Raw genomic sequence first — 71,846 nt, 5'->3', positions numbered from 1 at the left:
CCGGCTGTGGCAAGGGAAGAGTACCCTGGCCTCCACTCCAGCCACTCTGTTTCCTTTCTGCATAGCCCTGTGGAATGGCTGCTGATATCAGAGGAAGGTGAATGATCAGTGTTGAAGGAACGCCCCACCCTCGAGGAGGAAACTTGACTTTCAGTGTGACAGAGTGGGCTGCTGCGGACTTCAGGTGCCCTACACAAAGGAGAGTCTTTGTTTTTCCTTGGTGCCAGGGATTGAACCCAGGGTGCTTAACCACTGAGCCACATCCCCAACCCCTTTTCATATTTTATTTGGAGACAGGGTCTCACTGAGTTGCTTAGCGCCTTGCTTTGCTGAGGCTGGCTTTGAACTTGTCATCCTCTAGCCTCAGCCTCCTGAGCCGCTGGGAATACAGGCATGCGCCATAGCACCCGGCCCATCTCCCACTTTTTGTGGCACCTGCTAGGTGCCTTTTGCCCAGGGTTTCTGTGTGCTTGTCTGACTCTTTTCCCTCCCCACCATACCTTGTTGTTTTCCCAAAGCCAAAGCTCCTTTTCCTCTTGGTTGTATCTGAGGTCCTCTGTGCAGGCCTTGAACATATCAGGCAGTCAATAAACACAAATGAGGTTGCTTTTCAGATGAGACAAGAATTCTGAGAGAAATCAGAATGTTGGAAGAGACTTGTGTTCACAACTGCTGGAATGTACTGCAAGGGTTAGCAGAGGGGCAGCCAGTCACCCTGGCTAAGCACAGGCCTACACCAGAACTGCAAGGTCACCCTCCCACGCGTGGCCCTGCTGCCCCACAAGCCACCTCAGGGGTCCCCCGGGCTGCGGAAGTCCTGGGCACTGCTCTGACTCCAGCCTCCTGCTCTGCCCCTGCAGGTGGCCTGGGCCCCTCACCAGTCATTTTCCCATGGCAACTGCATGAGCAGGATAGCAGGCCCCTCCACTCTCCTGGTCTGTGTGCCTTCCCCTAGCTTTGATGGCCTCTGTCCACCAGGCCCTGCCAGGCCCCCTGCCCTATGTTTTTTCTGTTCTGTTTAACTGTTTCTCACGAAAATCTGTGATAGGTACCTGTCAAAATAACTTGGCACACTAAATTCTCAGTCCCCAGCCATATCAGCTGTTAGAGTGTGAAAGGACTACTTAACTGGGTTGCCCCCAACTAGGCCACAGTGCAGAATCAGCTCAGAGCTTTCTAGAGCTCTACTCGCGGGAGTCCTGATGGGGCCCAGAATCAGATTTTTTTTTTTTTTTTTAATTGTACTGGAGATTGAACCCAGGAGTATTCTACCACTGAGCTATACCCCCCAGCCCTTTTTTTTTTTTTTTTGAGACAGTCTTGCTAAGTTTCTGAGGCTGACCTTGAACTTGTGATCCTCCTGCCTCAGCCTCCCCAGTAGCTGGGATTGCAGGCGTGTGCCACCACGCCTAGCTAGAATCCAGATTTTAGTGTACTCCTGGGTGTTGTCACACAGCCCTGGGAACAGTGATACACTCTTTCCTCTTGTTTTACAGATGTGGGCTCTGAAGACAAAGTACTTGGTCGCCTGGTCCAAGGTTGTACTGATTGATGGTTCTTACCCCTCCACAGGGTCTGTGGCTTCCTGTGGTCCTCCAGCACCCTGGGAGAAGCTGGTGCTAGGAAGCTCCCACCAACATTTGAGAGGAAGGAGCAGAGCAGTGAGCACCTGTCTCAAGGAACAGACCAGAACTCCTACTTGATGACCTGATCCCAGCCCTGCCCTGTTGTCAGAAATATTAGGGTCCTGAGCCTAGGCAGGCGTGGTAGGGGGCTGGGGGCACAGGCCTTCCTCAGCAGATCCCACCCTGTTCTGGCTCCCAGTGCTTGCCGTAACCTGGGCACGATGGTCATGCTGTAGGGTCTACAAGATTTACCATGATTGACTGAAATTTTTAAGCAGATTTTTAAATTATGTAAACATCAGCTCTAATAGAACCCCCTATTTATCCAACATCTAGCTTCATCGACAGGCAGGATTTTGCTGCGTTTACCTTATCTGGCCCCTTTTATTAATATTCTCGACTGCAGTCTAAAACAAACTCCAGACCTCCTGTCATCTCTTCCCACCCTGCATGCATTTTTGAGCACCAGCCAGCCCTTGTGTTTTAGGGAGTGTGGCTGTGCAGGAAGATCCCCTCAAGCCACCTGCACAGCACAGCAGGTCTGCAGGGTGCCCTGTCCCAGGTGTGGGTTCTCAGTCATCCCTGCTGAAGAGCATTGGGATGCTTCCAAACCCTCTGACACACTCGAGTGCTGATTTAATCCATTCTGGGTTTGCCAGTTGCCACTCAGTGCCACCTTGCCAGAAAAGACTGTCAGAAAAGAAAGTAGGGAAGCAGCCTGCAGAGAGCAGTCACTCAGTTCCTGTCTCCTATGCAGGACAACGGCCAAGCCCTTCCCCACAGCAAAACATGGGCCATCTACTCCTGCCACCGTACACTGAGGCACAGTCAGACAGAGGAGCAGCCGGTCTCCGGCATGCACCACGCAGGAAAGGGAAGTTATTATTTTGGGGAAGCACTTGTTAAATATTTGTCCGATGCAAGGGCACTCAGTGATCACATTATAGGAGGTGAAAATTGGAGGGAGTGTGGATGAGAGGCCCCTCCTCACTGAGGCTGTCTGTCCTTCTTGCCACTGCTGTTCCCATCATCACCACACCGGTGAAATCTAAAGCTACAGCCATAGACCCTAGAGTCAACAGGGTTTGTCCTGTCCGTTGGCACTGCCTCAATCGAAGCCCTGTGAGACCTCTCAGTGTGCCTGGCCAGCACCCCTTCCTGCCCACTCCAGTGAGGCGCTCTTGGGAGGTTCCACAATGTCAGTCACTGAGATTCTTCAGCCTCCATTCTGCTGACACCAACCAACCCAGGCTGGATGCAGGAACCACAACTTTGGGTTAAGTTACCTTCACTTCTATTTCTGGGAGACTGCAGCATATTCATGTCCTGAAACAGTTTTGGGAAACAGGAATAGCCAAGCGTGATACATAGTTTTACAAACACCTACTGGTTTCCACTTTTAATTCACAAAACCAAGACTTGACTCCTTAGTAGCTACGGGAGGACTTTGGTCCTGGATTCTGCCACCTGCACACTGATATCTGACACCCGCTGACTCACCTCATTAAATTTTTTTCTCTCACAGGATCACATTCCTCTTCTCATGTGGGTGAACAGGGACCAAGACAATCAGTGCTACAGTTATTTTTCAACTCAGGAGGGAATTGATGTCATAGACACCTGAATGCATATCCCAAGTTGAAAATAAACTGCAGACCGCACCATTTATAGGGTAGACTGTGTCCTTATGACCCTGGAACCACCACTGGAAAACCAAATAACTCAGCTGATTACTTTTTGTAAGAGATAATTTGACAGGGGTTTCCACTATGTCATGACAAATGACAGACACCACCTGCTAAATTGACCTTATCTATATCAGGGTAGCGACTGGGGTGAAGCCGAATGAAGTGCTTAGGACACAAAATTTCAGGAGGCACTCACACTCAGGGTTGTGTAACTGTCATCCCTACCCTCCCGCATCACCACCAGCATGAGGGCTTCTGTAAATTTTGCACCTTAGGCTCAGTCACAAGGTAGACAGGGGCCACTTGGGGCTTAATAATCACCTTGTTAAATTGGAGGCCCGATAGTCCAATTCTGGGAGATTTAAATTGAGTACATTTGGGGTGAGGTTGAGGAATCCTTTTAAACAAACTCCATTAGGTAATCCTGCTGTCAGCCAGGTTTGGGATCCACTGATTGCTGATGTATCATTACAATTAGAAGGGGATTTTCCCTAAAGTTTAGCATGCTTTGGCCATAAGTAAAAGCATTGGATTCTATTCTGAGTTCTCTCCACGTAAAATAAATTTTGGAAATTTGATTCTGCATCAGGGTTATGTTAGCTCTAAGCAACATAAAATCCCATCAAAAGCTTAAGCAAGTTGGGTTTTGTTTTTCTTATAGCTGGGAGTGCCTGGCCAGCATCCCTGCCTCCTGCTGGTTATCTGTGATTCTCTGACTTTCTTCAAGCATTTTTACATCACAGTCCCCAAATGGCAGCTGTGGTTTCAAGAATCACCTACTTTCAAGACTTCAGGTAGGAAGAAGTAGAAATAAGGCCATCTATCTCTATTCCCTTGTAAGAAGAAAGTGAGCTGGGCACAGTGTTGCACAACTGTAAGCCCAGGAACTCAGAATACTGAGGCAGGAAGAGTGCAAGTTTGAGACCAGCCCTAGCAAATTAGCGAGGTCCTGAGCAACTTAAAGAGACCCTGTCTCAAAATTTAAAAAAATAAATAAATAGAATTTTAAAAGGGTAGGGATGGAGTTCAGTGGTTGATCACCCCTGGGTTCAATCTCCAATCACCCCCCTAACCCCAGTAAAAAGAAAAAGAAACAAGAAAATGTAAAGGCCTTCCCAGAAACCACTTGCTACCCGCAGACTCTGCTGGGTCACAGTGGCTAGAGCTGGTCACAGAGCCCAGTTATTGTGGAACAGGTGAGCACTGGCGCTCCCTGGAGGGTGTGCTGAGCACAGATGGCTGAGCTTCACCCCTAGAGATGCTGACTCTGTAGGCCTGCTTCAGGACCTGAGGATTTGTACTACTTACAGTTCCCATTGCTGCTGCAGGTTTTAGGAAAACACTGACTTCCACTAAGGCTTTTCCCCCTGATGGTGCATTGAAAACACCTGAGAACATTGTGATGGTACAGATTCCATGGGTCATATCTCTAGATGTTCTGATGTCACTTGGTAATAGGATCCGGACCTCCTTATTGAAAGGCTCCTCCTGGTGATTTTAATGACTGTCAGGGACAGGAACCACTGTGTTAGGCCAATCATGATCCTTTACCTGGGCTGTGTTCAAGGCTCTATTGGTTAAGGAGGCGGAAGGAAGGGTAACAGGTCTGCAGTAGCTTCAGATTGATTCCCAAACTGCTCTGTATTTGTATTTTTAATTTTTTTACATATTTCTATTTGTATTATATTTGTACATAATTGTTGCTCTGCATTTTGAAACAACTGGGAATCTTAAAATTCCAAAATTCAATACATATTCTAAATAATTGCTTCCCAATCCCTGGGGGGTGGGGCATACGCATTTGAAGCTTCCAGGTGATTCCAGTGCATCCAAGCTTGCGAGCCCTTGGATTTAAGAGAAGATGGCCCCTGGAGGTGACTACATTGGAAAACAATTTAAGAGAAGGTGTGAAAGGATGTGCTTGGAATGAAAGAGACACCTGATAATCTATTTAATTATCATATCTAAGTGTGTGAGAAATTTTCACAAAGAATGCTGTTGTCCCTCTGAACTGAAGGATATCAAGAGGGAAATGGGATCCATCAGGTCAGAGCCCTTGAGTCAGATGCAAAGAGAAATTTCCTAGCTGCAAATTCTTGCAAAGAAAAGTGCGGTGAGGACAGGGTTGTGCAATCCTGTCATTTAAGAGCTATAAAAATAGTGTAGATTCTCATCTGTTTAGAATGTTTTAATGTCATTCTTTCTAAAGGTGAAGAGGGGGATAAAATGGCCTGTCTAGCTTTCTTCTTTGAGTGTTTCCTATTTTACTCCTCCGCATTTCACACCTCAACTTAAAAGACAGACCTCTGCATTAACAATTCAAAGAAAACATAACCTTTGCCTGCCTCTCAGCTGGAATGGATAGAATATCCGACAGCTAGTAATGGGTTGAGAGGCCACTAGCTCAATGCTTGGATCTCTAAAGGGCTATTTTGAGCAACTGGATGACATGTATACTGCCAAATAGAGAGGGCCATTCGCACTTGATTTGAATAGGTTCCTGCATTTGAAATGTAAATGCAATGCTTAGGGATGATTCACCCCTGTGTCTGAGCCCTGCTACACACACACACACACACACACACACACACACAATCCGAAAGCTATTTTCATGCCACATAGGAATAACATGTGTTTAAATATAGCTACAATTAAACTGTGTTCTCCTTTGTACATGAAAATGCTACAGGAGATTGTAAGTGGGACAGGTTCTCTGATTGTCTTTTGCCTGGCTGGTAACAGATTTGCCCTGATCACCTACTCCTTACCAGTAATATAGTTGGGCTAGTTAAGCCCAACTGCTGGGGTTTCAATCATGGAAGAAAACATAGGGTGTCATCAATGGATTCTGTGCATTTTACTTACATTCGGCAGATCTAAGTTGAAGATCCCATGATGGAGTGAAGGAATAGATTCAGGAATATTCTCCCCTGTAGTCCTGTGGTCCCCAAACTTTGCTGCACTCAGAAATCCCCATGGGGAATTTTAAGTACCCTTATACCCACATTCTCTTGTCCACAAATTAACTCAGAATTACTGGGCATGGAAGCCAGGCATGGGAGTTTTTAAACATCCCCAAATGATGCTAATGTGAGGCAAAGTTTGAGGACCACTGCCTTAGTCACTTTCCTTTAGAGATCTGATCTCTATAGAAAGAATTTCTCTTAGGTCTCACATTCAAAAGCAAATGTAGGAATTAGGTGAATTTCCCTCTTCCTGCAGCATGTGATTATCAGTGAATGTCCCTGAATATTCACCCCTCCTGTTTTATCTATCCTAAGAGAGTCTTTATTACTTTGCTACATTACTTTATTACATCTCCATAGAGATGCAGAATAAAGACTACTTCGCCCAGGCTCCTGTTGAGAGCCACAGTTTAGTCAGAATGACTGCCTGGCATTTTGCTAGAGGGAATAGTTGAAAGGTGACCCTGCTCTGGGATTAGGGCAGATCCTCCGGGAATAGAGTGGATCCTGCTGGGATTAGAGCGGATCCTGCTGCCTTGGGGCCGCTACTTTGGAGTTCCCTTTTGAGTTCTAGCGGGGTTCTGAGAGAATTGGCGTACGGAGCCCGGTGGAGGGAGTGTGTTCCCGGGAAGTGTGTGTAGAGTGCCGGTGAGAGTTTGGGAATAATGGTTGCTGTTTGAACCTACAAGGCTGTGTGGCGGCTCAGTTATTTTGTGCCCAGCCAGACTGCCGCAGGCTCCCTTGCAGGGTATGGTCCTGTCTCACTTCTGGCCCTTGGGATTAAGTGGAAAGTGGTACATATATATTCCTGAATGATTTTTTTTTTGTACTGAAGATTGAACCCAGGGGCACTTTTACTGGTGCGCTACATCCCCAGCCCTTTTTACTTTTTCTTTTTTTTTTTTTCAGAGAGGATCTCACTAAACTGCTGGGGCTGGCCATGAACTTGCAATCCTCCTGCCTTAGCCTCCCTGGGCGCGAGGATTACAGGTGTGTGCCACAGTGCCAGGCTTCCAGATGGCTCTTAGAGGGACAGGCTGTGCTCTTCCCCTTCACCTCCTTGCTAGCTGGAATGCACACAATGGAGAACACTCCAACAGGAAACTGACAGTAAGGTGACCCTGAAAATGGAAGCTGCACAAAGGCATCAAAGGAGAAGAAGCCTGGTTCCCAGCACCCAGCCGATGCCCACCCTAGATTGGCTGACTATCCTGAGCATTTTAATGGGTAAAAATTAACTGTCTTGTTTATGGCACTGTTTGTGTTCATTGCAACTGAATTTAATTCTAACAGGCTTCATGGCTCTCAAACGTTGGTATATGTCAATGACACTTGCAAAGCTAATGGGGCAAGCTGAAGTAGGTGATTCGATTCCTAACTTTAGGAACCATACTGGACACATCCTGATTGCTGGAGAGGGAACATAGAAGCTTAAAACTTTGAAATTGAAAAGTAACGATTGTTTAAAACTCTTTTGGAAAAGCTAATCAACTTCCACATCATGAAGGCCCCAAAAGTGTTAGCTTGGGAGAAAAATGGGGTAAACTTGATGATCTGGCTGGAATTCCATTTTAGTCTCTGACTGGTCTCACTGTGGCATCCCCTGCCATATAGATTAGTGCTGCACACTTGCCAGGACAACTACAGGAGTGAAAGAAGGCAATAAGTGTGAGTGAGGACGTGGGGAACTGGAACCCGCATACATCACTGGCTGGGGTGTAAAGTGACGTGACCACTCTGGAAAGCAGTTGACCACTTTGGAATTGAAAAGTAGTTTGGCAATTCCACAGAATGCAGGACAGAGTGATCCCAGGCCCGGCAGTTCTGCGAGGCGGATACCAAGGGCCATGAGCACAGGTGACACAAGACCTCGTGCATGCGTGTTCATGGCATCACTACTCGACAGCCCAATAGCAGAAACTACCTCAATGTCCAAGTGATGAATGAGAAAGCAAAACATCGCATATGGTGCAACACTGTTTGGCAGTATGGAGATGCGGCAATATGAGTGAATCTTGAGAACGTCGTGCTAAATGAAAGAAGCGCACAAAAGTCTACATATTATACCATTCCACATATAGGAAAAGTCCAAAGAGGCAGAGTAGGTGGGGGTTGAGGGTAGCAAGAATTGGAATGTGCTAAAAGGCACAGAATTTTCTTGAAGGGTGAAAGCATGTTCTAAAATTGGATGGTGGTGATGGTTATACAGCTCTATACTAAAAACTATCAAATTGTGTATTTTTAAGTGGGCAGATTTTTTTTTTTTTTTTTTTTTTTTTGTGGTGCCAGAGATTGAACCCATGGCCTTGTGTGTGCAAGGCAAGCACTCTCTCTACCAACTGAGTTATATCCCCAGCCCCAGTGGTCAAATTATACAGTATGTGAATTACAATTCAATAATATTGTCAAGATCAATACATGTCCCCCACCACCATAGAAAAGGAAAAAAAAAAAAAGGAGTTTCCAAAGGCGGCTTCATATAATGAAAAGAACACTGAGGGAATCTGAGACTAGGTTTTGGGTCTGCAGTTGCTTCTCGCCAAGAGCAGGCCTATGACAAGTCTGGAAACCTGTCTTGGGCCACCCCATTATTAAAGGATGAGGGCTCCATTGCTGATATTTGGTGGACTTGAGTCTTCCCTGTTCACCTGATGGTAAAGCGGGTCAAGTTCTCAGCAGGCAGGATTTTGCACAGGTGAGAGCTGCTGCCTCTGGCTGCTGCCTGGTCCTCCCCTTACTGACACAAACAGGAAGAAATTCCTCCAGGAGATTCCACACTGAGGCCTGTGGCAGGCCCCTGCTGCCCTGCACTGCAGGCACTGCCCCGGGTTCCCTGGGGAGTCTACAGATGGGGCCAGGCCCTGACCAGCCTCCAGTGAAGCCTCTGAAGCAATCTGTACAATTAAATTACCAGTAAACATGGTATGAACTAAACCACCCACACCACTATCTGAAAGAACTGCTTCACCTCTGAGGCCGGGGCTTCCACTCCTGTTGCAAAGCCAGCAGTCCCTCCTGCCTCCCAACCTGGCCCTCTGCCCTTCCCTGGGCTCATCTCGCTGGTGATCTCATACTGGCTCACTGCTTAGAAAACTTCCTTCGCCTTTTCAAGCCACGTCCAACACACCAGGAGATGCCACTGACTTGGCTCCAAAATATGCCCAGAATCCAGGCACTTCCCCCACTGTCCTCGCCAGAGTCACTCCTCTGGATTGCAGCCCGTGGCCTACCACCCCATCATTTTGCTCTGTCCCTGCTTACTTAGTCTGATCCTCACAAGCCAGCAAAGCCAGCCTTTGAAATGTAAGTCAGGTAATATCACACTGCCCAAAACCCCAGTGACTTTCTACAAAAACCAGAGTCTATAGAGTGGCCTCCAAGGCCCTGTGTGATCCGCTCCTGCATGTCTGCTCCTGCCAGGTGGTCTCCTTGCTTCTCCTGGAGCAGGTCAGGGACACTGGCCTCAGAGCCTCTGCTCCAGATGGCTTGTCTGCCAGGAACACATTTCTGTGGAAGCAGATCCTGAAACATGCAGGGGTTTTGTTGTTTCTTTATTTTTTTGATACCTGGGATTAAACCCAGTTGCACTCACTTGACCACTGAGCCACATCTCCACCCCTTTTTATTTTTTAAATTTTGAGAGTGGGTCTTGCTAAATTGTTTAGGGGCTTGCTAAATTGTTGAGGCTGGCCTTGAATTTGTGATCCTCCTGCCTCGGGTTCCTGAGTTGCTGGGAGGTATGTGCCACCATGCCCGGCAATACCTTTTTTTTTTGATACCAGGAATTGAACCCAGGGGTGCTTGATGTTAACCACCAAGCCATATCCCCAGCCCTTTTAATTTTATTTATTTTTTTTATTTTAAGAAGAGTCTCACTAAGTTGTTTAGGACCTCAATAAATTGCTGAGTCTGGCCTTGAATTTATGATTGTCCTGCCTCAGTCTTCCCAGTTGCTGGGATTACAGCTGTGTACCACCTTGCCTAACTCCAGCAATATCATTTTTAAAGCAATTGAAACTTTTAGGCCTTCATGTGAAGATTAAAAATAATTTTATTTATTTATTTTGGTACCAGGTATTGAACCCAGGAGTGCTTAACCACTGAACCACAGATAGGGTCTCTCTGAGTTGCTCAGGGTTTCCCTAAATTGCTGAGGCTGGATTTGAACTTGCAATCCTCCTTCCTCAGCCTCCTGAGCTGCTGGGATTACAGGTGTATGCCAGCACACCTGGCCAAGATTAAAGTTAATTTTAAAAAGCCATCATTGCCACTGTTCATGCAGTTTCCTACATATGCGAAGCTCTGTGCTATGTTCTCTTGGAGAACTCTATCAGGTATCGTACTCATTTTATTTTTATTTATTTTTTTGGGGGGGTGGATACCAGGGATTGAACTCAGGGACACTCGACCACTAAGCCACATCCCCAGCTCTATTTTGTATTTTATTTAAAGACAGGGTCTCACTGAGTTGCTTAGTGCCTTATCCTTGCTGAGGCTGGCTTTGAACTTTGATCCTCCTGTCTCCACCTCCTGAGCTGCTGGGATTACAGGCATGAGCCACTGTGGCCGGCCTAGTACCCATTTTATAGGTGAAAGAATCAACTTAAAATCTATTGCCCAAAGTCATGTAGCTAGGAAATAATCAAATGAAATCAAACCCATGTACATTTGATTCCAAAGCCTGCAATCTTTGCATTTCACTGGTAGCAAGGGACAGTTTTGCCCTGTTAGTTTCTGGCATGGCTAAAGCAGGCAGTGGGGAAACTGTTTGCACTTGAGATCATTATCAGGCATCACAAGAGGCTGCTTAGGGAGGAAAGAGGCTAATACTCCCTGATGCAAAAATATTCAGTTAAATCCGAAGGAAAACAGGTTTTATTCAAAACCAGCTTTAAAGAAAGAAAGGTGGAAGAAACGTAATTGTTCTAAAAATTCCACCTCCGAAAATCCCTGAATCAAATTAGCAGCCTGTTGAAGGAGAGGAGGCTGGGCCAAGAGGCAGCTGCTGTGGGGAGACAAAGGGCAGGAAATGTGCATATGCAGGTGGTGCAGCCTGGGTCCGGCTGGGCAGGGGCGTCCTCTCCCACCTTCTTTGGTGCCAGTTAGGGTGGGGGACTGCCAAGACTCCTGTTTCCTTATCCCAGCAGAAGTTCCTCTTCAGACCATGGGGGTGAGTAGAACTGGGTCTGTTTCTAGGTGAACGCACAGCTGCAGTACATACTTGCTCTGGGAGTCTTCAACCCTCAAAGGCTAGATAAGTAAGGGAGACTGTATTGAATAGGAGGCTGGAGAAGCATTTAAGAACAATTCCTTTCAAAGGGTTTGAAGGAACTTGTAAGCAACACACACTTACAAACACAATTCAGAGCAGGCAGGCGGCAGGTCCCAGGGGAAGGCAGTGGCCTGCACACAGGGCTATTCTGAAGCCTGCAGAGCCAGGCTCGGGAGAACTTGGTGGAAGTGGAGCAAAGAGGAGCAGTGTTGCGAAGTCCAGGGGAATGGAAGGGATACTATTGAAGTCACACTTTGTTCTGGCTCTCGCACATCTGTAAAACTCTAGAGCAGGACTTTTTTCAATACTACACTGAACAAGTGCCCCAGGATACCTGAGGTCCTGGAATGCAGTCACCTCTTACAATGCCAACTATTTTAAGTACTATATGAAAGAAAAAAAAAAAACCCGCCAACTTCTTTGTCATACTTCTGCCATGCTTCTTCAGAAACAAAGACAGCCTGACAGGGTTAGGCATGGGGAGAGGAGTTGACCCAAAGGCTTGGAGGCTCCTAGGTGAGGCAGCAGGCCAGACCCAGAGTTCAAGTCCCTGGGGGCCAAGGGTTCATTCAAGTCCCAGAGAGTTCCACACCTTATACAACTCCTGGCATGGTGCACCATGCCAGGAGTTGTGTTCTTGATGCAACCTGGGCACATTTTGAGTACTCTTTATTTATTGATCTACTTGGTACTGGGGATTGAATCTAGGGGTGCTTAAACACTGAGCCACATCCCCAGCCCTTTATACTATTTTTTTTGGAGGGGGGCAGTACCAGGGATTGAACTCAGGGCACTCAACCACTGAACCACATCCCCACCCAATTTTGTATTGTATTAGAGACAGGGTCTCACTGAGGCTGCTTAGAGAGGAAAGAGGCTAATACTTCCTGCTTAGCGCCTGGCTGTTGCTGAGGCTGGCTTTGAACTTGAAATTCTCCTGTCTCAGTCTCCTAAATTGCTGGGATTACAGGCATGCACCACTGCATCAGGCTCATTTTATGATTGGAGTATGAATTTATTAGAAAAATATTACAAGAGAAAAATTTAAATACCTTTAAATACCAAATGTGGCAACAACTAAAAATATATATGTAATAAGGACTCTATGTATATGATACATGTGAAATTATTGGTTTTCCAGCTCAAATGACAGGGTCTGATACTGAAGAAAGTAGAACAGTATGACATAGAGAATGTGTTTCAAGAGTAAGCCCAGCTGTGAAGAACAGAGTCCCCCAAAACAACTGCTTGGATAAGATAGAATCTCTTTTTCCCTTCCTTCTGTTATGCTCGAATTCGGGACCTCCAAAGACCACCAGAGACCCAAGATCGATGCAAGCAGCAAAGAGGTGTTTATTGTGAGCTAGCTGGGTCCTCCACACGCACACACAGCAACTGGTGACGCTGAGAGGCCCCGAGCCCAGGGTTTGCAGCAGTTTTATACATTCTTTGGAGAAGGCAGGGACTTCACATACATCATAGCAAATCATCACACACCGAGGGAAAATCAAATAACAACTCTAAAACATGATTAGCACATTCACTGGCAGGAACAAGTTGGGTAGGGGTGATTGGTCAGTACAAAAGGGGTATTCATTTGAACTGATTGGTTTAAGCCAAGAGGGGTGTAGTGCTGAACTACATGGTTTCCCAACTTGTTATCAACCACCATAAAATACTGTGAGGGTCATCTAGCATCCCAGGTATTTCCCTGTCTCATGCTGATTGGTGGCTGCTAGGGGGCTGCTATGGATCCCCACCTAGCCTGACTGAGTCAGGGACACCTGGTGCAGCAGATCTCTCCTGTTATTTGTAGATAAACAACTTAGCAGGGTGGGAATGTGCCTAGGAGTGCTCTGTGGGTTTCTCCAAGGACAAAGGCATGTCCCTTCCTTGGACAAGCTTTGCTCTGAGATAGAGGCTGGTTTTTCACTTCAAAAGAAACCTGTAGGACAGGCTGGGGATGTGGCTCAAGCGGTATCGTGCGTGCAGCCCGGGTTCGATCCTCAGCACCACATACAAACAAAGATGTTGTGTCTGCCGAAAACTAAAAAAAAATAAATAAATATTAATAAATTCTCTCTCTTAAAAAAAAAAAAAAGAAAGAAACCTGTAGGTGGCCAGTCCAGGAGCAGCAGGTGCTCATGGTCACCTGGGAATGGGGCTAGTTCCCTTTTCTTCCACCTGCCATTCATGGCAGTGACACTTGGGGGCTTTGGAGCTCCCTATTCGGGAGTGGCTGGAGAATGAGAGAAGGGCATAGAAAGGTGTGTCCCTTCCTTTTAAGGAGACTGCCTGTCATTTCTACAACTGAATTTTTTTTTCTGCTTATACATGATTGGTCAGATGGTCAGAATGTAGTCACATGGCCACAGCCAAATTCAAGGGAAGATGGAAAAGGGAAAGGTATTTTTTAAGCTGAGCATATTGTGCCCAGAGGAAAAATCAGGTTTTGTTATAGGGAGGAACACGAGTAGGGCAGGAAGTATTGGTGATCTGTCTCTTTCCTTTCTAAGAATCTGTGGTTAATAACAGTACCTGTGGTATTCTGAACACTACAGAAGAAAGTCTAAGCCAGGCATTGTGGCACACACCTGTACTCCCAGCAGTTTGGGAGACAAAGGCAGGAAGATCACAAGTTCAAGGCCAGCTGCAGCAACTTAGTGAGGCCTTAAGCAATTTAGGGAGACCCTGCCTCACATAAAAATTTAAAAGAGCTGTGGGCTGGGGATGTGGCTCAAGCGGTAGCACGTTCGCCTGGCATGGGTGCGGCCCAGGTTCGATCCTCAGCGCCACATACAAACAAAGATGTTGTGTCTGCTGAGAACTAAAATATATATATTAAAAGAATTCTCTCTCACTCTTTCTTAAAAAATAAATAAATAAATAAATAAAAGAGTTGCCGCAGGCAGTGGCTTGGTGGTTAAGCACCTCTGCGTTTAATCCCTGGTACCAAAAAAAAAAGTCTATTTATATATTATCATATTTAATTTTAAAAAGGCAATAAAATGCCGCAGGAAGAGAGTCAATAGACACTTAAGATTCTGAACAAGGTGGGGCGAAAATGGGCTCAAAGCCTGATTCATTGTCAGCTGGAGTCATCTCAGCTGACCTACAAAGGTAGATGAAGAAAAACCTAAAAAGACATTTAAAAAACTTGTGCTTTCAGGTAGTGACATCTTTGTGTGAATTATATATAGAATCAAATTTTATTGTGCTTTTTTTATGATGTGATTTTTTAATAGATGTTTGGTGTGCTTCAAGAGTATGATGATTAAATTCTTAAGTCTGATGTTTTAGATAAAAAATGATTTAAATTCTCAGAAAGATGATATTGTAAGATTTATGGGTCTTGTTACTTGTTTGAAGTGTTTCAGAGAATAAGCTCAGGCACATTCATAATTATGATTTGAAATGTCTAAAGGAATCTGATTAATTATGTAGGAGGTATTGGCTGTTTAAAAAGTTCCCATTCATTACATTTATGAGTGAACCCAGCCTTACTCAATGAATGCTAAGAATGTTAAACAAGGAGCACAGGTGTTCTATTTGATTTATGAAAATATATGATCTAACAAATATTATGTTTGATGCCTTCACATCATTTTTAACATAAAAACTTTATGATGTATTAATTAAAAAATTATACACACACACACACACACACACACAAACAATAAGAATTCAGTTAAGACAGATGCAGTGGCACAGCCTATAATCCCAGCAGTTTGGGAGGCTGAGGCAGGAGGTCACAAGTTCAAAGCCAGCCTCAGCAATTTGGCAAGGCACTAAGCAACTCATCGAGACCCTGTCTCTAAATAAAATACAAAAAAGGGATGGGGATATGGCTTGGTGGTTAAATGCCTCTGGGTTCAATCCCTGGTATTAAAAAGAATTTAGTTAAAAACTCGGAAAGGTGAGGTTGGGGTTGGAGCTCAACAGTAGCACACTTGCCTAAACCATGTGAGGCACTGGTTCAATCCTCAGCACCACATAAAAAAAACAATAAAATATTGTGTCCATTAAAAAAAAGAAAACTCAAAAAGTACAGAGTCTGGGCTGGGAATGTGGCTCAAGCAGTAGCGCGCTTGCCTGGCATGCGTGCGGCCCGGGTTCGATCCTCAGCACCACATACAAACAAAGATGTTGTGTCCGCTGAAAACTAAAAATAAATATTAAAATTCTCTCTCTCTCTCTCTCTCTCTCTCTCTCTCTCTCTCTCTCTCTCTCTTTAAAAAAAAAGTACAGAGTCTATGAAAAGTAAATTCCAATTTTCCTCCCACTTCACACCTCTGCAGAGGCCACCACAGTAAAATAATTTCTTATATGCCTTCCCAGAAATATTCCACATACGTGGTAAGACATTTGTTGTTTTTTTTTAATATTTTTATTTTTTAGTTTTGGATGGACACAATATCTTCATTTTATTTTTATGTGGTGCTGAGGATTGAACCTAGTACCTCACGCATGCCAGGTGAGCATGCTACCACTTGAGCCACATCCTGAGCCCCAAGTTGTAAGACATTTGTAGCTGCGGGTTCACACTCCTTCCTCTTCAAGTGTGCACTGCGTGCTGTCGGGTTATTTGAATTTTCTTACCCTGAATATATATTATTTTTAAAAAACAAATACCTGCCCTGTTCATGCATTGGGCAGGAAAGCGTCTTTCCCAGTCTGTCCTTGGGTCAGGAGGTGCCAGCTGCTCATGGAGATTCTTTGGGCACACCTGGAATTGCATCACAGCCCCACTTGTCGATGAGGCCAACTCAGAACGAGAAGTGTCTGAGAGCCCTCACTGCTCAGCCGTGGAGGCCTGCGTAATATGACCCACTTCAGGATCTCAGGTCTTTTTGAGGTGCTCTGTTGTGTAATAATAACCTGCCGCAGTCTGGCTGGACACAAAATCACGAGCCACTCAAGCAGGAACAAACTTTATTTTTTGAAACTGCCGCCAGTTCTGTACGCCCCGGGAAGATCCACACACGCGGCCACGCGGCCTTCTCCGGAACCGCCAGAGAGAGTTCCTCCCCTGGAACTCCCTCCTACTGTACTTCCCCAACCAATGGGAACTCTCCAGGAGTCCCGTAGCAGGCCGAGGTGAACAGCAGGAGTCCAATATCCATATGAATGCAAATCTAAACATAATCATATCATCTCAATGGCTAGTTGGCGTCACCTTTCAACCAAAAATGCCATGCATCATATACTTGGCTCTTAGCAATAACCAAAGGGAGTGACGCCCTGGAACCAGAAATCTCTGTTGAAATCAGTGGGAGAGCAGGGCGCAGTGGCGATGCCTGGCATCCCAGCAGCTTGGGAGGCTGAGGCAGGAGGATGGCAAGTTCCAGGCCAGCCTGGGCAACTTAGAGAATTTGTCTCACAATAAAGAATCTAGGGCTGGGGATATAGCTTAGTTGGCAGAGTGCTTGCTTCACATGCACAAGGCCCTGAGTTCCATTCCCAGCACCAGAAAAAAATAAATCATAATAAAGAATCAAAAGCTATAAGAATCAAAAGGTATGTGGATGCAGCTCAGTGGTAGAGCACCCTGGGTTCAATCCCCAGTACTGCATGCTAAAAAATAAAATCAGTGGGAGAATTCAGGGTCATCAAGAAATGCCGCAGTCTGGCTGGGCACAAATAACTGAGCCGCTACAAAGCCTTGTAGATTCAAACAGCAACTCTTTATTCCCCAACTCTCACCGGCACTGTACACACCACACGGGACCACACTCCCTCCACCGGGCTCCGTCCAGTCTCCCCGAACCCTGGCAAGAACTCACGGGAACTCCAAAGTAGCAGGCGCCCAAGGCAGCAAGAGCCGCCCCGTTGCCCGACAGTAAAGGTCAAATATACAGTACAATCAATCCAGAATCACAGCAATTATATATAGCTTAACTCAAATCATCATCTCAATGGTTCCTGGCATCACCTTACAACCATTCTCTCTGGCAAATGCCAGGCATCATTCTGACTGGGCTGTGGCTCTCAACAAAGAAAGTTTGGGGAAATGGTGGTCATAAGAGAATGTTGTGGCGCTGGGGATATAGCTCAGTTGGTAAAGTGCTTGCCTTGCATGCACAAAGCCCTGGGTTCAATCTCCAGCAACACACACACACACACACACACATACACACACACAGAGTATGTTGTAGGGATTTCCAGTTGCCTGATGCTAGCAATAAGAGGTGAGCCAGTGTTTCCCACGTTGAGGTGTTAGCATCCCACTTTCATCAATTTCTCTATATTCAGGACCACTTCCACTATTATTTACTTATTGTTTTCTCTCAATAAACTTATTGAAATTAAATATATTGAGCTATTGTCCATCAAGCAGCCTGAGACTACTTTCAGAGAACAAGTTAGATCGTGTGCCCTCTGCTCAGCCCCAAGTAGTTCCTCATCCACTTAGAATCAAAGTCCTCCATTAAGGTGCTGGAATCACCTGGCATGGTGGCACATGCATGTAATCCCAGTGGCTCAGGAGGCTGAGGTGGTGGGATCAAAGTTCAAAGCCAGCCTTAGCAATAGCCAGGTGCTAAGCAATGCAGTGAGATCCTGTCTCTAAATAAAATACAAAATAGGGCTGGGGATATGGCTCAGTGGTCGAGTGCCCCTGAGTTCAACCCCTAGTACCCACCCCGCAAAAAAATGTGCTAGGATCTGAGTCCTCTGGGTGCCTGGCCTCCCTCCCATGCTGCAGGCTACCTGGTATAGCTCCCTCCTTGCTGGCCTCTTGGCCTCCCCTCCAGCATGCCTCACCCATTGCCACCACAAGGGCTTTGCATTTCTAGAGGCTCCAGCTATGCCTGGAATTTTATTATTGTTGTTGTTTTTGTTTTGTGATTCTGTGAATGGAAATAGGACCTCACCCGGGCTAGGCAAGTGCTCTACCCCTGAGCCACATTCCCATCTCCACTTCTTACTGTTTTAATACATTCAGATCTCCACTCCAGTGTGGTCTATCTGGCCAACCAACTGAAAAGGCATTTGGGTTGGTTATCATTACCTACCCCTCACCCACTTCCTTCTCAGCACTCATCACCACTCAATATATTATACAATTATTAATTTATTTAATTATTATCTGTCTTCCTGCCTAGAATAGGAGATCTGGGGTCAACTTCTTTAATCCATTACTACATCCTCAGAACTTAGACTAGTGCCTGGTACACAGGAACCACTAACAGGTCATTGTGGAATGGATGGACAGCTCCCTGGAACAGACTTGCCTGCAGATCATGAGCCCTGCTGTTTAATAAGACTTCACAAATAAATGGGATGAGTGGATTAGCCAATAGAAGTTATAGAAAAAGCTGACTAGCCTTTTTAGAATAAAGTAGTGAGGGGCTGGGGTTGTGGCTTAGTGGTAGAGCGCTTGCCTAGCACGGGTGAGGCCCTGGGTTCAATCCTCAGCATTGTAAAGGTCAGGCGAACGTCGGAGGAAAAGACCACCAAGAGACTGTCTCATGCAACAGCAAAGGGTTTATTGGGGGTCCAGCATGCTGGGGCTCCAAGCCTACCTCGAAGAGGTAAAGAGCAAAGAGCCCCGAGAACAGCTTGAGCAGAGCTTATATACATTCTTTGAAAAGGGCAGGGACTTCACATACAGCATAACAAATCACCTCACGCCGGGGGAAAATCAAACAACAACTCTAAAACATGATTAGCACATTCACTGGCAGGAACAAGTTAGGTAGGGGTGATTGGTCAGTACAGAAGGGATATTCGTTTGAACTGATTGGTTTAAGCCAAGAGGGGTGTACATGCTGAACTACATGGTTTCCCAACTTGTTATCAACCACCATAAACTGCTGGGAGGGTTATCTGGCATCCCAGGTATTTCCCTGTCTCATGCTGATTGGTGGCTGCTGGGGGCTGCTATGAATCCCCACCTAGCCTGACAGAGTCAGGGACACCTGGCGCAGCAGATCTCTCCTGTAGATAAACAACTTAGCAGGGTGGGAATGTGCCTAGGAGTGCTCTGTGGGTTTTTCCAAGGACAAAGGCCATGTCCCTTCCTTGGACAGCTTTGTTCTGAGATAGAGGCTGGTTTTTCAGCATCACATAAAAATAAGTATCTGAATTAAAGATATTGTATCTAACTACAACTAAAAAATAAATATTAAAAAAATCAAAGTAGTGAATATAGACACTCAACATCATTATATGACTAATTAAATGCATGCAAAGTACTTAAAAAACCCTCAAAATATAAATAAATTTTCTTGTGATTTCTCATTGGGAAAGAAATTTCTAATCTAAAAACAATGGAAAATAAATAAAAAGATGAATACGGGAGCTGGGGCGCTAGCTCAGTGGCAGAACCCTTTGCCTAGCATATGTGAAGCACTAGGTTCGAATCCTTAGTGCCACTTAAAAATAAACAAAGAAAGGGCATTCTGTCTATCCACAACATTTAAGGCTGGGGATGTGGCTCAGTGGTTAAGCACCCCTGGGTTCAATCCCCAGTACCAAAATAATAATAACAAAGTTATTTTTTTTAAATGAATACATTTGATTTTATAAATGCTTCTAAGTTCCTTAAGCTCTTATTGTATTAGGTATTGCTTAGTTGTTTTTCATTCTCAGAGAAACAAAAATTAAACTTATAACAAATTAGTATTACGTATCTATTAGCATAGCTAAAAAAAAATTGAAAAACCCCAAAACCTAAGCCAAAGACAGCAATACCAATACCTCTACGTCCTGGCAGATACAGAATAGCAGAGTCATTTTAGAAAATAGTTTCGCAGAAGTTAAATGCACATTTATTACACAACCCAGATGTGTGAGTTGGCTTCCTGTCACTGTAACAGATAACAAACAGTCAACAGTCGACTTAGGAGACTTTCATTTCAGCTCCTGATTTTGGAGGTTCCAGTGAAAAACCAGCTTCTACCTCAGAGCAAAGCCTATCGAAGGAGGGGACATGACCTTTGTCCTTGGAAAGTGCTGAGAGCCATAGCCAGTCGGAATGACGCGTGGCATTTTTGCCAGAATGAGAGGTGACACCAGCAAGCCATTGAGATGGTTATGTTAAACTGTGTATTCAATTGTATATTAGATCCCTGCTGTCTGCCTCAGGAGCCAGCTACTTTGGAGTTCTCGCGGGGATTCCTGAGTAGTTCGTGTTGGTTGGGAAAGTGCCGGAGGAGGGATTTCCGGTTGGTGTGTGGTGTGTGTGTGTGTGGGGGGGGAGAAGGCCACGTGCGTGGCGTTCGGAAATAAAGTTTGTTCCTGCTTGAGTGGCTTGTGATTTGTGCCCAGCCAGACTGCAGCAGGAAAGACCCACAGAGCACTCCTAGGCACATTCCCACCCTGCTAAGTTGTTTATCTACAAATAACAGGAGAGATCTGTGGTGCCAGGTGTCCCTGACTCAGTCAGGCTAGGTGGGGATCCATAGCAACCCCCTAGCCTCCGCCAATCAGCATGAGACAGGGAAATACCTGGGATGCCAGATGACCCTCCCAGTGGTTTATGGTGGATGATAAAACGTGTTGGGAAACCATGTAATTCAGCATGAACACCCCTCTTGGCTTAAACCAATCAGTTCAAATGAATCCCCCTCTTGTAGTAACCAATCACCCCTACCCAACTTGTTCCCGCCAGTGAATGTGCTAATCATGTTTTAGAGTTGTTATTTGATTTTTCCCGTGGTGTGTGATGATTTCCTAAGAGATGCTATGATGTATGTGGGGGTCCCTGCCTTCTCCAAAGAATGTATAAAACTGCTGCAAACCCTGGGCTTGGGGCCTCTCAGCGTCACCAGTTGCTGTGTGCACGCAGAGGACCGAGCTAGCTCGCAATAAACACCTCTTTGCTGCTTACATCGATCTTGGATCTCTGGTGGTTTTTTTGGGGTCCCGAATTCGAGCATAACACCAGTCCCTGGTGGACTGGCCCATTGCATCTAGACCTGTGGTGGGGCTACACACCCTGTGGGCACATGTGTTGGGCAAAGCTCATCTTGTGGCCAGGAGGCAAAAGAGAGTAAGGAAGAAGGACTTCTACAGGTCCCAAAGGCCTGCCACCAAGACCTTAGTAAGATCCCCTCAAGGCCAACCCTCTGCCTCCAATAGTGCTTCCCTAGACCAAGTCTATGACTCAGGGCTTTGGGGACTTTCAAGAGCTAGAATGTATGGCACAATAATCCCAAAGCTGTTTTTTTTTAATATTTAATTTTTAGTTGTAGTTGGACACAATAACTTTATTTTGTTTATTTATATTTATGTGGTGCTGAGGATCCAACCCAGGGCCTCGCAAGTGCTAGGCAAGTGCTCTACCATTCAGCTACAACCCCAGCCCCCAATGCTGGGTATTAACCTAAGAGAAATGGAAATTCATTTCACACACTTGTGTCAACATTTATAGTGGCTGTATTTCTTATTATTATATGGGGTTATTATATATATATTATATGGGTTATTATAGTAGCTGTATTCATTATATATTATATGGGGATAGAACCCAAGAGCACTTTACCACGAAGCCACATCCCCAGGCCTTCTTATTTTTTATTTTGAAACAGGGTCTTGCTAAGTTGCTTAGGGTCTCACTAAATTGCTGAGACTGGTCTAGAACTTGCCATCCTCCTATCTCAGCCTCCTGTGTCCCTGGAATTATAGGTGTGTGCCACTGCGCTCAGCGGCTGTATTCATTATATACAGAAACTTGAAATAACTCAGATGTCCTTCAAAGGGTGTAAGAATAAACAAAACATGGGATTCCACACAATATAATGCAACTCAGCCTTGAAACAGGGTCAAAGCACTCATGTGCACAACAGATGCCTGACTCTCAAATGCTTCATCTGGCTCAAAGAGGCCAGACCTGAGGTGCAACCCTGTAACCCAGTGGCTTGGGAAGCTTAGGTGGGAGGATCAGGAGTTCAAAGCCAGCCTCAGCAAAAGAGAGGCACTAGGCAACTCAGTGAGACCCTCTCTCTAAATAAAACACCAGGGCTGGGAATGTGACTGACTCAGTGGTGAAATACACCTGAGTTCAGTCCCTGTACAAAAAAAAGAAAAGCTATACTCTGCAGGGCTCTTGTTTTGTGACATCCTAGCAGAAGTGGAACCCTAGGGACAGAGGAGTGGTCCAGAAAGCTGGAGGTGGGAAAAGGATTGACTGTAAGAGGATTTGGTAAAGTGCTGTGGAGGTGAGGGAATATTCGTATTTTGATTGTGATGTGGGTTACCTGAGGATGTGCATCTGGGAAAATTCACAGCGTTTTAAGAATGGATTATGGTATGTGAAAATACCACAACAAACAAGACTTCTTAAAAATAATAAAATTAAGGGTTGTGGCTCAGTGGTAGAGCGCTTGCCCAGCATGTGTGTCACCGGGTTCAATCTTCTGCACCACATAAAAATAAATAAATAAAATCCAGGTATTGTGTTCATCTACAACTAAAAAAAATAAAAGAGTTTTAAAAACGAATGAAAGTAAAAAACTAAGCCAACTGCAAAAGTGGCTAAAGACAAGTATGGCGAATCATTCATGTTGTTAATACATAAAGGGTGCATGAAAGCCGATAAGATAAACACTAGTTGCTAAGCAGCAAAGAAAAAGAATGCTCATTCAAAGCGGAAGCAGAGGACAAACAGCTAATAGAAATTAAAGCACATGGACACAAATTTCCCCCATCATTAGCACCTTTGCTCTCTCCCCCTTGCCTTTTTAAAAAAGAGAATGCTGGGTGGGCACTGCGCATACACGGGCTCAGGAGACTTCAGTGAGAGTATAACTCGGTGCAGACGTCCCCAGGAGCATTGGCGAGTCTACATCAAGAGATTAGACGTCCCATTTATTGTCCCAGTTATTTTTTCCTCCAGGAATCCATTCTAAGTAAATAGACCAAGCTGCAAGAATGCAGCTGTTTTCTATATGAAGACTGCACAAATCAGTTCCAGTAGTGACCAGTTTGGAGCAATCTAAGTGTCTTCATTACAGTGCTGGACAGAAAAGTTATGGTTGATTCATTTATTTGGAAATAAAACATAATACCATTAATGTCTGGAATATGTTAGCGGTTTCATTATAAATTGAAATACGGTGTTGTTAATACTTCTGTAGTTTTAAGTTCAAAACTTTGGAATATGAGATTGAATCAGACTCTGAAACCTCACTGTCCACTATGGTGGGCACTGCCCACATGTGGCCGCTGGGCAGTCCTCATAGAGAGCCGAACTAGACAATACGCACCAGACTTTGAAGATTTCAAGGAAAAACAAATGAAAATGTATTGTTAATTTTATTTTGATTGACGCGCACTGGGCATCCGCGCTCAGGGGCGCGCCCTCGGGAGCCACCGCCGACCTAGCGACCAAGCGGGACTGAAATTCCTTGGCCTGGCTCCCCCTCCCTCCGCCGCTGGCACCGATTTCCCTGTCCCGCCCACTCAGCCTGGACCACAGCCGAGGCACGGGGCAAGAACCCCCAGCGGTGGCGCCGGAGGCTATGGGGCGGGGCGGGGCGCACGGCAGGTGTCCCTTCGCTGCAGGGGGCTCACCCAAGACCCGTCGCACCGCCACCCCTGGGACGCGGGCTGGCACAGGTGTGGAACTCGCAGGGCACAGAGTCCGGGCAGTTGAGACCTACAGTGCGCCCTGTTCCCGCTGCCATCCTGAGTCTCCTTGGCAGCAGCAGTAGCAGCGGCCGAGGGTGAAAAGTGGGGATGGGAAGCTGGGGACCCCGCGGGTTTTCCCCAGGGATCCTTTGGCCCCCCTGTGCACCCCCAGCACACACCGTAGTGGATTGCAGAGAGACTCTGCACCCCTCCCCTTCTTTCTCTACTGACTCTGCACTTTTCTCTTTGCTCACTACCAACTGTGATCAATATCAAGCACTGCATACTTAGGTTTCATTCGCTTTTCCTGTTTTGGTGTTGGTTTTTTGTTTTGTTTTTGTATTTGAAAACAAGGATCACACTTTCCCCCTCCTCATTCATTTTCTTAATCCCTATTCTAAACAACCGGACAAATCCGAATGGGTTTCAAGGATTGGGCCATGTTTTACTGACACCCAAACCCTGATATTAGGCTTCTCATTTTCCCCCAAAGCCTTTATTTTAGTAGCTAAGCTAAATGTGTTTTCCACAAAGTTCAAGTACTTCCTCCTCTCCTTCCTCTCCTTCCTTTCTCCCATCAGTCCCCAAACATCATTGTCCAAACATGACTGGATGGCAGCTTTTGTTTCTTGACCCTGTAATATCACAGTCTGCTAATATTGCCAGAAGGTGCAGTTTTAGGGTTGAGGTTGTGATTTTAGCTATTCAATCCCATTGGCAGGAAGGAAAATGGACTTGTTTCTGTTGTACTAGAGTTTTAAGAAAAAGTGCCCATTGTTTATTTCAAAATCGGGGATCCAATCAGAAGAAACAAGCATCAAATAGACTTTCTGCTCAGCTTAGGAAAAGAAAAGAATCTCCAGTTGATCAGTTTGATTTCAAGATGTATATTGCCCTTCTCTTCAAGGAAAAGAAGAAAAATTGGTACTTGGTGAAGTGTCTGAGGTTATACCAATCATGACAAATAATTATGAAGAAAATATCTTGAGCTGGGCATGCTGGCTCTTGCCTAGCCTCCCAGCAACTGGGGAGGCTGGGGCAGGAGCATCGGGCCAGCCTGAGCAACTTAGTGAAGATCTATCTCAAATAATAAAAAGGGCTGGGAATGTACCATGTAGCTCAGTGGTAAAATGCCCCTCAGTTAAACCTCCAGTACAAAAAAAGAAAAGAAAAGAAAAATACCCTGAAAGGTATGCAAGATGTGCAAGATTCCAGCTATTTCTTGGAAAGTTCCCTAGAGCATTTACTAAATAATGTGCTCCTAACAGTCTAGAAGAAGGGATGCAATTGGCTGAACTCAGGAGATGGAGACAGAGACAATTGTCTATCTCTTTAGTGGAAGGAGTCTGACAACCTTTTTAGTGTGGTCCAGGCCAAATTCTAGTTTGTCACAGTGAGAATGAGAAATGCTTTCTGCATAAACTGAGCTGCAAGGGCAAGACTGGAACTGTTGTCAAGGATCCTAACCCTCCAAGTGTCCCTTCACTTTGTAGGCATTCTTGCCTCATATTTTACTAGGGTTAAGGTTGTGATTTTAGCTATTCAATCCCATTGGCAGGAAGGAAAATGGATTTGTTTCTGTTGTACTTCAGTTTTAAGAAAAAGTGCCCATTGTTTATTTCAAAATCAGGGATTCTTGGTACTCATAAACACAAGTATTTCCCCCCCAGATCTCTTTCCCTGAATTGTTGTTCTAAGAGTACTCTGCTGAGTGCAGATGCATTTATACTCTGAAGCAGATCTGGAGTCTGATGCAGCCAAAAGCAGCTATAACACTGAGGAACACTCTCGCAGCTGCAGAAACCGCAATAGGTAGAGGACTTTTGGGGTTTTATTGTTTTTTGGTGTTTAGGAGGATAGATTTTAATTACAGAAAATTCCAAACAATTGGACAAAAACTATCGGTTTCTTCACCATCCTAAAGAAAAAGTTATGGGGATGGAGTTGTGGCTCAGCGGTAGAGCGTTCGCCTAGCACATGCAAGGCCCCTGGGTTCGATACTCAGCACCATATATAAATAAAGAAAATAAAGGTATTGTGTCCAACTACAACTAAAAAAATAAATAAATATTTTTTAAAAAGTTATGATGAATTTTGGAATAGGAAAAAAATTTTTTAAGGTTGGGAACTTATATTGTCAAAATGACCAGGGTGTTGAAGTTCTAAAACCAGAACTCATTTTGTGCAAGAAATATATACTACTGTATAGTTTTGTTGTTTTTTCCTTTTAAATGAAGAAAAGCTTGGCTTGACAGTTGCGTACTATTCTTGGAGTAAATCTTAATGATCCTGCTCATTTGCAGTAAAGCTAGCGCTTACAGTTTCCAATTGTATTTAGTTTCTGGCTGGAATTTGAAAAAAATCAAAACCTAAATAAAGTGGGTGAAAGTTCCCTGGCCATTCAGGTGAATATGCAAAGCTTGACATGTAACTTCATTTCCCCAAGTTACTGGGTAGAAGTTGCTGGACATCTTAAAGGATTATTTTATAGTCTGAGGCTAAACAATAAATTCAGAAGAAAAATAAATAAATAAAGTTGTGTATAGGTGGCCCCTTAAGTTTCCATCAGGAAAGGGTGCTCTAAAATCTGGTCTCCATGTAGCCTTTGAACCTCCCCTGTTGTTTATATTGGAATAAACAACATAGAAGCTTCCTTTATCCCCAAGATGGTAAAATGCTGCTCAGCTTGCACTCCCCCACAGCTCTTTCTACCTTTGTCTGCCCCAATTCATGTTGAAGTGCTGCTCAGCATTAGGCCCAACTAAAATGCTTTCCTGTCAGTGGAACTCTGCATTAACCAGGAGTCCTATCATACCATACCCAGTGGAAACCACAGGAGGCATCTCAACTAAGTAGGTGTTTCTCATTCCCATGTACCCAGAGATGGAGGTTGTGAATTAGAGCAGCAGCTCTAGAACTGGGGATTGAAACTAGAATCACTTATTGACTGAGCCACATCCTCAGCCCTTTTCAAAATTTTTATTAATTTTTTAAAATTTTGAGGCAGGGGGCTGGGGATGTGGCTCAAGCAGTAACACGCTCGCCTGGCATGCGTGTGGCCCCGGTTCGATCCTCAGCACCACATACAGACAAAGATGTTGTGTCTGCCAAAAACTAAAAAATAAATATTAAAATTCTCTTTCTTTAAAAAAAAATTTTTTTTTTTTTGAGGCAGGGTCTCACCAGACTACTGAGGTTGGTCTTGAACTTGTGATCCTCCTGCCTCAGCCTCTGGGGTCACAGGGATTACAGCTTTGCACCACCATGCCTGGCCTCCTGTTGTTTCTGCCTTTCTGCTGCACCATGTGTGGTGTGGGGCTTTTCTATTCCTGGCCACATTGTAGTCAGGAAATGGCTGCTTTACCTCCAGCTATAAATCTGCATTCTCAAGGAGCAAAGGAACATAACAAGGAGGAAAAGAAATTGCTATAACAGGAAAGCAAATTTTTGCAGAAATCTTTAGCACATTTTCACTTATATCTCATTGGCCAGTTCTGTGTCAAATGTTATCCCAGTTTGCAACAGAGAGATTAAAATGCAGTTCATCTGGTTTTTGCTGTTGTATTGTCATGTTGTCTGTTGCTCTCATTGGCTTTGGCCTTGGTTTTCTGCTAGACACATTGCTGCAGGGATGTATTAGTGAGGAAAAGGAGATTCTGGTAATGCTTGCCCACAACTTCTTCTTCTTCTTCTTCTTCTTCTTTTTTTTTTTTTTTTTTNTGTACTCTGCCAATAATTGCATATATACATATCTATGTATATATATTTTTTCTTTTTCTTTTTTTCTTCTTTCTTTTGGTACCAGGGATTGAACTCAGGGTTACTTGACCACTGAGCTACATCCCCAGCCCTATTTTGTATTTTATTTAGAGACAGGGTCTCACTGAGTTGCTTAGCGCCTCACCCTTGCTGAGGCTGACTTTGAACCTGTGATCCTCCTGTCCCAGCTTCCAGGATGCTGGGATTACAGGCATACTCCACTGCACAGGTTCCCCAACTCCTTTGATTTTCTTTTTCAATATTTGTGTCTCTGAGCCAGGCGTGGTGGTACCTGCCTGTAATATCAGGGACTCAGGAGGCTAAGGCAGGGGGATTGCAAATTCAAGGCCAGCCTCAGCAATTTAGTGAGACTCTAAACAATTTAGGGAGACCCTGTCTCAGAATAAAACATAAAAGGACTGGGAATGTAGGGCAGTGGAAAATACCCCCCAGATCAGGGGCTGAGGCTGTAGCTCAGTGGTAAACTGTTTGTCTCGAATGTGTGAGGCATTGGGTTCAATCCTCAGCACCATATAAAAATAAATAAAAATACTGTGTGTTCATCTACAACCAAATAAACATAAAAAAGACACCCCCCAAGTCTCCAGCACCCCCACCACCACCAAAAAAAATTTTTCCCTGAATGGTGCTGGATACACACTGAAAATCATTACTATTTTGAATCTTCTCTCTCTAGCCTCCAAAGGGACTTTGCTTCTCCTGTCAACACAGTTTTTCTTCTGGCAGAGAACACAACAGTTCATTATATTTGGGGCTCTCTTAATTGCCATCACATTCCAGACCTACCTTTGTGGCCTTTTCATTCATAGCACACAATGCCTAGGATCTAAGAGTTTTGCGGGGCCTGAATTTTTTACACACTCTACCCCCACACACCCCCACAACACAATATATACTGGCTTCGAAATGCAGAAATGCACGGTGATACCAGAAAACATTAAGTATTTAGTTCTTTGAATACAAAATATACATTTGATACACAGATTGCTACGTTTAGGTTCACAAAAATGTTTGGTAAGTGCTGTTAAGTGCCCTCCCCACATCCTTTCCAGCCTTGTCCTTTAAGTCTGTGGCAGTGCCTGTAATTTTAAGTCAATAAACTGGGAATGGACAGGTCTGAACCATCTTGGTAAGTGAGGGATGCACAGAAGTCGCCCAGCCCTCTATTCTCTCTGCCCCTTCTAAATGCAGATGGGGAAGGCTTTGGCCCTCTTTGCTACTGGCAGCCATCTATCTCATAACCATGAAGACACCCAGGTTTAGGTCAAAGCCCTCACTGTGGTGCACAGAGCAAAGAAACAAAAGTGATATGGGCTCTGAGAACATGGGAATCCATCAAATCAACAGCCCCAACCCTGTGCTTCCTCTGAAGGCCCAGATAACATGTCTGTGAGACTCTGTAATGCAAGCTTGATAAAAGGAGCCATATATTTAAGCTTTAAGATTACAGAGTCAAGGCTGGGGTGTAGCTCAGGGGTGGACGGCTTGCCTAGCATGACAAGCTCTGGGTTCAATCCCCAGCGCTATCAACAAAAAAAGTAGACAATGTATACATACATCAAAACACCTATTGTACCCAATCAAACACACACATGGAACCTCAGTCAGAGGGGAAAAATAGACCTGTGCTTATCCCCTAGTCTGATCCTCCATTTTATTTGAAGGAAACGGAAGCTGGTGGATTGTGGAGAGAGACTTGCTGACGGCTTCCCTAACAAACACCCACTTCAGGGCTGCAGCCCTGAAGGCTGACAGTCCAAGGTGTTGGCAGGCTTGGTTTCTTCTGAGGCCTCTGCCCTGCCTTGCAAAGCTGGCCTTACTAGGCCCTCACATGGCCTTTTCTCTGTGCACAAGACTCCTGGAGTCTCTGTGTGTCCAAATCTCCTTTTCTTGTAAGGACTGCCATCATATTGCATCAGGGCCCCCTTGGGCCTCATTTAAACTTAAATTACTCCTCGAAAGGCCCTGTCTGTAAACCTGTTCCCATCCTGAGGTGATAGGGGCTTGGACTTCAGCTTGAAATCTCTGGGAGAGGATTCCACCTACAAGTCACACTGTGCTTTCTTACCATACCAGAGCTGGGATTAGGACCCATGCCTCCCTCCAGCTGTGCCTTCTCACCACAAGGAAAGGCCACTGAATTTCTGTGTAATGTCAGCATGGCTGAAAATGAAAACCTTCAGCAACAATGAAGGCAGCACTTACAAGGGGGCCCCGATGGGGTTCATTTGCAGCAAAGCCTGAAGGACCAGGAAAGCTCCACAGAGCCAGACTGAGCCTGTAGAGAGAGAAGGCATTTATCTACAAAGGAGTCAATGAAATACATCTATGCTGTTTGATAGAACAGGATTAGTTGGATAAGTCACAGTATGTGTGTTCACTTGTAATGCTATGCAGGCTTAAAAATTATGATGTGTGTGGGGGGGGCTGACGTTGTGGCTCAGTGGTAGCACGCTCACCTAGCAAGCGCAAGGCCCTGGGTTTGATCCTCAGCACCACATACAAACAAATAAGGGTGTTGTGTCCAACTACAACTAAAAAAAAAATACGCCTGGCATGCGTGCGGCCCGGGTTAGATCCTTAGCACCACATACAAACAAAGATGTTGTGTCCGCCGAAAACTAAAAAAAATAAATAAATATTAAAAAAAAAAAATTCTCTCTCTCTCTTTCTCTCTCTCTCTCTCTCTCACTCTTTAAAAAAAAATTCTTAAAAAAATTATGATGTGGGCTGGGGATTTAGCTCTGTTGGTAGAGTACTTGTGTTGCATGCGTAAGGCCCTGGGTTTGATCCCCAGCACCCCCCCAAAAAAATTATGATGTAAGTATATATTTTCTTCATGTGAAAAGATAAATATGAGAAAATTAGGAAAAGAAAAGTCACTCCAACAAGCTGTATAGCCACATGCCAAAGAAGGAAGCCCGGCCCCTACCTTATACTATATACCAAATAAACCCACAATGGATTAAAGATCTGAATGTAAAACCTAAAAGTATAAAATTCCCAGAAGGCTGGGGATGTGGCTCAGTGGTTGAGTGTCCCAGAGTTCAATTCCCAGTACCAAAAATAAATAAATAATTAAAATTCCCAGAAGAAAATGTAAGGGAGAAGCTTCAGAACACTGGATTTGGCAATGATGTCACGGATGTAACACGAGGAACCCAGGCAAAAGAAGCAAATAGACAAATAGGACTCTAACACAATGAAAATTTCTGCAAAGAAAATAATCATAGTAAAAAAAAAAAACAATGAGGGGCTGGGCTTGTGGCTCAGTACTCAGTAGCAGAACACTCGCCTAGCACGTGCAAGGTACTGGGTTTGATCCTTAGCACCACATAAAACTAAATAAATAACATAAAGGTATTGTGTCCAACTACAACTGAAAAAAAAATTAAAAAAAAAAATTAGGGGCTGGGGATCTAGCTCAGTTTGTAGAGTGTCTGTCTGGCTTGCATGCCAAGGCCCTGGGTTCAATCCCCAGCACCCCCCCCCCCCCAAAAAAAAAACCCTAAAACAAACAAACAAACAAAACCAACAAAAAAACACCTATGAAATGGGAAAAAGCATAAACGCATTTATAAATTATAATTGGATGCAGGATTTATTTGTATCGGGCATATATAAGAAACTTCTACAATTCCAGAGCAACAACAAACAATCCAATGATAACCAGATTTTAAAATCAGGCAAAGGACTTGCATAAACAACTCCCCAAAGAAGCTATAGGAATGGTCAACAGAGGTAAGGAGTCAGATGTCACTAATCAGGAGAGAAATGCAGATTCAAACCACAGTGAGGAAATGACTTCACACCCATTAGGATGGCCCGGGTCACTAGAGGAGAAAACTGAAGTGCTGGTGAGAATACAGAGAAATTGACACACGGTTGGTGGGAATGTAAAGTCCTGCAGCTATTATGGAAAACAGTGGGAGTCCCTAAAACAATTGAAATCAGAGTGAGCCCCTTCTGCATATACATTCGAAAGAATTCAAAGCAGGGTTTCAAAGAGAGATTTGCATACCCAGTTTATCATTATGTTATTCCTAGTAGCCAAGACATAGAAGCAACCCAAACATCCTCTGACTGATTAAGGGTTAAAAAAAAAAAAGTGGTGTGTGGGAGGGGAGCGGAAGGGGAGGTGCTGGTCCCTGAATGAGAACAGGATAGATTGCATGCTTTTATGTCAAAATGGATTCTACTGTTATTTATAACTAAAAAGAGCTAATAATTTTTTTAAATGAAAAAGTGACATTTAGAGCAATATTATGCTGCCTTATAAAAAGAAATCTTGCCATATGCGACAAAATGGATAAGCCTAAGGACATTATCTAAGAGAGATAAGGCAGTTCACATCCTACAAATCCTGCCTGATTATACTCATATGAAGTACCGAAAGTAGTCGAAATCATAGAAATAGAAAGTTGAAAGGGAATTGCCAAGGGCTGGGGGAGAAAAAATCAGGGTGTAGTAGATGCAGAGATTATTTTGTAAGATGAAAGCATTCTAAAAATTTATCGCACAACAATATAAATGTAACTAACACTACTGAACTAGACATTTCGAAATGGTTAAGTTGATAAATGTAATGTTATACTTTCCACCTTTTTGTTTTTTATTTTGGTACCAGGGATTGAACCCAGGGGAGCTTAATCACTGAGCCATATCCCCAGCCCATTTAAAAAAAAATTTGATTTTGAGAATAGAGACTGGCTAACTTGCTTAGGGCCTCACTAAATTGCTGAGACTGGCCTCAAACTTGCCATCCTCCTGTCCTCCTGCCTCAGCTTCCCATGCTGCTGGATTATAGGTGTGTGCCACCGTACCCAGTTAATAAAATTTCTTAAAAGTAAATGTATTACATAATTATGGTATGTTCTAGATTAAAAATATATACATAGAGCTGGACATGGTGGCGCACACCTGTAATCCCAGCAGCTCGGGAGGCTGAGGCAAGAGATTGCAAGTTCAAAGCCAGCCTCAGCAAAAGTGAGGTACTAAGCACTCAGTGAGACTCTGTCTCTAAATAAAATACAAAATAGAGCTGGGGATGTGTCTCAGTGGTTAAGTGCTGCTGGGTTCAACTCCTACTACCAAAAGAAAGAAGAAAAAAAGAAAAAGAAAAAATATATATACATAGATATGTATATATGCAATTATTGGCAGAGTACACATAAAGCTATTAAAGCTAAATATTTGCATTATGAAAAGTATTTTTCCTCTTTTTCATAAAACTGGAAAGTTTATGTATTGAAGAGTGAGAAGGGTCTCCATATCTAGGGCTTCAAGGTGGCCCAGGGAGCAGGAAGTGATCTAGGGGTAGCAGACCTGGCCGAGGCCTGGGCTGCCTCCCGCCCAACCAGTCAGTCTGTGGCCCGGAGCTGTGGCACTGCAGCTTTTTCTCGGGGCTGGCACCCTGCCCGGGCCCTCCTCCAGCCCTGTGTAGGGAAAGTTCTTTTATTTTGTACTTTCTTCCAGTGCTCTGGGGAACAAAGCCTGTCCTTCTGTGGTTGTTTTGGAAGCTGAGGCCCAGGGTGGCGCAGAACCTGCTGTGGAGCTCCAGCAGAGGGGCCTGCAGCCAAGTCAGGGCCCACAGCACAGCCCCACCTCCCTGGCAAAGTGTCTCCTCCCAGGAACAAGCCATTTGTGTTGTCTGGGAATGTCTCTTCTCCTAGCAGGGTCCCACCCTGAGCATGCACCCTGGCCTCTGCTAATGGCCTTATAATCATGGCATAACTGACATGCCCAGTGTCCTGAGGATTTTACCCACAACGTCCTTTCTGGGAGAAGGACTAACAGGCAGGGTGTGGTCTGACCCAGGCTCCGGACAGTCATTCAGAGAAGGGCCTTGCACTTGGCTTGCAGTCTGGAGCTTTCCGGAATTGTCTAATGACCATTTTCCGCTAACTTTTGTCCCCTGCTATTTTCCTTGTGTAGCGCCTAGGGTGAAAATCGAGTAATTACATTCCCAGTGTGGTCAAGGAAAGGGATGGGAGTGGATCTGAGCTTTCATCAGCCCTCCCGGCCCCTCTCCCATTCCAGAGCCCCGGTCCCACACTTCCCAGAACTTACCATAAGACAGAAGTGGCAGGCACCGGAGGATGGGAGGCCCATTAGGGATGAGTGGACTGGAGACTGGACAAGAGAAACTGGCTGCCTTCGAATACGCAGGAGCTCTTGAAGGGAAATATGTGGCTCTTCCCCCTTGGACCTTGAGAAACAAGTGATAAAATAACAGTAAGGCAAATGGAGCTCACCCTGCAGCACTAAGACAGTTAATGCTAATTGCAGATTCTGGGAAGGGTGATTTTCAGTGACTTTTAGAGTTGCCCTTCTTGCTTACAAAGGAGTGAGCTACACAGAGGCAGCGAAGCTAAGGAAGTAAATGCTTGTGTGGGAAAAGTCCAAGTTCAAGTTCTCATGTGCTTTCAGTTTTTAGTCTCTTGCTTATGCTCAAGATTTACCAGTAGTAGAATCTCCTTCCCATAATTAGGCAAAGTCACACTTTACCTCTATTAGGGATTATTAGGGATTACAGCGTACATGTCAGATCAGTAGTATAGGAACTAAGTACAGATTTACTCTGTAGCAATTTTGTAATTTTTTTTTTTTTTTGTACTCAGGGGCACTTGACCACTGAGCCACATCCCCAGCCCTATTTTATATTTTATTTAGAGACAGGGTCTCACTGAGTTGCTTAGTGCCTCCCTGTGGCTGAGGCTGGCTTTGAACTTGGAATCTTCTGCCTCAGCACCCGAGCTGCTAGAATTACAGGGGTGCACCATTGCACCTGGTAATTCTGTAGCAATTTTGCTTTCATTTCATTGTTTTACAGTATGATGAACAGTAAAGGTTGCTTAAAACACAATTATGCAAATGAAGCTGTAGCTGTATGACTGGAAATCCTTTGTAGGAAAATAAATCTATAGTCATCTATGGAATAGTTATTTCTTTTTTTTGGCGGGGGGGAGGGTGTACCGGGGATTGTACTCAGGGGCACTCAATCACTGAGCCACATCCCCAGCCCTATTTTGAATTTTATTTAGAGACAGGGTCTCACTGAGTTGCTTAGCACCTTGCTATTGCTGAGGCTGACTTCGAACCCACGATTTTCCTGTCTCAGCCTCCTGAGCTGCTGGTATTACAGGTGTGTGCCACTGTGCCCGGTTTGGAATAGTTATTTCGTCTCCAGACTTCTACCTGGCTAGGAATGTCACAATGAAGATGATATAAGCAAAGCAAATTGGCTGAGTGACAGCTCTGCCCATTCTGTCTGATCACCTCCTACTCACTCCACCTTGGAAGGAGCCCTGACTGGTAGGAGATGGCAGAATGAGACTGGTCAAGGACTAACAGCAGTTCATCAGTCACACAGCTCCCAGTCCTAGGGAAGGCCCTGCTCACCATGTGGTGTCAGGGACAGGATAGGCAAATATGAACTGTGGGAAGCAGGCCTCACTGCAAGTGGTGGCCACGTGGCCCCTGGCTCCCAGAGGAGGATGGCATCACCTGGCAAGGAGGTAAAACCTGCCAGGTGGACAACCAGGGGGAGTACCCCTGTAATGCTAACAGGGGATTTGTATGGACAGGAAGCCTTTCCAACCCAGAGGGGCACATCTGGCCAGAGCAGGGGAACTTGGTGAGGCTTTTGGGGCTCCATGAAGCTCAGAGATGTTGAGGCCGCCCAGGACAGTTTAGGCATAACACTACAGAGAGCAAAAGAAGGGGGAGCCACAGGTTAGGTGTCAGTATGGGTGAGTCCCAGAACCACACAACCAGATGCAGAATGGGACGAAAGCCACATTAAAAAACCACAACCCTGGAGACACGAATCTCTTCAGGTTGTGGACCTAAGTTCCCGAGGAACACGCTTTTTACCAAGAAGCACATGATGGACCTGAAGAACATGTAGGGCAACAGCATCAAGGCCCGAGTGTGTGCGTCAAGGTCTGGGAAAGCTGGGGAGGTAGCCCCAGATCCCGCAGGGTGTGAGCCTGACTGCCTGCAGCAAGCTCACACTTTGCCCTGGGTCTCAGGCTCTGCCAGTCAAGGGCCAAGGCCCAAGTCTAGCCCAGGCCAGGCCCAGGCTGCAGCTCCATCTTCAGCACTGATTCTCAGAGGTGCCCAGAGTCCCTGAGACCCCGTTAGCCAGCTTTCCATCACTGTGACAAGTACCTGACACAACCAATCCCTGAAAATGGATTGCTTGGCTAGGACTTGAAGGGTGGGTTAGATGCACGGTTGAGGGAGCCAAGTTCAGGGTGGGGGGACAAGCTCTTCAGGAGGGGAACAGGGGAATGGTTACTTATGTTTAGAGGCTATTTAATTCATTATTTAATGTAAATGAATTAAGGGCCTGCAGGGGCAGAGGCCGTCAAGGACACAGGTTAAAAGCTCTAAGGACAGTGTGGGTGGGTCTTGCTTGTTGGGCTGTCAGGTCTCAGTTGATGGTGGAGGTGGGCAGCAGCATCCCAGGAAGGCACCTGGCCAGGGTGTATCATTCACTGAGGGCCTTAAATGTGGACTAAATCCCCAAGGAGATAAACCACCCAAAGTGACACCTATGGGATAAAAATATGTTCAATTTATAATTTTAATTGTGATAAACACCTAAAATATGTCACAATTTTAAATACCTTTTTCAGCATGTATTTTTTTTTTTAATGTATCAGGACCTTTAAAAAAAGGAAGTAGCCAGTGGCCTTGGACTTCCTTGACTCCTAGGGGCCCTGCTAGCCACTGCTTGGGTCCCATCCTGCAGTCTGGTTGCTCTCCAGGCTCTGGCTGAGCCCTGGGCTCCCTCCTGGTTCGTGCTGAGCGCTCCTTCCCTGCACTGCTGGGCACGTGGGCTTGGTATGTCCTATGGACTTGATGCTCAGGGCTCTTTGGTACTTAATGCTCCAGCCAACTGAGCGACCCAGTGTGTACCCAGCCACGGAGAGAAAAATGAGCCTGTAAATTGCGAAAGGGAGCAGTGTGTTCTCTCCAGGACAGGGTGGTCATTTTCGGGCTGTCCAGCACAAGTGTGTACCCCTGAAGATATTGATCAGGGACCTGCTTCACCTCTCGCACTTGGCAAGCGAAGCACAAAGATGCCGCCAACATGTCCTGAGGCCTGTTCCAGCTCTGCATCCCAAGTGGCCTCTGAGAGCAGAGATAAAGGGCGCGCTGGTGCTCCAGGAAATTCATCACGTCTTAGTTTTCCTCCCTAATGAATTACTGTTTGCTGTGCACCATTTATTCGTGATACACCAAGAAGTCTATCTTGTAAAATAAAAAGGAAATAAACCTCACTGGATCAACAGCAATAAAAACAAACAAAAAAAACCTTTTTTTTTTTTTAATAGAGAAGACGAACGTCTAAGTTTTTCTTGGATACAATTATCTCAACTGACAGCAATGAAGTACAAAAGCTGCAATATAAAATTCTTGACATTCTCATGGCAAGAAATGAATGTGTTCCAGGATAAATGGCTGTAGAGAGGCGCCCAGAGAGTTCCAGCACAACCCAATTCATAGTTTGGTTTTCCGGGGGAAGATGTACATAAACATCACTAGCTGTTCTGAGAACTGTTTGCAGAGTGTGAAGGAAACTGTGACCCCTTCTTTGATGACCCCATGAATAGTGAGTCTCAGAGCAGGATATCAGAAATCTTTAAGTGTGTACTAGATCAGTTAAGAGAAAACCATGCTGACCCTAGAAGCGATTATGAGTTTAGTGGACACCTTGGTAGGAAAGTGGAAATCTCCGAAGCCTGTTAATGACTCACTAAAGCATACTGTGTCCTGGAACAGGGAATCACTGTGGTGTACCTTCCTGCAGCAGGTGTGATGTGTCAGATGTGTTCTTCCAGACCGGAGATTATTTAGGAAATGAGTATGTAAGAATCATAAGACGAGACAAGTCACCGTTACATCCTGAAGAAATTCTGACCACATCTTTAGACTGTGGTTGTCTTTGGGTCCCCAAGTGGCTTTTGAACCACAAATCGTGCTTACAATCTACCAAGTAGCTCTAACATGAAGGCTTAGGATGCAAACCTTAGACACAGCATAAAAACGTGAGACTAGCACATCTGGACATTGAAGTAGCATGGGACTCGTTTACCGTAATTTTGGCTCTGAGTAAATTAGAGCTACTGCTTTGCTCCCTCTTATGACTGGGATCTGGAATGTTCCCCAAAGGCTCACATGTTGGCAGTTTGGTCCCCAGTGCAGCAGTGTTCAGAGGTTGGGCTTTTGGGAAGTGACAGGATCATGAGGGCCCTGACCTCATCAATGGATTAATAATTTGATGGCATCATTGGGAGCTGCTGGGAATTGTAGGAGGTGGGACCTAGTTGAAGCAGGGGTGCTTGGGGGTGTGCCCTGGGAACTACATTTTGTCCCTGCCCCCCTCCCTGCTCTCTCTGCTTCCTGGCTGCAATGAACCCAGCAGCTTTCCCCCATCGCCCTCTTCAGCCATGTTGCTCTGCCTCACCTCAAGCCAAAGCAACGGAGTCAGTCAACCACGGACAGAAGTCTCGGAAACCATGAGCCAAAATAAATCTTTCCTCCTCCAAGTTGTTTTTTCTTAGATATGTTGTCCCCATGATAAAAACCTGACTCATACATGCCCTGTTGGCTGGATGGACGTTTGAACAGAGAGATTCTTGTACCTCAACGCATTCCACTCAGGACTAGAAAATACTGTAGTTTTCCATCTTTTCTCTTGCTCATGAAAATGTATCCTGTGGAAGCTAATGCAGCTATTTACAAGAGGAATTAGGTAAAAATAAAACACTCGAAACTTTGTTTTGTTTTAAATCATCTATTTTGTACAACTCTGCTTTACACTCAAACTTCCTTGTCACCTAACCTGGAGGGAAGCCAGGATTTTCCAGATACACATCAGGGCCGGACTAGGGTGAAGAGAATAGGGCATTCCCACAGGGCACATGATTTAAGGGGATGTCCCAAATTTGGTAGTTCAGATTAGTAATATTTTACGACAATGTGTTAAAAAACCAATTTGGCATACCCACACTTGTGGGCCAGTTGCCTGTATTTGAAGATGAGTTTTTACTAGAACCAGGCCCAGAATTAGGCTGAGTGGAGCCAGGCAGGGTCATGCAGATGCAGGGCAGAATCTGTTTTTATTTAAATTTTTATAGCTTATTCATCATGGATTCTGTTGCATTCATTTTGTTTTTAAAAAGCTATCCCACATATCTAAATTTTTTTGCCCTCCAACCTTCCTCCCCCAATTAAATTAGGCTAAAAATTAAATTAGACTGCAATTAAATTAGAATTTAAAATTAAAAATCTAAAAAATTAAGAATCTTGATCTGCTAAAACCCAATGGCTTTAAATCTAAATATCCTGATTTATTTAATGGTCTGTTAGTGACTCCTTTAGTGTATCTAAAGAAGCTTATGAGACTGTATTTGAAGAAGCTCACATCAGAAAAGAGCCCAGGTTATTGATACAACATTTTTCCTTTTATTTTTAAATTTTTAAAAACATTTTTTAGTTGTTGATGGACCTTTACTTTATTTATTTGTATGTGGTGCTGAGAATCGAACCCAGTGCCTCACGCATGCTAGACAAGCTTCTACCACTGAGCCCCAGCCCCAGCCCTGATACAGCATTTTTCGATGTGTACACATGTGAAGTGCATAAATAGATATACTTTAAATACTTTTCAATCAAAACTTTTGTTGAATAAATGGAAACATTTCAAAATCAAGTATAAAAATAAAGGACCTGAAGCTATGATTTAGATACATTAAAATCATCTGTTCAGTTCTTTTTAAAAAGTGTTAATCTGTAAGTCAGCAATATTTAATGTTAATATGGAAAATTGTTTCGATTTTTGACAGTATGCAAATCTCCAGGGAACTGGCCATGTGATTCCCTGCATGTTAGTAAGGTCACCTTGGCCCCCAGTGACCACCTGGTCCTCTGTAAGCAAATGCTATGGAGAAGAGAGGGAAGTTGCGATGACTGGATGATTCAGGTGGGGCGAGCAGGGCCAAAGTCAGGAAGCCCTGGTCAGGGGCCTGGTGGAGAAGCCTGGGGAGAAGGGCTGCCTAAACAGGCAGGGCCCAGCGTGGCAGGCGGAGCAGGAATGCCACCTTCTCCTTGCCCAGCCCACCCGCGCTTCCTGGCAGGCCTCTGGCATGTAGAGCTTGCACTCACTGGGCGGAGAGAAACGGAGGTTTTCCGCAGAGGAGGTGCATTGAAGGTTCCCATCTCTCCTCTTTCTGCCCCAGCTCGAACTCCCTCAGGCCGGAACACGCCCACCCAGCTCTGCACACCTCCACCCATTAGCCCTTCCCACCAGGCCTCCAGGCTTACAGAACCGCGTCCAAACCTCCAGCGTGGCGCGGGGGTCCACGGTGAGCGGGCCTCTTCCTGAGGCCGAGAGCCCTAGGGTCCTGCGGTACGCCCAGCTCGATAGTCTTCTATGTGCGTTTTCTTTCACCTTGTTTTTTATTGACCGTAACATTGTATCGTGCAGGGATCACGAGCTTGTGGCTTCCTGATAGCCACACACACACCTACTGTGTGCAGCCTCGCCTGGATCCTACATGCAGAGTTCTCTCCCAGGTTTCCCTGTGCCTCTCGGGGTCTGCCCACTCGCCTCCCCTCTCCAGGTTCTGCTGTTCTTACACTAGGTGAACTGCAAGCAGCACGGATCACCTTACACCTGCCTTCTTGCCACAGAGCTCCGGAGGTTCCCAGTGCAAAGAGTTCATTCCTTTCTTCTTGCTGCACAGGCCAATGGGCAAGTCACACACCCCCCATTTGTTTGTTTTCTTGCTGTTGCTTCAAATTTTTCTTGGGGTACTTAGCCTTGTAGAGGGTTAAATCAAAACCTGAAAGGTAGTTTTCTGACGCCTCAGGGGCACTCACTTCTTCTGCTCTGAGTCTGACCTTCAGCCTCAGGAGGACCTCAGCAGCTTGGACTGTGAGATGGGGAAGAGGGACCCAGAGCCACGGTGTCCTCAGGACTCAGATAAAAAAAAATCAGCACCCATGTGTTTATTTATAGTGAGAAATAAGACCATCGTATTAGGGGAATGTCTTTCATATACTTTTAAAAAGATTCTATAATATTTATGTGACCTTTTTTCCAAGGAACTATGAATACATTTAAATAATGAATTGCCACCACACCCCCCTTGTGAATAGACCGTTGGAATTTTCAAATGAAGATTGTGGGATGAAGCAAAGAGCAAAGGGTACCCAAGGCAAACCTGTAAGGAATAAGCCATTGGCTTTAACCTGGATGCTTGCTTCCCCCCAGGAAGGCAAACAGGAGGTAGGTTACCAAATGGTTAAGCTACAGGTTCTGGGGCCAGAGCATCTGGGTTCAAATGTAGGCTCTGCCACCTGCTTTGTGACCTCGGGCAAGTTATAGTGCCTCTCTATGCCTCAGCTGTGCCATCTAAGAACAGGACAATAATTGCAGTAAAATGAGCTGACAGGCACGGTGACTTGAACAATGCTAATGTGCAGCTAGCACTTAAGAAGTAGCAGCTGTTAGTATAGTCTTGAGCTCCATAAATTGTCACTATTCTCATTTTCAGAAAACGAGATCAAGTTAGACATTACTAATTACTGGGGCCCCAGCTCGGAGTCATGAAAATGAAACCATTACAAACTCCAGAGAGAGGGCATTTGTAGAGGAGAGTTGGCCTTGGTGATGCACAAAGCCAAGTACAGGAGATCAGGAAAGGAAGACCAAATAGCCTAATGTCTTAGTATGTTTTAAATAAATGTATTATTAGAGACACTGGCTTGTTTATCTGTTTTTCTTCTTGGAATTCATCCTAGGGAAACGGGGCAGGAGGCGGTATTGAAGTTACTGAGGCCTCTTCTGGGGTGTTGCTAGGAGAGTTAGGAATCCAGGCTGCTGATTAAAATGAATTCTACATATTGTGCATAAATTAGGTCCTAATGAGGCGAGAAACTGCGGCAAAATAATCAGAGAAGGAAAACACTCTCTGAATAAAAACACAAGCCAAGGAGGCTGTACAGAGTTTCTCCTCAGCTTCCTCTGAATAAAAAGAAAGCAGCGGAGAGCAGGAAGAGGGACTCAAACCAGAACCTTCCTCTAACTGGCCGCCAAACAGCAGTGTGAGGCATGACCAGGTCTGGGCTTTGAAAGAAGAGCCCCTGGACGTCCCTAGGCGTCCCAGCTGCCCAGATATGGGCACAGGTGCCCAGGCAGGGCTGGGGATCTCAAGCCAGAGCAGTGTGGATACAAAGTTAGGCCTTAGTGTGGAAGGCCCAGACATGTCCCCTTTGCTTATCTTGCAAAGACACCTCTCTTAGAGAATAACTGGTGTTGACGGATGGTTTCAAATCTCACTCTTTTAATGAAAATAATTACTTCTGGATAGAGAAAGAGATGAAAGAGATATGCAGGAAGTCTGAATATTTGAATGTGTTGGATTTTCCAAAACATGAGAGGCCCAGGGGGACTTCCTGGAAAAGGCAAATCCCAAGCTGCCAGTCCTGAGAGGAGTCAACAGCAAGAGGGGGAAAGGGGCTGGGTGTCCTGAGGACCCCCTGAGAAAGACCTGCCTACAAACACATTTCGGATATCTACACTGGGTCTAAAAATGTATTTTAATTCCAACTCTCCAAAAAGATGATGTCATATTTAAGAAAATAATTCTGACTTTTGACACAAGCCCTGATGTTTTGGCAAAATTGAGCCAGTGTCGCTTTCTACCAAGAGTCCTCAGGGTAAAGTAGAGAACCCTGCTGTGCAGTTTACTGTGGCTGCGATCTGCCCTGCACATCTGCATCTGCCTTCCCACAGGGCCTGGAGGATGACTGAGCTCCTGTTTGCCAAGGTGTTAAGTTGGTGGAGGAGTCTTGGGGTGGGGACACTAGATTCTCTGAGAAATGGCTTCCCAGGCAGGTTGTATCTCCATGTGCTGGAAGGCAGAAAGATGAAGCAGATGGAATACAGTGGAATCTCTTGGGAATACTAAAGGAAAGGCTTAAGGCGGCAAATCACTCACATGACCATCAGGTCAATATTTAGATAACTACCTATAGCCTGAAGTTCTCCGCGGGAGGAACCCTGTCTCATTGTTCACTGTGCCCCCAGTTCAGCACAGTGCATGGTACAAAATTGGTGCTCAACAGACATTTATCAAATGAATAAAATTTCGGAGTACTGGAATGTACCCCACCTCTGAATCAAGCACAAGAAAGTACTTGCCACCTCTCTCCACCAGAAACCCAAACCTCCCTGCATTCTATCGACCCTGGTGGCTCTGGGGAAGTTCCAACCACCAGCACACTAGACAGGAAAATTACTGGGCCACCTCTGGATTGCCTTCCAGCACTTAAGATGAGCCTGGCAGGAAATGAGCCAAGAGTCTAGCAACCGACAGGCAGCTGCACAGTCTGCGGGAGCAAGGGGATTCGCCTCTGGCATATCTGAAGTGCTTAAATCAGGTCACACCCCGCTTCCACGCACTCCATGAATAATTCTCGTGGGAACCAGCTGCTTCCACTTGGTTAAAAGGAAGCTTTCAGGGTTCCAGTGCACCAGGTACATGTGGCCAGATTGTCCCCAGGATAGTGATGAGGACAGCAAATATTGGCTGTTTGCAAACCCTGCTTATAAAGTAGGGATTCCAAAGTCAGTGAGTGGCTCCCAGCGCAGGCAGGTAAGGAACAGGAGGGAGGCCTGCTGGGAAAGTCAATGGGGGTGGCTACTCCCCCACTGACTGGAGGGTCAGTGAAGCTAATGCAGGAATCCAGGCCCCGTGTTGCATGTTTTTTTTTTTAATATGTATTTAGTTATTCATTTTAGGTGGACACAATATCTTTGTTTTATATTTATGTGGGGCTGAGGATGAAACCCAGTGCCTCATGCATGCTAGGCGAGTGCTCTACCACTGAGCCACAACCCCAGCCCAGAACTGCCCACAGTGTTGCTTTTTTCAAGAGGAAGCCTGGGGCTGGCATTGTGGCTCAGTGGTAGTATGCTTGCCTGGCAAGCACGGGGCCCTGGGTTCGATCCTCAGCACCACAATCAAAATAAAGGTATTGTGTCCAACTACAACTAAAAAATAAATATGTATATAAGAAAAGAGGAAGCCTGATATGCAAATTCATAGGGACAGTTTAAGCCACAAAGCAGGCCAATTTGAGCAGCAGCTTGAGCCCAAGCTCTCAGGTTTTTGAAGTCTGCTGTTCAGCCGGGGGACTAACCTTCCTTCCCCTATGAGCCTTTGAGCTCTGGGACTAGAAATGCAAGACCCTTACCCCCCCCCGCCCCCGCCCTGCCCTACAAAGGGCCCTGGAACCCCCAGAAATGTGGTTTTTTTTCTTGGCCTTATTCTTAATCAGGCACATTGGAATCCTGACAAAGAACCACATACATGTAAAGTAGTGAGTGACAGAAGAAGTACCCTGTGGGAATGAATCAGTCGCATTAACATAACTCCCCCGCATGCGGCGGAGTCTGTGTGCATGTTGACACATGTGCATGTGTGTGATCCTGAACATGGTTATGGGCTTCTAACACCGGTAATTGATAATCGTCCTAAACATTCTTCTATACTCCCAACGGGGCTTCTGCAGAATGTTTTCATCACAACATGGGAGGGAAATGCACCCTTTGCCCAGAGCGATTTTGCTTTGAATGTGGGGAAATGAGAAGACTTTTCAGGCTTTGATCTCTGGACCAAATTGCTTTCTGTCTCACTAGGAGGTCACAGACAGGACATGGGAACCAGGCAAAGGATGAGAATCTGCACTGGCCAAACCAAGCCTGGGCCGGCCCTCTCTCTGGCTTTTTTTCATGACAATAATGGAAAGAGAGATAAGGATGTTGTCACTTCAGTTCTGCTTGTGTGTCTTACTGTGTTGGGGGAAAATGTGACAAAAAATTCAGCTAATTCAATTGGAAATTTTCACTTGTGAAGTGGGGATATTAAAAACTATGCTGTAGGATTTGGGGGAGCACTGTTTTTTTTCCTGTATTTTTACTGGTGCTCCCACTTATACACAGTGGTGGGATTTGTGTTACATCTTCCTACCTGCACATGATATGATATAATTATGTAATTTGGCCAGTGTCCCTTCCCAGCACTCCCCCCACCCCCATCCCCTTCTCCAACCCCTTGGTCCCTTTCCTCTACTAATCTTCTTTTGATTTTAATGAGATCCTCCTCCACTTTTCCTTTTTTCTCTTAGCTTCTGCATATGAAAGAGAACACAGGACAATTGACCTTCTGAGATTGGCTTATTTCACTTAACATAATGATCTTTAGTTCCATCCGTTTTCTTGCAAATAATATAATTTTATTCTTCTTTATAGCTGAATAAAACTCCGTTGTGTGTGTGTGTGTGTGTATATATATATATATATATATATATATATATACCGAGGTACACAGGATATGCAGAGAGTTTTGTCTGCATCATCAGAGAAACACAGGCAGAGGGAGCAGGGACCCTTGATTGTGCAGTTCTACTCCCAGCTATACTCCTGAGAAAGCAAAACAGAGGCACACAGAGATCTGCACCCAAGTGTTCAGAGCACCATTATTCATGATAGTCTAAAGTGATACACTAATCAGTAATAAAAAAGGAAAAGTATTATCCAGGCACCGTGATGCAGGCCTGTGATCTTAGCTACTGGGGAGGTTGAGGCAAAAGGACTGCAAGTTCAAGGCCAGCCTCATCAACTTAGTGAGACCCTGTGTCAAAATAAAATAATAAAATAAAAGGGCAGGGTTGTAGGTTAAGGGTAAAGCTGTTGCCTAGCATGTGTGAGGGTGTGAGGTCCTGGGTTCGACACCCACCACTGTGCAAAAAAAAAAAAAAAAATGAAATGCAGTATTGATATTTGCTACAGTATAAAACAACAACCACACATTGTAATATTGCATGTTGTCTGGAATAGACAATCTGTGTTCTGTAGATCCTCCTGGATCTGTAAGTCCTCGGAGACACAGAGTAGATTGGTGGTTGCTTTGATGGAAGCAGAAGGTGACTGTTCACGGGTTCTGGGTTTCTTCTAAAGGTGACAAAATAGAGCTTAGGGTAGAACATTTGTCTAGCCCTAGGTTCAAGGTCCAGAACTGGAAAAAAGAAAAGTTCTGAGAGTGATTGTGGTGAAGGTTGTACAACTTTCTGAATGTACCCCAAATGTTGAATTTTGTGCTGTGTGTGTGAATCGAACCATGTGTGAATGATGTCTCAGGAAGGCTGGTTTCCTTGAAAAGCCATAGAGAACCGTCTCAGAGCAGCACCTCCACACAGTTCCAGTGTTAACTTATGTAATTGTCGGGACTCAAGGCAGTGGGTACCTTGGCAAGAAGCAAAGCCTGAGTCCAAGCTACTGGCCCCTGCAGTCCCGGAGGAGACTGTCCCAGGTCACAGAGCCAGTCAGTGGTGCAGGTGTGGGTGGACCCAGGGCCTGGCTCTGGCACAGAAAGTCTCTACCCTACGCTGTTGAAGCCCGCAAACTGGTAAAAGCTTCAGTTTCAGATTCAGCTGGCCCTGTTTCTGATCTCACCCTGCTGCCAATAGCCCAGTGATCGGGTGGTTTCTGAGCTGGGCTTCTCACGTGTTCAGGGAGATCATGATCGTGTGTGGCTGGTAGGATTGTGTTTAGCACAGGGACTCTATTAAGCACTCTCGACCCTGAGGTCCTTCTCCTATGCAGCGTTATCACCGGGTTGAGAACTGAGAAGCCTGTACAAACCCAAGTGGCAGACAGCCCAACACTGGCGACTGAAGGGTCAGCTTGTTATTCTGCAAAGGCAGAGGGTGTTTCCCATGTAGCAAGGGCCGAGTCAGCCTGAGGCCTGGCATGCTACCTTTTACATAGTATAACTTAAACTTTTAAATGAGGTTAAAAATATTTGCCACATGCACTAAGCATTTGAAGTGTGGAGGGTTTGCTTTTCATTTCATGAAAATAAGCAAAGCGTGGGTGGAGAAAGAAATGTGTCACTTTCCCAGCGCTGGCCTGCAAGGGCAGAGTGACCTTACACAAGAAGGAAAATGCCAGTAATTTCCAAACTAATCTAATTTTACATTTCTGGGGCTTTTATTTCGTTGTGTAGAGACACACTTTTTTTTTTTTTTGGAAGGAAAAAATCCAGCAAGGCTGGTGATAACGAAGTCACACAGCCTCGCTGGCAGGCACCCCACTGCACCGAGAGCTCATTGGGAAGGCAGGGAGCACGGCCCCTGCCCAGGATGCTCCTCTGAGCACAGTTTGTGATCAGCACAGACAGTTTGCTGGGGTATGATTCAGTCTGTTCTTTCACTTCCTGTTACTTTTCTCCTAAGGCCCAGTGAACCTGCTCTGGGATTTCTACAGTGGGAAACACTCCACCATGTGGGGGGGTCACCTGTGATTCTCCCACTCCCTCCACAGACAGGCCATGGGTGCCTCTGTTGATTCAGGAGGCTTCCTCCAAAGTACATCTTTAATGTACTTTGGATGGGGGGGACATTCGACCACTGGAGCCATACATATCCCCTTATTTTGTATTTTATTTAGAGACAGGGTCTCACTGAGTTGCTTAGTGTCTCACTTTTGCTGAGGCTGGCTTTGAACTCACAATCCTCCTGCCTCAGCCTCCCGTTTAGCCATTGGGATTATGGGCAGGCACCACTGTGCCTGGCCGTCTTTAACCTTTTTGTTTCTAACTTCTTGACCACCACCAATCCAAGCGACCTCTCTCTCCTGCCAGGAGTATTACAATGGTCTGCTAACGTCCCACTGGGCTTCCTTGAAGCCAATTCTCCACTGGGGAACCAGAGAAATCTTTACTGGAAAGATGAGTCAAGTCAATGTCCTGCCTGGAAGCTATCTTTGATCTGAATATACAATTAGAATATTAAGTAGGTGCGAAACACCATTAATCATTGGGGAAGGTAAAATTAAAGCTACGATGAGATGCTGCTATACACCCACAGAATGGCTAATGTTTAAAAAATCAAAGATGAACAATATCAAAGGTTGGTGAGGATGCGGAGGAACTAGAACTTCCACACGCTGCTACGGAAGGGAATATGTAATGACTTTGGAACGTGTAGAACAATAACCAAGGAGGCTAAAAATATGTCACTGTGTGACTTAGCAGTTCCACTTCTAGGTGCACACCCAGAACAGGGGAGGACTGCGGCCACCAAAAGATGTTCAAGAATTTTTAAATTGGGGATTGGGGGGGTGGTGTAGCTCATCACTGGTGTGTGTGTGTGTGTGTGTGTGTGTGTGTGTAGCATATATGAGGCCCTGGGTTCACCACCAGAATAAGTGAGAGAGAGAGGGTGTGGGAGGGAGGAAGGAGATATTCACACTAGCTTTGTCTACAATAGACAAATATTGGCAGCAACCGAGATGTCTATCATAGTATTCATACAACAAAATGTGACAAGCCATAAAAATGAATGGATGACCAGCAGCAGCTGGAACGGCCCTCAAAGATGAGGCAAATAAAAACAGGTCCCAGGGCTGGGGATACAGCTTCCTTGGTATGACAAAGGACCACATAGCAGTTGCCAGGATTTTACCTCTGCTAGGGACTAGAGACAGGCAGTTAGACTGAGAACTAGCAAGAGGAGACTCAGAGGTTTGGAAACATTACCTCTCTTAAACAGGGCTGGGTGGTGGTTTCGTGAGAAGTGTGTGAGTGTGTATGTGTGTGTGTGTGTGTGTGTGGTCATCAAACTGCCACTCACTCCCTATCCATGACCCCATTTTATTTCCTGCATAGCCCTACCCTCATTTGAAGTGATCTCACTTGATCACTTCGTTTCTGACCTCCCCCTTGAGAGCTTGCCTGCTTTACCCACGCTATCCCCAGCACCCAGAATAGGGCAATAGTAGGATTCAGGTATTTATTCTACAGATCAATGTTGTCTTCAAATACTTATTGAATGTGGTGCTTCTGGGAGCTTATAGTATCTTGATATTCTTATTATTATCTCAAATGAAACTATACCTATTATGGTCATTTTGCACATGTCCTATCTGGCAAATGTATTCGTTAATTTCCTCTCTATATATTTATTAAGCATTCACCACAGGCAAGGTATTAATGTAGCCAATGTTTTCTGGAGGCAGAGTGGGGGAGAATTACAAATAGGAGACAGGGCAGTAATGAGGGTCTGTGTCAGGATGGCCTGGGAGCAGAGGGAGGTTGCTCTCTCGTGTCCTGTGAGAGGAGAGACAATTATGGGTGGAGATGCGTTTGCTGTGGGGAAGTAGAAAACTCTGGGAGTTCTCCTTGATGGCTCCTACTTCCCCTGAAGCAGGAGGCAAGGTTGTGTGCAGACAAGAAGGGAAGGAGTAGGCCAGGGGCTCCAGAAGGTCCTCAGCTACTTCTTCATGCTCCTGGGCACATGTTCTTCAGCAGTGAGTGGCACCTGCTTGGCTTCTCCCCTGCTGAGGAGAGAGATGATGGCAGACGATGAGCCAGGGGTTGGGGGTCTCAGATGTGGATGAAGCATAAGCAGGAAGGTGAAGGCTGTGGGGCTGGAGGATTTTGAGAAAGCAAAGAGTGAATGAAGGACTGTTATAACAGCTAGATCAAGATGGCAGAGTCACTGCAGAGAAACCTCCTTTCCAAGCACAGATCAAAGCATTCTGGGGCTGGGGCTCAGTGGTAGAGAGCTTGCCTGGCACGTGCGAGGTGCTGGGTTTGATCCTCAACACCACATAAAAAAATAAATAAAATAAAAGTATTGTGTCCAACTATAACTAATAATAATAATAATAATAAAAAGCATTCTGACCCCAAAGTTAGATAATAACTGCATGGGCCTTGGGGAAAGCGGTGACAGGAGAGAAGTTATGTCATTGTAAGCATCTTGTCCTGGAGAACCACTAAATGATTAGAAGTCAAATGTTAACTCCCAAAGTTGTTGAAAATAAAAAAAAAATAGAGAATTTTAAAAAAATATTTATTTTTAAGTGTAGTTGGACCCAATGCCTTTATTTTATTTATTTATTTTTTATGTGGTGCTGAGAATCGAACCCAGTGCCTCACACATGCTAGGCAAGTGCTCTACCACTGAGCCACCACCCCAGTCCAAAATAGAGAATCTTGAAAACCCAAAAGAAGAGAGAAAGAGGAGGAGGAACAAGAACAACCTTCATAAAAAGAAAATAAAGAGTGACAAACATAAGCTATTAGGTTCTTATTCCCTGTGAAAAATAAATGGATCTTTAAACTGACCCGAGAATTCTTAGATTGACTTTTAAAAATTTCAGTTTCGTGTATTGTTTATGTTACACACCTCAAACAGAATGACACAGATAACAGAGGGACGCCAGGAAGTGAGTGACCAAAGAAAGCTGCTTTAGCAATACCAGTATCAGATAAAGGGGGTGTTAATTAAAAGTGCTTCTGGAAATGGTTTTCACATAGATACCAAAACACTCATGACGACAGTGTGACAGCCATGAATTTGCCCTTAAAAATGGCTTTTGTGGCCACTTGATGCCCCTCTGCTGTTCCCAGTGGTGGAGGCTCTCTTCCAGGATCCCCTGTGCTGGGATTCTCTGGGGGACTGAGCTTCCCCCTAGTAGAGACTGGGAGGTGAAAGCAGATATCACCGGTGGTGGCCAGGCCTCCTGGTAGCAGGAGGGTGGGGGTTGTCTTGGGTGAGGATTGCTGCAGGAGTCTAGAATTCTGTTGTGTTGGAGGGGCTAGTGGCAAGCAGGGTCTGGCAGGTTTTCTGTAGGGTTTTTTTTTTTTAGTACTGGGGATTGACCCTGGGGTCCTTAACCACTGAGCCACACCCCCAGCCCCTCCGCCCACTTTTTTGTGGTGCTGGGGATTGAACCCAGGGCCATGTGCATGTGAGGTAGGCACTCTACCAACTGAGCCATATCCCCAGCCCCCCAGCCCTTTTTTGTGTTTTATTTAGAGACAGGGTCTTACTGAGTTGCTTAGGGCCTTGCGAAGTTGCTGAGGCTGGCTTTGAATTCCAGATCCTCCTGCCTCATCCTCCTGAGCTGCTGGGGGCTTTAGGATGTTTCTTCTGGCTACGTTGCTCATAGTTTAGTGTTGCCTTCGCTTGGTAGCTAGCTTCCCACAAGTTCTCTAAGCTGCCCTGAACCCTGTAATAGGTTGTTTCTGCTTAACCCGGAGGGAGTTGTCTCCATCTGATGGGGAATGTGCTGTTCTGGGATCCCAACTGGGTGGGGAGTCCTTGCAGGCCTCCTGCCACAGGTGGTAGGTGCAACATGAACTGAAGCACAAGTTGGAATTAGCCAGGTGGAGCAGGAGGAGTAGGAGGGCTCAGAGAAGAAGGAACAATGTGTGAAGGGGAGCCAGGACACACAGAACTCCAAGTCAGAATGTCCCTGACACAGGACAATAGTGTGGAAGGATGGCAGAGGCGGTGGCAGCAGTGTCTGGGCCATCATCACACATGGCCTCCCTGCTGCCAGTCTGTGGGATGCAGTGGAAGATTTTGTCTGCTCAACACCTTGGCTGCTTCTCCTCTGACCTTCCCTTCCCTCCCCTGCCTTAGTATAATACCTTTCTTTTAGAGAGTCACTTCTTCTATCCCTCCATCCAGTGATTCTGATGAAGCTGCCAATCATAGCATCTTCTCCCTGGTGATGTGGTGGGCTCCTGTCATAGGGCTGACCACTCATGGTAGCCATTCCTATGCCCATGGTGACTCATCTAAGGTGGGCCTGGGAGTGAATGCAGACCTGTCAGAGTGCTTTCTGGGGATTTTTAAACTTAAAACTTGCAGAGTAGGAGGTTCTGGTAGTCACTTTCTTCTCCTACCCCTGTCTCCAAGGAGGGGAAGGAGAATTAAATCAAGCAGAAAAAAGTGCTGAGCAGAGATGGAAGGGGAAGGAAAGAGGCAGAGACAGAAAGAGCAGTGGAGTTCAGCAAGGCCAAGTCAGCACCAGGCCCCATGCCGAGGGAAGCCCTGGTTCCTCAGCTCTGTGTGAGGTCCATCTGGAGGGACTACTGGCCACCAATTTGACTGCAAGTTGTGGGTCCACGCTTTAATCAACTTTTCTCCACTCTTTTCGTTTGTTTTGTCTAGTGTATCATCTTCCATCAAATCTAAGTATCTTTATTGATTTGCCCATGAGGCTATTTCCAACCCGTCAGGCATTATTGGTCAGGACTTGGACAGAAGGAAGTGGGGAGGGAGGTCATGGCCTACACTTGCAGAGGCGGGGAAGATGGCAGATGGCTGTGAACAGGCAGAGAAGTTTACAGAATGCCTAAGGAGGAGCCATTAAGCTCCTTGGCTGGAGCTGAGAGTACCGAGAGTCTCTGCCTCCTCCAGTGCTGACGGAAGGGCACAGAGAAGGAGAAGAGGGTGCTAATGCATGTTCCATGTATGGCTGAAAACAGGGAGGAGGCTGCCGTGGACAAAATCAGGGGCAGCCACATGGACACTGGAGTCCTAGCACACACTGCTCTCAGAGCTCACACTAGAAGTGCTGGGAAGAATTGTCATCCCTACTGTCACCTAAACCAACCTCGAGACCTCAGCAGGAAGGAAGCACAGATGGCATTTGAATGAGTTCAAGGGGGATTGGAGAAAACAAAGAGCCGCTGAGCAGGTAGACAGGCAGAACTGTTTACAGCTGTCAATTAACAAAAAAGAAAAATTGTTTTTTAGTTGTAGATGGACACAATATCTTTATTTATTTATTTTATGTGGTGCTGAGGATTGAACCCAGGGCCCCACACACGTGAGACAGGTGCTCTACTACTGAGCTACAGCCCCAGCCCCACAGCTGTCAATTTTTAAATGCACACACTTGAGTGCAGTGTGTATGGTGGTGTATGGGGGTCAGGAATGCTTCTTCCCCTCCTCTTTCTGAGTAGGGATTTTCCTGGTCAATTGGATGCATGTTTAGGAAAGAAATAAGAGTGAAGCCTCATCTTTCAGTGGATTATAGGAAATGCAATAAATCCCATGATATGAGACTAGAAGAAAAATAATGTGACAGTGTAATTAGATATCAGTACGAGGAGGTAAAATGGGGTAGAGGGTGCTTTCTAAAGTATTGGAAGAAATAAAAAAAAAAAAAGATTCATGCACTTGACCATACAAGGGCTACAAATGACTACAGATGTTTACTCCAATAAACTTAGAAAATTTTTGCATCAATGGGAAACACACTGGGTTATTATGTAAAATGCTCATGTGGGTAAATTCAAGCCAGCAGAATATGATTTCTGAGCACCTACTCCAGCTATATATTGGATATTTTGCAAACATTCTCTTTAAAAAAAAGGCTACAAAGTTGGGCTGGGGATATAGCTCAGTTGGTAGAGTGCTTGCCTTGCATGTTGTTAAGGCCCTGAGTTCAATCCCCAGCACCACCAAAAAAAAGCTACAAAGTGGACGTCTCTAACTGACCTTGAACTCATGGCAGGTGGGCCTTTTCCTTAGTGTCCAGTTCTATGGAGACTGGGTGAGACTGGGTGCTCCATCACTAACCATCATAGTCCCATCAAGGTCTTGTGGGTACAAAGTGCGGCTCTTTTGCCTCAACACAGCAAGTGAACCCAGCGCATGTCTCAGGCATTATTGAGGGGGCACCCAAAAATTGAGAAAAAGTTGTTTAATCAAATGTGAAATTTGATAACCAAAAAAATAAAAGCATTAATCATGGGTAACATCCAATATTAGCCTTCCTCACAACATAGTTTTAGCTGGAAGTTGCTTATTTTGCCATATTTATTTTGTGAAGGGCTGGAGGCCATCACATTCTCATTGCTGAAGGCCTCTAAGAGTCTCCCTCCAGCCCATGGAGCCAGGGTTCAGCCCCCACCCAACCCAAAAGCCTGTGCTGATAGCCGACCACGGTCATCTAATTTAGAAAGCAGTTTTACAAATTAAATCAATAGCCTCAGAATCTTTTCTTAATCTATTAAATCAAATATTGCAAAAATTTGTAAAAGCTTAAGAATAAATGCATTAAAGTTAAACATTTGTATTAATTTCTACTTTTTTACTTCAAAAGTAAAAAAGTAGAAATTAATACAAATGTTTAACTCGGGGACCTTTCTAATTACATTATATAACGCAACCACTACCAACAGTCTTTATGAAAACATTTTCATGAAGTGGAAAACTGATTTTATTATGCAATGCCAATGAAAAAAACTGACATATAAAATCATTTATAAAAAGTTGTCAGCTGGGTGTAGTGGTGCACACCTGTAATCGCAGCAGTTCTGGAGGCTGAGACAGAAGGATCCCAGTTTCAAAGGCAGCCTCAGCAACTTAGCGAGGCCCTAAGCAACTCAGCGAGACCCTCTCAAAATAAAATATAAAAAAGGTCTGGGGATGTGGCTCAGTGGTTCAATCCTTGGTACAAAAAAAAAAAAAAAGTCAGAAAAAAAAGTAGTCTGAGCTGTGAAAAAGTAAAATTTTAAGTGTGTGCAAGAAGTGCAGAAAAGAGACACTTTAAAACATTTATAGGGACTGGATCTTGATATAATGATTATATCCATTCCGAATTGACTCTGTGCTTTCATTCCAAGTCAGTGTAAGTACTTTTTCCCTTCTCCACCTGGGCTCTAGCTCAGTTTTACCCCCAGTAAACCTCATGGGAGTTGTCTCCATCTGATGGGGAATGTGCTGTTCTGGGATCCCAACTGGGTGAGGTTTACCCCCAGTAAACCTCAGTTATTGATTTTCTTCAACTTCTTACATATTTGGTAACTAAGGTGTTCTCTAATGGTAGTATTTTTAGGGTAGAAATAATCCTAAAAAATCTTTATTTTGGGGGGGGGTAGTACCGGGGATTGAACCCAGAGGTCCTTGGCCACTGAACCACAACCCCAGCCCTATATTGTATTTTATTTAGAAATAGGGTCTCACTGAGTTGCTTAGCATCTCCTCATTGCTGAGGCTGGCTTTGAATTCGAGATCCTCTTGTCTCAGCCTCTGGAGCTGCTGGGATTACAGGCATGCACCACTGCACCTTAAAATCTTTACTTTTAAAAAGATGTAAAAGTCTTGGAAGAGCCTTAAGATAATGAGATTACTGGAAGGTGGACCGAATTCCACATGGAGATACCTGTACTCTGGAGAGCTCAGAGCAGGGGCTTGGGAGAATACCCCTGCCTGGCCTGGACCAGGCAGGGCCTCCAGCATCACCTGGCTCAGACCTCTGCCTGCTGGGAGCCCATGTGATTCAATCCTTGATTTAGGGTGCAGGGCATGGTAGACTATTCAGAGTTTACAAGCTCTGGGTAGATTACTACACCCAGAAATATCAATGTGGGTGCAGGACTCTTTGAAGCTTTAAGGAGCTAAATAGCTAAAGAAAATACTGTAATGGAGTGAATCAATGAAGTTCATTACCATAACATTGAAACTCACTCCCTACCTCAAAATGCTCTTGGTGTCCCTATTGCTGAGTGGTCTCTCCTCCACCTCCTCCAGACCTCTCTAGCTGCTCCTGCCTGCTTTACGGCCCTTCACTCTTCACTGCTCCAAGATACCCATGTTCACCTGGTCCGCTCAGGCCCTCTGCTCTTTTCTCTACACCCCTCCCTGGGCAATCTCACCTCCTCTATTAGTTCCTGGTATCTTTTTGTTAGAGTTTGGATTGGGAATCTCCCCCAAAGGCTCATGTGTTGATGGGTTGGTCCACAGCGGGTGACACTAATATTAAGGAGGTGGTAGAAGATTTAGGAGATGGGGCCTGGTTGGAAGAGGTAGGTCACTGGGGGTATGTCTTTGAAGGGTAGATTTTGTCCCTTGAAACTTTTCTCTCTCTCTCTGCTTCCTGGATGCCATGAGCTGAGTAACTTTCCTGTGCTCTGTCTGAGGAAAGTCATGAGAGTCTGACTCATTCAGGCCCAGAGCAGTAGAGTTGCCTGACCATGGACTGGATCCTCTGAAACCATGAGCCAAAAACAAATCTTTCTCCCTTCAAGCTGAATTTCTCAGGTATTCTGTTACAGCAACAGAAAGCTGACTAACACAACTCCATATCCTAATCACTCTCTAATAGCCCCTAGGATGACTTAGAAATAAGACTTTTCATTAGCCTTCATTTTTGAATAGCAGATGGTTCTTAGAAACGTTTATCAAGGGAAATGCATTTTAAATGAAGAGCTACCCTTTGATTACCTTTTCTACCAGCTTGTCTGAAAGCTCAAATTTCTATATAACAATGCACAAACTGTCTCCTACTTTTCCTGTGCTTCCTCTGAAGGCATCTCCCCACAGTGTGAGTAGTGGTCACGGCAACATAGTGCTTCAGAAGTACGTGGACAAACATCACGACTCAAGAGACACTTGGGGGTACTATCACGCCATGGCCTGCCAGCTGGCACTCCCTTGCAGGTGAAAGGGGATGACTTGGTAGCTCACGTTCCCTACCCAAACACTCTGCCTTTCCTTGCAAGTGGTCAGGGTCACTGTGGTTCTCACCTCTTGACCTGAGGTGGAGGCCTGCTGTGGCCATCGCCTCGGATCTGTTACGCCAGCTACTTCTCCTTCCTCTTTGCCTCTCTGAGTCTCTCTTGGCTCTTTCAGGGAATTCTTTGTCAGCTGCATAGACCGCCAATCATTTCTGCTTAATAGACACACATGAGTGTCAGCTGTGTGGGAAAAGCCGTGCAGAGGCACTGAGGAGAGGGGGATAAGGGGATGGGATTTTCAGAAGTCATTCTGTCCCCTTCGCCTGGTTTCCAGGCCTGGCCGGAACTGTCAGCCTCTGTTCCCAAACACGATTTCTCTGTGTCTGGAGTTCAGGGTCAAAATCAGACGCTGGTGAGTTTGTTCCTTTTTTTTTGGTACCGAGGATTGAACTCAGGGGCGCTCAGCCACTAACCCACATCCCCAGCCCTTTTTGTATTTTATTTAGAGACAGGGTCTCACTGAGTTGCTTAGGGCCTTGCTAAATTGATGAAGCTGGTTTTGAACTCCAGATCATCCTGCCTTAGCCTCCTGAGCTGCTGGGATTACAGGCGTGTGCCACCATACTCAGATGTGAGTTTGTTCTTGATCCCAACCTTTATTGCAACTTTGATTCATTGGTACAAATTTGGGTTTAAAAAACCTGAATTCAAGCCGGGTGCAGTGGTGCACACCTGTAATCCCAGTGGCTCAGGAGGCTGAGGCAGGAGGATCAGGAGTTCAAAACTAGTCTCAGCAATGGTGAGGCACTGAGCAACTCAGTGAGACCCTGTCTCTAAATAAAATACAAAATAGGGCTGGGGATGTGGCTCAGTGGTTGAGTGACCCTGAGTTCAGCCCCTGGTACAAAAACAAAAACAAAACTAAAACCCAAACCCTGAATTCAAAATGAAACGTTCCAAATGCTCCCCAGCCACTCCAGCCTCTTTGAAATCTTCTTTCTTAGATCAAACACTGCCTCTCCATCTAGCAACCTTCTCAGGCAGTAACCCATATATATCATCACTTCCCATTGACAGTTGACTTTTTGTGGAGCTAAGTGGAAAAGATTGAGACACCCCAAGATCGTAACCAGCCTATTGTTATTGTTCCCTCTTTCACAGCAAGTTAGAAAGCCTGACGATAATTCTTCATTATTATCAAATACTGGCATTGCTTTTAGCCTTCAGATGTAATTTTTTGCTTCAAGTTGCAAGCAAAGGGATGCAGACATTATTTTGCATTCATTAAAACTAGCTTTGTGTTTTCCTCATGAATTTACCACTTGGTACCACATGAAAGCTCCTCGTGAATACTCAATGCACGGAGCCAATGTCGTCCATTTAAGAGCAGGAAGGGTTCCATGGGGTATAGACCCAGCTAATGAGGAGCTGTGAACGGCACCCACTCCCCGCCACAGCAGCACCATCTGCAGTGAGAGGCTGGAGCCCCTCCAAGTGCTCACCCTCTCCTTTAGAACTTGAATGGGCCTGCCTTGGAAAGCATGCTCTTCCAGATGCAAAGGGTTGGGCACACACACACGCCAACAGCTCCTGTGCATGCAAAATGTGCAGATGGCCAAAGGAAAAGGAGCCAGGACTGGTACTCAGACCATTCGCCTTGAGAACTCCTAAAAGCCACAGAAAGATCCTATGGAAAAAACAGCCTCTCTCAGAACTGGTCACTGGAACTTCAGAAACTGTGGTTTAGTAAAAGTCAAGAAAAACTGCTTGTAGAACTTCAATTTGGGGGGGAAAAAAAAAAGACCCCTTTTGAAAACAAACATCTGAAAGGAAACACTTTTAGCCAGCAGTCTCATCACCAGGATCGTTTTTTTTTTTTTCTGTAAGTCTCCCACCACATACGGACCACGTTGCTCCTGACTGATGTGGTACCAGAGAGCTGAAGGGTGGGCCTCCTTAAATTGATGAACAGCTGCCTGATTCTTTTTAGGAAGGGAAAATAAGTAGAGTTTAAGGGTAAGCACTGTGCAGTAAGTTCGAACACATTTTCAGATATTTAGTATGCTCGTGGTACCTACAGATACAGAGATTTGTAACAGGTATTACCAGAACTTTTCATTAAGACCATTTATTTCAGTCTACCTTACAGAATTAAAGTGCTCAGATTTTCAGACCACATTTAGGTCTGAGAGCAACCAGATTCAGAATCCGCCTTGGCCACGTGAAGGTGCAGGAGAGAGCTAGTTAAGCCAGTTGACTCACATCCTGGGGTATCAACTGCACAGCGAAGGAAGGCCTAGCTTTAGTCACAGTGTGGAATTTGAGGGTGCTGCTCAGGAGGTCGCTGGAGATGGGGTGCCCCTAAAGTTGAAAGGTGCCTCTTTAGGCGTTTGGATAGCCATAAAACCAAGAGCACTGAGGAGACTGCTTAAGGAGGATGCACAGAGAGAAGGGTGAGGGTGGTCAGCAGGGTCAGTGCTGCCAAGTCAAGTCAGGTAATGAGCAAGGCGCGGTGGCACATGCCTGTAATCCCAGTGGCTGGGACGGGGGTGGCAGAAGCAGGAGGATCCAGAGTTCAAAATCAGCCTCAGGAACTTAGCGAGGCCCTGAGCAACTCAGCAAGACCCTGTCTCTAAATAAAATACAAAATAGGGCTGGGGATATGGCTCAGTGCTTAAGTGTCCCTGGGTTCAATCCCTGGGGGAGGAGGGGATCAGGTAATCTTAAAAGGGGGACTTCCATTGAAAACCTCTGGGATGTTGAGGCAGTGGGAGGTGGGGGGGGGACTTACCAATGAAAACTTCTGGGACTTTGAGGCAGTGGGAGGTGGTAGGGCATGGAGGGCTGAGGAGCCAGCGCACTCCAGAGGCAGAGGGGCAGAGCAGTGGGAAAGAAGTCAGCCGGTCAAGTCTGACCCTGAGGGAGGACAGGTGGGGTAGCTAAAGGGACGGTTAATTTAGACCATCGTTTCTTAATGCTGGCTGCAGTTAGAATCACCTGGGGAGCATGAAAATTTTTTTGGCACCTAGGCCCTCCCCATGGCAATTGTGACTTAGCTGTTATGAGGTACAGTGTGGGCTCTATAACATGTTTAAACTCTCCCAGGTGGTCTTAATGAGAAGCCAGAGCTGAGAACAACTGGGAAAGAAAAATAATTTCTTTTAAAGCTGGGAGTGAACGAGGCATGACTAAATGTGAAGAGTGAGCCATGGAGAAGGGCTGCTGGGGACACACAGAGGCCGAGGCCAAGGTAAGTGACTGGCTGGCTCCTGGGGGAGGCCGGGCTCCAGTCCCACCTCAGGAGAAGACCTGTGGTGGGAGAAGGGGGGCGGGGTGTGGGGCCCAGGGCTCAGGGTCTGCTGCTGGGAAGGCAGGGCCCCCTTGTTCCCTATAAATCAGCCAGAGCAAGGGGGAGAGGACGCCAATGAGAGTGCTTGGAGCGAGGAGGACAGAGCCTAGTGGCTCCCGCAGAACAGTGAGGAAAAGCAGCTCTTGCGCAGCACCAAGTTTACATTTCCACATCCTGTTGTTAGGAGAATTCAAAGCTGAAACAGTTAAGACCATGGGAAGTGTTAGGCTTGATTGGATGGGCGGGGGGGCGGGGGCAGCAAATAAACCTATGAAATCTCTGTAAATAGTTTTTCTGTCTGTTCTGGGTTCTGACCCCAGGGCACTGTACCACATTTAGGTCTGAGGGCATCCAGATTCAGAATCAGCCTTGGCCACGTGAAGGCGCAGGAGAGAGCTAGTTAAGCCACTTGACTCGCATCCTGGGGTATCAACTGCACAGTGAAGAAAGACCTGGCTTCAGTCACAGCGTGGAATTTGAGGATGCTTCTCAGGAGGCCGCTGGAGATGGGGTGCCCCTAAAGTTGAAAGGTGCCTCTTTAGGCGTTTGGATAGCAATAAAACCCAGGGCACTGAGGAGACTGCTTAAGGAGGATGCACAGAGAGAAGGGTGAGGGTGGTCAGCAGGGTCTGACTGTACCACTGAGCCTCATCCCCAACCCCCACCCCCCCCTGTTTTTTAATATGAGACAGGGTCTCACTGTGTTGCTGAGGCTGGCCTGGAATGTGCCATCCTCCTGCCTTGGCTCCTGAGTCATTGGATGATAGGCAAGGGCCACCACACCCTAATAGTTATATTCTGTAACTAAAAGACAAAAACAAAAATGAACAAAACCCATTACCGGTTGAACACTTTGGAGTCCCTAATAAAGAGAATACCATTCTACATATTTAAATGGTAAAAAAGAATTCACATTTGTATTATATTTGCTTCCTAAAAACATCACAGGACCTTCCTCCCAGGGTTTGCAGGGAGATGCTTACAAAACTACTTACAGACTGATTTCCACACTGCCCACAGCGGCCTGGCCGATACACACAACCTACCTGGCTTTTAAACCAGGTAACCGGTGTTTGTGTGGATGCCATCTGGCCATTATGTAGTGGTCTGAGAGAGTCCTCTGACCTGGCTGGGTGGTGCTGCAGGGACCCTTGTCAGCCCTGCAGGAGCAGGGGCCTCTGGGGAAAGGCTCTGCGGGGACTGTGGCTTCACAGCTCTCTCCCACCACACTCCCTAGAGGCTTCGGTAGTGACCAAAGACTCGCTGTCATGAGCCCAGCAGGGAAAAGGTCCTGTCTGGTCCAGGCAGCAAGTTCATGGCCGGAAGCCAAGGTGTGAAGCCACTAAGGAGACCTGCCTGTGACCTGCCTCCACTCTTTGTGGCTCTTACTTGGTAGCACTGCCTCAGGAATTTCCTAAACTCCTGCCCTCACCACTGCTTGTCCTTTGTGGGGTGGGTGGCTCTTGGTGAGAGGACACCTCTTTTTCCTTGAAGCTAGTATCCCCAGGCGGCCTTCCCTCTCACCACAGTGGTCCTCCAGGTGTCTTCTCCTTTTTCCCTCAGACACAGTGAAGTAAGTGGAGTACATACCTTAAACCTTAAGCCAAAGTACTTCTTGGCCTAAAGAACTTCAAGCATTTCGATTAAAAAAAAAAAAAAAAAAGCATGCTTTGCTCTTTAGAGGCAGAGAACTCCCTAGGATGCTGCTTCCCTGGTCACACAGGCCAAGCTCTGCCAGAGGAAGGCTGCTATTCCCTCCTGTGCTTTTCTCTGAGCCAATTTTTAAATGCTCAGCAGATGAAAACTCACCTTCTTGGGGAGGACGCGGAAACAGTCTGTATAATAAACTGAAGAAGCAAGAGTGTCACGGGCACCACATTCTCAATACGTTTGCCAGTTTGATGAATGAATGAAGACAAGCAGATTTCTTTAATACTTGAAATAAAATTCTCCTCCCACTAACTGTCATCTTTTTTCTGCCTTCACTAGAATTGCACCAGTATGTATATTGCAGAGCTAGGTGCAAAGGCCTGGATCAAAACCCTGGAGCCCACAGGGACTAGCAAAGCAAGGCCTTCACTTCCTCATGAGCTCTCATCACAGATGTGGTGAGGTGAGGAAAGAGGCTTACAGAGCAAAGACCAAAAGAATCGACCTCCACATGGTGCGTCAGTCCAATCCTACCATGGAAGTGTCCTCAGCATTTAGATGGCTGGTGCTCCCGAGAGGGCGATGGGTAGTGAGTGCATGCTGCAGGTCCTGACTTAACACAGTGAGCTCCTCTTTCCAAGCAGAATATGATGGGTTCATGTCTCCTGCACAACCAGCACGTTAGCTTCACACTAGAGGTTCTAAACACAGAAGTTAACTAGTGAGATCAAAATAAAGACACATAAACTCAATTTACCTTTTTCTTGCCCAGCTCAGAGACGGCCCTTCCCAGCTCCTGCTTCAAGCCACCTGATGTGGTAGGGAGGTTTACACAAGAGACCAGCAGGAGAGAGGAAGAGCACGCCAGAGAGTGGGCTTTTATTGGGGAACAAGAAATTCAGGGGAAAATTCCATCCAATGAATGTCGAGGGGGACAGCATTCCAAGGTCAGGGTCAGTGATTGGTTTCAGGGTCAATGGTCAGTCACACCCCCAAACGGACGGGCTCTCGCACCTAAAAAGGGTGGGGATAAGCTCTGACACAGCTGGCTGAAGCGCCTCACACCCAGTCAGGGAGGTACCCAATCACATGTGAGAACGGCTTCCCACATTCATGTCTGGTACTTTTAAACATTGATTCAGGTTGCATGTGGGCCCATCTCTGTACAGAGCCACATTGAAAAGAAAATCTGGCCGGGCATGGTGGTGCACACCTGTAATTCCAGTGGCTCAGGAGGTTGAGACAGGAGGATTGCAAGTTCAAAGCCAGCCTCAGCAATGGCGAGGCACCAAGTAATTTAGTGAGACCTTGTCTCTAAATAAAATACAAAATAGGGCTGGGGATGTGACTCAGTGGTTGAGTTCAATCCCTGGTTACTTGCCCCCCCCCCCCAAAAGAAAGATAATCTGTCTTTGAAGCCTTGAAGATTAATGCATACCTTTGTCTTGAAGAAACAAATTGGATATATGGCACCTTACAGATCCCAGAGATCCTCTTTGCTTAGAATTCTGTTCTGCAGCTCGCCATTCATGGCCCCTTCCAAAGCTCTCCTACTTCCTCTGGTCCACGCAGTGGTGGTCTCTTTGCTTCCTCTGCTGTGCTTCTTCCACTGAGGGTCCCTGCCACAGCTCCTGCCCCCGCTTGCCAGTTCCACCAGGCTGCTCCGGGACAGCTCCTCACCCTGGCTTCCCACAGAGCAGTGTGTACAGGGCTCTTGGAAGTGTGCCTCCCCTTGGACTCTGGTGTAAAAGACTGCGGGACATTTCTGGTGAGTTGAATTCTCCACCCTGTTTTGCAAGCGTTCCTGGGTGGAGAAATTTCTCTCTGGGGATAGCTTGGGCAGTCAGAGAAGTGAGGGTGAGGGACAAAGCAGGCTTGCTTTCCTATGGGTCAGCTCACTAGGGACAGCTGTGGAGATTAAAATGGGGACCCCAGATGCAACCTGTTGGTTGCAAACTAAGCAAATGCTTTTCCCCATGAGGCTGGTGGTACAGGCTTCAAGTTTCAGTTAGCTCTCCCAGGCTTCCCAGGGTCCCCATTCTGATCGTCTGGGGCCCTACAGAATGTAATCACTTCCTCTCACCTGAAACCCCGCGCCAGCCTGTGAGGCTATCTCCTGAGGATATTCATGTTCTTCGGCCTGGTATCTCCACTCCCAGGAATCCAGCCAAAGAGATAATCAGAGATGTGGACAAGTATTTATGCAAATATTGCACTGGTATAACAGCGAAGAAGTGGGTGTAGCCTAAGTATCACCAAATCAAGAAATGGTTAAACATGTTTGATTAAAGTTATCTGACAGCATGTTGTACATCTGCTAGAATGTGGGTAGCAAAGCATATTTAATGACATAAAATGTTTTTGGTTTAGTGTTAAATAAAAATCACAAGTGAAAAAAATTTGAGGGGGTCCTGGAGATTGAACCCAGGAGTGCTTTACCACTGAGCTACATTCTCAGCCCTTTTATTTATTTATTTTTTTATTTTGAGACAAGGTCTTGCTAAGTTGCTGAGAGTGTCTTAAAACTTGCAATCCTCTTGTCTAGGTCTCCCTTGTCACTAGGATGACAAGCTTGTATCACTGCACCCAGCAAATAAATATAGAAATCCTTTGTTTCTTTTAATTTTTTATGGCACTGGGGTCTCCTACATGCTAGGCAAGTGCTCTACCATTGAATCACATTGCCAGCCTGAAAAGTTTTAAGGAATGGTAATTTGTATAAATATACGTGTGTGTATGTATTCAGAAATGTATGCACATTTGCTTAACCCTCAACAGTAGAAATATGGCTATTTATGTTTCTGCACTTTCTCATGAATATGTTTGTTTTGTAATTCATAAATGAATAAATATCATTGTAAAATAAATGGGGGAAAAAAGGTGTTTTTTAGCAGAGGAATTGGTGATGAAGAAAGCTGAAGGTAACTGGAATGGTGAAGTGAACCAAGGTGAGCCTAGGCACAGCCCCCTGAGAACCACATCTCTTCTGGTCTCTGGGTCCTGGTCCTGGTCCTGGTCCTGGTGAGTGTGTGAGCGAGTGCACCTGGTCACCCTGCCCTGCTCCTTCCCCTCTAGGATCCTGCTACCTGTGGTAGGGTAACCTGGGACCTGGCACCTGTTTGTGGGCATTTCCTGGCCTGCAGTACCCCCCATTCCTGCTGTGCAGTTGAGGGAGCTGACCTCTCTCACCCTACTACTTGTGGCCTCCACATGCCAGCTTTGCCTGTCAGACACTCTGTCCCCCAACCAACCACAGTGATTGGTTCTGCCTGATCAGCAGAGTCCTCACTGGTCATTATCTTCTGGAGTGACCAGGAGAAATGCCATCTCCGTCACTGGGATCAGAGATGCACAGATGACCCAGCATCCTTTCAGGAAAGCACCAGCAGTGTCCACATTGGAGAGAATGATGCCAACAGGGAAGGAGACCAGGCGAGAGGACCAGAAGTCCAAAGGCAGACTGGAGCCCCTGGGCTCCCCAGTTTGGAGCTGCTTTGTATTTATCCCAGCTAATGCCTCTGCCCCCATCTCCCCCCTGCCTTCTTATCTGTTTTAAATTTTTTTCCTGTCCATTTTTTTCTTAAGCGTGTTCAGGCAGGACTGGTAACCCTGGGAGTTCTGACTCAGGCTTTTCTCTCCACTGGATTTTGTGGCCTGGTTAGTAAAAGGAACCACTTGGCTCTTCTAGGTCAAGTGAGGCTGGCCTCCCTAGAGACATTCATGACTTGGGGACATTACCTCAATTGCACTTTTCCCTCCGCATCTGACCATTTTCTGCCCTTATCGGCTGGGGACTTCTCTCCTCCCTGCCAGTAAGGAAGTGAGATCAGAAATGCATCACTCGATATTTGCAGGCACTAAAAATTATATTTTGAAAGCGTTTTAAATGACATGGGAAAATAGTTATAATATATGACCTCAATTATTTTAAGCATATAGTACCTAATCATGGAAAAATATTAGGAGATATATCAAAATATTCAGTGGTTATATGTGAATGATAAGATTATGGATGATTTATATATCACAGTCTCTCATGTTATAAATGGACATAATTATTTTGTGATTAGAAAATAAGAGTTATTAAATACATAAATTATACATTCATCTAAAAGGCCATTTTGTAGTCACTTAAAAGAATGTTTTAGAGACATTTTTATTGACAATGAAAAATGCTCATAATAGAAATATTGGAAAAGTAGTCAAAACTCAATATACCATGGATTATAGATGTACAAATAGATATATGGGAGTAACTACAGAAATTATTTCAAAATATTAATAAAAGCTCTCTCTGGGTTGTGAGATCACAGTTAATTTTTCTTTTCTTCTTTGTATGTGTTTGTGTTTTCCATATTTCAGGATCAGAATTCTTTTACAGTCATAATTGTTTAGAATTCTCCAGGGAGGCAGAACCAGCAGTTTGCAGACACATGCAGATTAATGAATTAATGCAGGAGCTACCTCATGTGATTATGGAGGCTGAGAAGTCCCACAGTCTGCTGTCTGCCAGGAAAGCTGGTGGTGTGGCTCCAATCCTAGCCCAGAGATCTGTGACCCAGGGGAGCCACAGTGGCATCAGGAGTGCCAGCATCTGAAGGCAGGAGAAGATGGGTGTCCCAGCTCCTGAAGAAAGCAAATTTGCCCTTCCCCTGCCTTTTTGTTCTATTAGGGCCCTCAAGAGATTGGATGATGCCCACTGGCAGAGGACCTTCTTTACTCAATCCATTGATTCAAATGTCTCTTCCAGAAGCACCCTGACAGACACACTGAGAAATGATGTTTCACGAGCTATCTGGGCACTCCTAGTCCAGTCAAATTGACACATGAGGTCAAACATCACAATAACAAGATAACTTTGGAGAACAGACAAAGCTCCTTCTGCTTTCCTTCATTTTGATACAGGGTGTTGGGCTTCTTTCCTACTTCCCTCAGGAGCCAAAATCTCCTCTGTCTTTGCTGAAGAAAGGAGTGGATGGAGGCCCCTATGCTGGGCAGAGGCTGCCACCTATTAAACTTCATCAGGGAGGACATCTTCCTGCAGCCAAGCTTCCCCTGCCTTTTCTCCCAATTAGGCTGCATGCATGCACACCACACATGCCCACACACAATTTGTTTATCTACAAATAATTGAAGCAGAATTTCTCAGGAGGAAGAACTAAGCCTGGGAAGGTAGCAAAATTAAAAAAAATATTTACGCAACATATTGTGAATGTATGCTATGTGTCTTGCACTTTGCTAAATATTTTGCATACATTTTCTTATTTAATCTTTATAGCATCTCTATAAAGTAGGCTCCTGTGACTTATATAGGTTAGCAAAATGGAGTCTTTAGATGAAGCATGTCTCCAACTTCATACAACTAGTACCTGGAATTTGAGTCAAAGCAGCCTTATCTGAAAGGCAGATTTATCTGAAAAAGTTATCTTGGTTTTGCCCATACTTTAATCAGTATGTATATAACACACTGTGCTTTTTCATTAACTCCTATACTTGCTTGCTTACTTTTTGCCAAGGGGTGGATACCAGGGATTGAACTCAGGGCACTTGACCACTGAGCCACATCCCCAGCCCTGCTTTATATTTTATTTAGGGATAGGGTGTTACTGAGTTGCTCAACAGCCTCGATTTTGCTGAGGCTAGCTTTGAACTTGCGATCTGCCTGCCTCAGCCTCCCGTGCTTTCTTACTTGAGCACTGGTGAAACTCTCCTGCAAGGGGTGGTCAGGGGAAAAGTGTTCATTCTATTTCCTTGTTCATTATATGACTCTGCACCATTTCTTGATGTTCATCAGTGTAACATTCATGGTTGATGCACAACAGAATGAAGATTTCTTTGGAACCAAGAATTATAAAAAGTGATGGTAGAAAAGGATGGACTTCCATGTAAGTGATTGGAGCTTGGACTTTATCTAGTGTAGTGTGTAGTTTTCAATAACTCTGCTCCTACCAGCCACTGCATGGATCTATGCACTGTGTATCCCCTAATTTAATGTGTTTGCTGTAAAAACTCTGCATCTGTTTTCCTGTTTCTTTTATTTTGTTCTTTGTGACAAGGTGTTTATAGAGCATCTTCACTTTTGCTGGTTAGGAGGCGATGTTGAGTTTAAGATTTATCTGAAAAAGTTATCTCAGTTTTGCCATAATTATTGCCAGGGTGGTACTACTTTTTGAGGTCTCTGATGGAAGTCACCATGATCTTGCCTCTTGACTACTTCATATGTGCCCAAGTGGCAAATCTATCCTAAGCATCAGGGAGTGGCAGTGGGTTCAGCAGGGGCCAGAAGAGTAGCCAGGGGAAAAGCAGGAGAACCAGGGCTCCCTGTTACCTTGGAGACAAGAGAAGAAAAACTGCTGGGGACCAAGTGTTGGCTGGGGCCAGGTACTGAGGACAGGCGAGATGGTTGCAAACTGAGGGAAGGAGGCTGACTGTGGCAATTTATGGGGCCATACCTGGAACAGATACAGAGGAGAGGCGGGAGTGGAACTCCAGTTGACAGGGCGAGGGGTGAGCAGGAAGGAGCCTGAGCTGTTTCTTCTTTCCTTCACAGTGAAGGGCTGGTAGAGTTAACTATGCAGTAGTGCTGAGGGAAAGCGTGCACAGGTGCTTGTGTGTTTGTGGATGAGTGTGTGCAGGAAATGAGAAAGCTGAGTGGGTGAGCAAGTGGAGCAGGGTTAGGGCACACAGGGCTTGTCTCATTTAATGCTCCCAGTTACCTCATGGACCTTGGAAGGAAAATAAGGCTGAGACAGGTAAACAATTTGTCCAGAATCACACAGATATTATTGTAGAAGATTAAAGAGATGAATTTTTATAATTCCAAAAACCTATAAGCTGCATACATGGTAGAGAGAAAGAGAAAAGAATATTTAGTGTAGAAAGGTCCTAGACAGGGTGCTTGGAGTTGAAATAAAAAGTATTGGTGGACTGGGGATGTGGCTCAAGCGGTGGCGCACTTGCCTGGCATTCGTGCAGCCCGGGTTCGATCCTCAGCACCACATACAAACAAAGATGTTGTGTCCGCCGAAAACTAAAAAATAAATATTAAAATTCTCTCTCTCTCTCTCTTTAAAAAAAATAAATAAAAAGTATTGGTTAGTAAGACGGAAGAACTCATAGGAAAGATGGTGGAGTGAGATGGACATCATTACCCTAGATACATGTATGGGTGCACGAATGGTGCGTCTCTGCCCCATGTACAGCCAGAGAATTGAAATGTTGCACTCCATTTGTGTACAATGAATTAAAATGCCTTCTGCTGTCACATACAATTAAGTAGAACAAATAAAAAATTTAAAAAAAAAGACGGAGGAACTTTCCCCAGAGGCAAAGGAAGATGATATCAGAAAACAATGAAACCGGGATTAGAATTTAATGTGGTCTTATTTCCTGGATACAGAAAGCCTCCACAGCTGCACAGGTGCCCAGCCAGGTTTCTGGGAAAGCCAGGAAGATGAGGTTTCTGTTGACCTCCAGTGACAGAAGCATGGCCTCTTCTTTTTATCTCTTTCCTTTGCCTGCTTCTGATCAGCTCCCAAACGCTTCATAGAATGATTGACAAATATCATCTTGTGTCCTTGATGAGCGTGAGCCTGTTTCCACTGTTTCTTTTACCTGGAACTCTTTCTCTGCATTTGTGAGTTTGAGAACAGATACTGGTAGTCAATTAGTAAACCAACTGAAATAAATACTGAGATTGAATAAATTTCACAAAAGAATTTGTTCTCTTGATCTTTATCCACTTTGTTATTATGAAATAGCATTGACTGGGGCGTGGGAATGGGAAGAATTTTTAGTTAAAGGTTTCTAAAAGATGAGTGCCAAATGACAACTGGCTTCTGTGTCTCCAAGCCATTCCAGCTGAAATGGGTGACCTACTTTATCTCACGTTCTGTTGCCATAGTGCTCGGGTTAAGTGTGTAACAAAAGAAAATTGATTTCCAGTGTGAATCATAATTTCCTATTGTGCCCCGAAGGGCTGCAGGATGAGGCGTGGGGAATAACTGTCACATCTAGAAAATTCCAGGGGGAGCTTTGAGCATTAAAGTATTATGGGCTCTATCAGGGTTATTAAGATGATATATTTTCTGCAGATATGTATCATTTTCTTAAAGAAGTCAGTGACTTTACAAATGTCCTTCGGCACAGAGGAGACAGGCTCTTCTCTCAGCCTCAGAAGCAGTTACCAGTTTATATTGGTCATGTGAATATTTCCTAAAAAGGCAAACAGTATTAATCTTGGAGTGAACAAGCTTCAAGCTCAAAGACAAATGCTTGTCTACCAAATGTTTTAACGCCTCGTTTGGTTTAAAATTCAGCTTCACAGTAAAGTGCACAAAATAGAGTTCTCAAGCCCTTGTCTTTATTTAAAAAAATGCGTGGGGTGCTGAGTAGGTGGGTGGGTGCAGGAGGGCACTGACCCAGGCCAAGGGCTAACATTCCCCAGCATTCTCTGCACAAGGGCATGTTTCTTTCTGAAATGGTAAGGCTTTTCTTTGATTGGGCAAAGTGGGGGAGGGGAGGGGAGGGGAGAGGAGGGGGCAGTCAGGAAAGATGGACATCCCTACCCTAGGTACCTATATGACTGCACATATGGTGCGACACTGTATTGTGTACAACCAGAGAAATGAAAAGCTGTACTGCAATTGTGTACAATGGATCAAAATGCATTCTGGGGCTGGGGATGTGGCTCAAGCAGTAGCGCGCCCACCTGTCATGCCTGCGGCCAGGGTTCGATCCTCAGCACCACATACAAACAAAGATGTTGTGTCCGCTGAAAACTAAAAAATAAATATTAAAATTCTCTCTCTCTTTAAAAAAATGCATTCTGCTGTCATGTATTAGAATAAATTAGAATAAATAAGTAATTTAAAAAAAACATAAAATGGTAAGGCTTTTTTCTTTACATCTTAATTTGTTTTCTATACATATTTAAATATCCTTTAACCTTGTAGTTTAGGAAGCAGATTAAACCCCAAACCTATCATGTTTGGTCTATACAATGTTTGTTCCTGATGCTATTTGTCCATTTAATCTCTCTTTATCTTTTGAGTGTCTTCTGGACTGTGAGCCTTTTTGCTGTGTTGACCCCACCATTATCTCATGTCCTGTTGTCTGCCACAATTCCCTCCCTGAGCTTACTTATCTGGCTCTGGTAGGCATTTAATTTTTTTTTTTTTTTTTTTACCTTGCCATCATTGTTCAGTGGTGGTGGTGGGGAGGGGCAGGGCTGCAATATATAATTGATAAATTATGTTGAACCCATTTATCTATATATTTTTTGTAGGTAAAACCTATTTGTGTTATTTTGCTTATTTTTAAAGTCACATATTAAATAAATTAAGTATAAAAATGGCTTATAATGTTTACAACTTCGGCTTCCTTCCTCCTTGGCTTCTCCCACAAACACTGGATCTGGGTGCAAGCTGACTCTTATCCACGGTGGCTTTCCTGTCCCTTTTCTGGCTTCTTTGCTGTTCCCATCCTCCTGCATGTGGCCCCTAGGAGGATTTCCAAGGAGGTTGGTGGGCACTGTACATGGCAAGGGTAGCTTCATAAGGCATCCAAGTGTAATTTGTAAAAAATACTCATTGTAATTATTTTTTTTTGAGGTGCTGGCGATTGAACCCAGGGCCTTGTGCATGCGAGGCAAGCACTCTACCAACTAAGCTATACCCCTAGCCCTTCATGTTGTAATTATTTATTTTAAGATATTTAAAGTCTCTTTCCCGTGGCTCAGGGGTGTGGCTCAGGGGTGTGGCTCAGCGGTAAAGCGCTTGCCTCCCACATGTGAGGCACTGGGTTCCAACCTCAGCACCACATAAAGTAAATTAACAAAATAAAGCACTGCGTCCATGTACAACTAAAATACATATATATAAAAAAATCTCTTTCCATTTTTGAGATGAGTGTTTTGCCTTATTGCAGGCGATGGGGTCTCTCTTAGGCCTAAGATGGGTGAGAATGCCCCGAGGTCTTTTGGGAATCTAATTTTCTCCTTTCCATGTATAGCTACGGGGAGTTTCAGTTTTTGCTTTACACCTCTTCCCAGTTTGCTTTCCTGTTTCTGTGCGTCTCTACCAACTGTCTCTTTCTGTGGTTTGACATTCAAAATCTCTGACACACAGAGAATCCAGTCTGGAGAGCCCAGGCCTGCTTACTGAAGCTTGCCTTGGGGGATCCTCTTTGCCCAGGGATGTGTTGGCTGGGGCTACAGATGGCATGACTGTGTGGAAACTGTGTGCACCAGAAACTGTTCCTGCTGCTTGCTCAAAATGGGGCCTTTGTGGGGAGGTGCTTCCAAACTCCACTGGTATAAAGGAGACCAGAATGCCTTTATGCTATTAACCTATCTTGGTTTCTTCATTATCTGATAAATGCAGATAAGGGTGGGAAGCTTCCTAGGATTGCTGTAAGAACTCAATCAGACCACACATGCAAGGAACCTAGGGACATACAACAAAGACTCAGTGAGTGTTAGTTATAATCATATTTGGTTACATGTGAGGGTCTAGCACAGTACCTGTCATGTAATAGCTTCTCAATAAATATTTGCTAAAAGAATACATGAATGAATAAATTAATCACACACCAG

General features: G+C 45.2%; 2 long non-coding RNA genes across 4 annotated transcripts; both read right to left on the bottom strand.

Annotated features, from left to right (window-relative positions):
* Nucleotides 1-27,306: 27,306 nt before the first annotated feature.
* On the bottom strand, nt 27,307-34,537 carry LOC125613601. The gene is made up of 3 exons (XR_007344169.1): nt 33,974-34,537; nt 30,110-30,182; nt 27,307-27,509 (listed from the first exon to the last, which is right to left on the bottom strand). It is a non-coding gene; the product is annotated as an uncharacterized LOC125613601 (long non-coding RNA).
* Nucleotides 34,538-48,975: 14,438 nt separating this feature from the next.
* Nucleotides 48,976-63,016, bottom strand: LOC125613547. Of its 3 annotated transcripts, none has more exons than XR_007344088.1 (4): nt 62,691-63,016; nt 61,787-61,953; nt 56,324-56,468; nt 48,976-49,325 (listed from the first exon to the last, which is right to left on the bottom strand). It is a non-coding gene; the product is annotated as an uncharacterized LOC125613547 (long non-coding RNA). The 3 variants fall into 3 exon arrangements; XR_007344086.1 differs by having other exon boundaries at nt 56,324-56,465; nt 62,691-63,015; XR_007344087.1 differs by having other exon boundaries at nt 48,976-49,322; nt 56,324-56,465; nt 62,691-63,015.
* Nucleotides 63,017-71,846: the final 8,830 nt, after the last annotated feature.

The sequence above is a fragment of the Marmota marmota genome, unplaced genomic scaffold (assembly GCF_001458135.2).
Source record: "Marmota marmota marmota unplaced genomic scaffold, marMar, whole genome shotgun sequence".
Lineage (NCBI taxonomy): Eukaryota > Metazoa > Chordata > Mammalia > Rodentia > Sciuridae > Marmota > Marmota marmota.
Note: the sequence above shows the minus strand (reverse complement) of the source record. Positions and strands in the feature narration are given on the sequence as shown.